The sequence below is a fragment of the Ranitomeya variabilis genome, chromosome 1, assembly GCF_051348905.1.
Source record: "Ranitomeya variabilis isolate aRanVar5 chromosome 1, aRanVar5.hap1, whole genome shotgun sequence".
Lineage (NCBI taxonomy): Eukaryota > Metazoa > Chordata > Amphibia > Anura > Dendrobatidae > Ranitomeya > Ranitomeya variabilis.
Window position 1 is genome coordinate 1,022,176,315 of NC_135232.1, and position 72,089 is coordinate 1,022,248,403.

Consider the following 72,089-nt stretch of genomic DNA (forward strand, 5'->3'; position numbering starts at 1 on the left):
AGTGATTTTACAAAGAAGTGACACTTGTGGCAGAGAAAAATGGTAATGTGCCAACCAAGAACAGAATACAGAAGTCACTGGTGGTTAATCTGGCTCATTCATGTGAGTGAGCTGTGAAATCAATTATTTGCTGTGCATTCCTAAAGTTTATTTTCCACCTAGCAATTCTTATTTCCCTCTGTAAATACTGCATAAATAGCTGCAAAAATATTGGTATCCAGTGTATAATCCTAATAGTACTGCACACATATGTTTCTAACACGTCACATTATTGCAATTATCATATAGTACTAAACCCTTCCTTACTCAAATGAATCATCTCAATACCAAAGATTGTATTTCTCTTCTAGATTATGCAAAATACAACAATTTTTCAATTTCAATAATAATTAACCCAAGAATGATCACATATATTTCCAGCATGTGGTTAAAGTGGATGTATGGAGCAGGCCCACTGCCATAATTTGCCTCTAACAGCAGAGGCCACAGCAAGATCCACCCAGTGCAGTTTAACTATTTAAATGCTGCTATTAATCTCTGGCACTGGCTCCCATCAGCCCTCCACGATGTTGTTGAGGGAATCTGCTGGGAAGTCTTGGCAGGGAAGTGAAGAAATGATCCCAAGTTCAAGTCCCCTTTGGCAGCGATGGGTAAGACTTACATGGGGTTATGACCTGGTGACATTTCAGCGAGGGACAGACTATCTTTACACCTCACTTGGGGATTTACTATGTCTTTGCTGATATGATCTCTGGGGCCCCTTTCTTTACCTTATCTTTGCACTGGCACTTTATGTATATCTAAGAGTATATTTGAACCATGCTGTCACACTATTGGTGCTGCAATTGTGTTGCACTGGTGTCTCTTAGGCTACTTTCACACTTTCGTTTTTTTAATCCGTCACAATCCATCCCTTTTTGAGAATGCAGGATCCTGCAAAAAAATTTGCAGGATCCTGCATTTTCCCATAGACTTGTATTAGCGACGGATTGTGACGGATGGCCATTCGTCGCGTCCGTTGTGCACTGGATGCGTCGGTATTTGGCAGGCCGTCGGCACGAAAAAACGTTCAATGTAACGTTTTTTCATACGTTGCGTCCGCCATTTTCTACCACGCATGCGCGGCAGGGACTCCGCCCCCTCCTCCCCGGACTTTAGAATGGGCGGTGGATGCATCGAAAAACTGCATCCACTGCCCACATCGTGCATAATTTTCACAACGTGCATCGGTACATCGGGCCGATGCAAGTGTGAAAGAAGCCTTACCAGTATTCTGTTTGTTTAAAATCTTTGTGAAATTATTACGAATAAATATATTGATTGAATTTTATTAGTGGATTTGCACTTTGTTATCAGTGCACGCATAGGGGACATGGAAATCTTGAACTCCCATCCACTATGCTGTAACATCTGGACGATGCGGGTTGGATGCTGCAGAGGTACGCAGTGTTTAATCCGCAGCATTTACTGACCATGTTAACATACCCTTAGTGTCATGAGCAAGCTTTTTTTCTGTTTCCCCTTTTTCCATGTTTTTTTACTTTTCTTGTTTCTTTTTTTTTCTCTATTGCCCCTGCATTTTTTTCTACTTGCTTCCTACTCCCTCCCTCTCTCCCCCTTTTTCCCTCCTATTTCTCCCCTTTTGTCCTTGTTCTTTTTTCCTTTTTTTTTCTTTCATTTATGCTATGGGTTCTACATTGCATGGCAAATAGGACGGGGACCAGCAGATAATTCTTTTTCCCCCACTAGAGATTACAATTGTGGAAGTCATTAATCGATATACTGTATATTCATTAATATCAACATTTTATTCCTCCTTCTTGGTCTTAGTTTTCTTATTTAATTATTTTTAAATATTATTTGATCTTATTTATATTTATAAATGTCAACTTCACCCACTCCACAAAGTCCCTTTTCTTCCCTGCCCATGGAGACTGACAACTGCTGATGCAGTGCTTCTCTTTTTTTCTCATTGGTCAGATCAGCAGTGATTTTTTAGGGGCGGATCCTGTGTGATCATGCTCCTTCTCTAGTCAGGTGATCGGGATCCTGGTAATATGGTGTGGGATGCCATTAATGATGCGTGCATCACGTGACCACTGAATTTACATCAGGCACAATATCTCGGCGGCCACGTGATGAATTGGTGTGACATCATGACCATTGTGATTGGCCAGAATGTCTTGGTGTGTCTCCTACTGTGATGCCTGTATGGAGAAGATTGTTCCTGTGTAAGCTGTCTGAAGAAGCATCCCATAAATGCCCTTTTTACACAAAGGTTAACCCCTCCTTTGTGTCACAAAATAACAATCCTAGGTAGGGGGTCAAACTGTCCCTGGAACTGGGACCCTAACTATCCCTGTCCCGGGGGTATTCTTGATGGTAGAGAGATTCGAGTCTCCGACCTCATTATGCTCCTGTTAATCCCTGGTCTGTCCCCTCCCCCACCCCATAGAGCCTGGCACAGAAATGTAATGAGAATAAGACAAAACAGGGATAACAGAAACACTCTATCATACAAAAGCAACAATCAACAATAAGGAGGAAGATAGGGACAGAAAGGAAAAAATTAAACCGGAACAGGGACCAGGAGATAAACACACACGTACAACAGAACACCTCTACAACAACTTCTCTCCAAAACACTCAGATTAACCCCTTAACCCTCAAAGCTTTTTTCGATTTTGTGTTTTCGTTTTTTGCTCCCCTTCTTCTCAGAGCCATAACTTTTTATTTTTCTGTCAATATGACCATGTGAGGGCCTGTTTTTTGCATGACAAGTTGTACTTTTGAACGACACCATTGGTTTTACCATGTCTTGTACTAGAAAACTGGAAAAAAATTCTAAATGCGGTGAAGTTGCAAAAAAAAAGTGCAATCCAACACTTGTTTTTTGTTTGGCTTTTTTACTAGGTTCACTAAATACTAAAACTGACCTGCCATTATGAGTCTCCAGGTCATTATGAGTTCATAGACACCAAACATGTCCAGGTTGTTTTTTATCTGAGTGGTGAAAAAAAATCCAAACATTGTTAAAAAAAAATTTGCTCCATGTTACAATACCTGTCAACACAGAAAAAAAGGAGAGTACTAGGTCCAATTGTATAAGAAAATGTAAATTTCATTAAACACTACAAATAAAGTATTACAGACTAGGATCAGGTAGTGATGGCTACCAATGTCCGGACATTCTGAAAATATGGGAGGTAGTCAATAAAGTGCTCAGTGCATAAATATATTTGAGGGAAACAACTTTAAGGGGGAAAGTATTACCAAAGATCATTGTAAATGCGCACTTGATCTATGGAGCCCATAATCCCCCACATCAAAGTTGCTTACCCATAATATATCAGAGCCCGGGCACGCACCACGCCACACCGACGCGTGTTTCGCCTTTCTTTCTCAAGGTGCGGTAGTGTGTCATGCAAAAGTCCACATATAAATACCCTAATCTCCAGGTGTACCGTGATACCGGCGAATGTATCCGGAAATACGTGCCAGGTGTTACATCACTTCCAGCAAGGCGTGGCGATACTGCATGTCAGCCAGGTCCGTCGCACTGACGTTGCTGACCCGCACTCGCCATCGGCGATGTCCAGGATCACGTAGTCCAGAGACATGCGCACAACAGTTTACTAGGAGAATAGAACAGGGTACGTATACCTACTGTTCGTGAAATAAGAAAGTGCAGATGCAATTAAAGTGACATAAGTGCACGGAATATCAAAAAATCATCACATAATATAAAGAATAATGGACGCATGCTAATTGCAGATAAACATATTAAGAATCCACATATTACCTATTATATCACTATAAGCTATATTACATACATAAATATAGTGATGAACATCAAAACCACCAATAGAGTAACAAATAATTAAAAAATAGTGCAATAGGTATCCAATAGTTCACGCCCATTGTTGAGGTGTTGGAGACATAGGTTTCACATGATTGGCCCAGATTGATCTCTATCACTTCACACATCACGATGTTATACCATCGTGATGTGTGAAGTGATAGAGATCAATCTCTTAAAAAACTTGATCACTTAAAAACTAACAAAAAAAAAACTAACTAAAAAAACTAACAAAGATAAGAATGCAAAGAACAATAAAAAATTAATTGAAGCAAAAAAGACACCATACACAAAAACACCAGAAATCGGGGATTCATATTGATAGATATGGGCTAAAACTCAACTGCTCATTGAGACCTGCCGGCGTAACGGTATTAAGTATCGCGATCCACCTGCATTCTCTCTGAGCAAGCACACGTTTTGTGTAACCCCCTCTGTGCCAGGACGGATCCTGTCAATCCCCCAGGCCTGGAACCCAGTTGGATTACATTTATGTTTAAGACGAAAATGCTTAGGAATTGTTTTCAACATATTCACATCTTCCACATCGCGAGCGGCCTCAATATCCCTAACGTGTTCGCAAATACGTATTCGCAGTTCACGTGACATTAGACCAACATATACCAGCCTGTGACGGGGTGTACGGCAGAGCAAGAAGGGACAACAGGCCAAGGGATGATTCCACAGATTTATTATCAAGAACGCTGGAACAACACATGCAGGTAGATCTACAGAGTCCACAATTAGTCCAACGGAACAGGTTCGGGGGCACTTCCCGATAATCCTTGTGCCAGCTAACAAAGCAATAGTCCACACGAGTCCAAGGGATCCCAAAACATTCTCACGAATGACGAGATATGTCCTCAGCTCAAGTCTCGCCCCGTTCGCCTCCGCAGTCACAGATGGACATGGGGTCTTGCCTCAGCTAAGAATCCCCACTCCTTCTCCTTTTAGGATCAACTCACATCTGATCTCAAAATAAGAATGGATTGTCTGAGCTCCTGGGATCCGCCCATGAAGGGGGGTAGGGGTCACACCTTCTATTCAATGGTTGGGTCCATCAGAAGATTCTACACTGGTTGGCTCCGCTTAGTCTAGGTAGTATGTACATTTGACTAGCCACCTGCTGTGAGGAAGAATGGCTATTCCTTCACTAGTTGACAAAGCTTAATTACATTATAGCTTAGGGCTGCAAGTATTGGGGGAAGGAGACATTGTTACAGGTAAACTCCCAGCACAAGAAAATACATAAACTACAGCTAATAGAAACCAGAGAACAGTTACATACATCAAATGGCATATTATTCAAATACAGGACAGGGCAAAAGTACATATCATGACACAGCCCACATGGACAAACCGCATAGTAAACTACATGTGTAGTATTGCAGGTAATGTGGTCTCTGATTTTAAATTCTTTGAGGCCGTCTGACGATGTGAAAGATGTAGCATGCCTGAGATTTCTACATGCTAGACAATCTCCACACGGAAAAAAGCCAGTTCTTGATGTACCAGCCCCCGAAGGGGCTAGAGGTCTTTGCAACATAATGGCTTTTGACTAGCATATCTCTCAAGTTGTTACTCTTTCTTGCTGTCATAAGGGGTTGTTGTAGAAGACACCAAAATAGGGTCTGTTTTGAGGATTGACCAATGTCGTTTAAGTATTGATCCCATCAGATCCCACTTATGATTATAGGTGGATATATATCTCAACTGTCCCTCTCCTTCATCTCTCTTGGTCACACCTTCTCTCCCTCTGCCCACCAACAGATCATCCCTTGAAGCCCGATTAGCTCTTGCATAGCCCCTCCTAATGGTACGTTTACTGTACCCCCTTTACATGAATCTCTCCCCAAGGTCCACAGCCTGCCTTTCAAAAAGTGTTTCCGAGGCATAAATCCTCCTCACTCGGAGGAACTGCCGCACAGGTATAGACCTAATTGTGGAAGGTGGATGTGAGGAAGAAGCGTGTAAGATGGCATTCACAGATGTCTCCTTGCGATGTAAATCAGTATGTATTAAACCATCATCTTGGACTCTGAGTGTAACATCCAAAAATGAGATTTCCTTATGATGGTAGACATACGTGAGTCGTATGTTGGAGCCATTGCAATTCAGCCACGTCATAAAGTCATGTAGATCATTAATCGGGCCCTGCCAAATGAAAAGCACATCATCAATGTACCTAAACCATCCCATGATTTGGGGAGTGGCATGTGCACCATCCAAAAAGATCTCCCGTTCCCAATATCCCAAAAATAAATTTACATAGGATGGCGCACATGCCGCACCCATGGCAGTCCCTTGTTTTTGAAGAAAAAAATCTGTTTTTAAAAGTAAAAAAATTATGAGTCAGGACGAATTCCAGCAGCTCCAACACCAACTCACGCATGTCAGGATCTAAATTACTGTTTTCCATGCAGAATCTTGATGCCGTCAACCCGTCCTCATGGTGGATGCTCGTGTACAACGATTCAACATCTGCCGTTACAATAAATATATCCGCGTCCACATGTAGGCCATTTAAACGTCTCAAAATATCATTGGTGTCTCTGATATGGGAGGGCAGTGTCTCAACCTGTGGATGTAAATAAAATTCTATGAACTTACAGGTTGGATCGCACAGCCTCCCCCATACCAGATACAATGGGGCGGCCAGGTGGAGAAACAGCATCATTGTGGACCTTGGGGAGAAGATAGAAAGTGGGGATTACCGGAGCTTTAACTAACAGTCCACCCAAGACCTTTTTAGAGATGATATTCTGCTCATATGCCATCTCCAAGATGTTATGTAATTGTGTTTGAAAGGTTGAGAGGGGACTGTGAGGTAATTGGGGATACGTATCCTTTAGTCATTATCATTAATTGTAAATGATACCTAAAGGTCTACGGATCCAGGTCTTTCCATCATTTACAATTAATGCAGAGAGAATGCAGGTGGATCGCTATACTTAATACCGTTATGCCGGCAGGTCGAGCATGGGAGAGATGGCCACTGGAGAGGAGGACGCACGAACAATAAAAGGAAAAGTACCACCTCACCAAAAAGCGACAAAAAAGCTTGTACGAGTACCCTAGAGGTAATTAATCTTTCATCTCATGCTCTCTCTGATCCACAGAAGGAGGTTCTAGAACTTGGACTCTCTTTCTCTCCAGTTAACAATTTTGATTTTTTCACAGTATTAAAGGATCTTCACGTGTTCTCCAGTAAGATCATCCTGAGAAGACTGCACTTGCGTCCTCCTTCGGATGAGGGGTTTTCTAGTACTGAAATTGAGGCTATACGTATCCATGAAGAGTTGGAGGAGGAATCTAATTTTGGCACGGTGAGTGCCGCCTTGCCCCCAGATGCACCACATTCCCCCCATTGTCACTTTGTCCTCAGGTGGAGATCTTTACCCGGTTGGTAACGGATAGTGTTGAGCATTCCGATACCGCAAGTATCGGGTATCGGCCGATACTTGCGGGTATCGGAATTCCGATACCGAGATCCGATACTTTTGTGGTATCGGGTATCGGTATTGAAACAACATTAATGTAATAATGTAAATGTAATGTAAAAGAGAGAATTAAAATAAAAAATATTGCTATACTCACCTCTCCGACGCAGCCTGGACCTCAGCGAGGGAACCGGCAGCGTTGTTTGCTTAAAATTTGCGCGTTTACTTCCTTACTTGAAGTCCCGGCTTGTGATTGGTCGCGTGCCGCCCATGTGACCGCGACGCGACCAATCACAAGCCAGAACGTAATTTTAAAATCCTGAAGGACCTAAAATTACGTCACGGCTTGCTGTGATTGGTCGCGTCGCGGCCACATGGGCGACGCGACCAATCACAAGCCGGGACGTCACGGGAGGCAGGACAAGCGCGCATTTTAAAATGCGCACGTGTCCAGCCTCCCGTGACGTCACGGCTTGTGATTGGTCGCGTCGCCCATGTGACCGCGACGCGACCAATCACAAGCCAGAACGTAATTTTAAAATCCTGAAGGACCTAAAATTACGTCACGGCTTGCTGTGATTGGTCGCGTCGCGGCCACATGGGCGGCACGCGACCAATCACAAGCCGAGACTTCAAGTAAGGAAGTAAACGCGCGAATTTTAAGCAAACAACGCTGCCGGTTCCCTCGCTGAGGTCCAGGCTGCGTCGGAGAGGTGAGTATAGCAATATTTTTTATTTTAATTCTTTCTTTTACACATTAATATGGATCCCAGGGCCTGAAGGAGAGTTTCCTCTCCTTCAGACCCTGGGAACCATCAGGGATACCGTCCGATACTTGAGTCCCATTGACTTGTATTGGTATCGGGTATCGGTATCGGATTGGATCCGATACTTTGCCGGTATCGGCCAATACTTTCCGATACCGATACTTTCAAGTATCGGACGGTATCGCTCAACACTAGTAACGGAGGATTTTAAACAATTAATAATCATAAAAAGGAGGATAATCTGACTCCACTTCAAAGGCAAGCTCTGAATGAGATTAAAACGTGGGAGGACGTTGTTGTAAAACCAGTCGACAAGGGGGGTAATGTGGTGATCTGACCAGTAGAAAAGTATGAGAGGGAGGCCTTGAGACAGCTGCGGAACAAGGATACGTATGCCCAATTACCTCACAGTCCCCTCTCGACATTTCAAAGACAATTACATAACATCTTGGAGATGGCATATGAGCGGAATGTCATCTCAAAAAAGGTCTTGGGTGGACTGTTAGTTAAAGCTCCGGTAATCCCCACTTTCTATCTTCTCCACAAAGACCCTGTTTCTCCACCTGGCCGCCCTATTGTATCTGGTATGGGGGGCTGTGCGATCCAACCTGTAAGTTCATAGAATTTTATTTACATCCACAGGTTGAGACGCTGCCCTCCCATATCAGAGACACCAATGATATTTTGAGACATTTAAATGGCCTACATGTGGACGCGGATATGGTTATTGTAACGGCGGATGTTGAATCATTGTACATGAGCATCCGCCATGAGGATGGGTTGAGGGCATCCAGATTCTGCCTGGAAAACAGTAATTTAGATCTTGACATGCGTGAGTTGGTGTTGGAGCTGCTGGAATTCGTCCTGACTCATAATTTTTTTACTTTTAAAGACAGATTTTTTCTTCAAAAACAAGGGACTGCCATGGGTGCGGCATGTGCACCATCCTATGCAAATTTATTTTTGGGATATTGGGAACGGGAGATCTTTTTGGATGGTGCACATGCCGCTCACCAAATCATGGGATGGTTTAGGTACATTGATGATGTGCTTTTCATTTGGCAGGGCCCGATTAATGATCTACATGACTTTATGACGTGGCTGAATTGCAATGGCTCCAACATACGACTCACGTATGTCTACCATCATAAGGAAATCATATTTTTGGATGTTACACTCAGAGTCCAAGATGATGGTTTAATACATACTGATTTACATTGCAAGGAGACATCTGTGAATGCCCTCTTACACGCTTCTTCCTCACATTCTCCTTCCACAATTAGGTCTATACCTGTGGGGCAGTTCCACTGAGCTAGGAGGATTCGTGCCACGGAAACACTTTTTGAAAGGCAGGCTGTGGACCTTGGTGAGAGATTAATGTAAAGGGGGTACAGTAAACGTACCATTAGGAGGGGCTATGCGAGAGCTAAGTGGAGCAGCCCCCAGATGCAGGGCCGCGGGGTACTCGGTACCGGGTCCTTCTGTCTCGGTTCTGGGGATGTCACGGTGGCTAGACCCGGTCCGTGGCCCTGCTAAGGGGCGTCCAATTAAAGGTGATGGTGGGTGGTGCAAGGTGCGATGAATAACGAAGACACAGGGTTGCAGTCTCTTTACCTTTTACTGTAGACTTCGGCATTCACAATCCAGAGTACTGCTAACAGGGCAAGCTGAGACAGGCCAGTCCGAAGGCACATCCAGAGTTCCCTTTGCAGGTGGAAATCAGTAGCCTTCCTACTTGCGCCTGTGTGTTGTAGTACCTCCCTGCTGAGCACCACGGGATAGTCCTCACAACTCTTGTATCTGTTTCTGATGTTCTCTCTCCGTCCCCCAGTTGGTATGGCTAGGACGCACCCGTATGACGGGGTAGGCCTGGAGTTATTTTGTAGGGACCCTAAAGACGCCCCGCTCCCACAATTGCCTCCGTTGTCTGCTTAGGTGAAAAGGTGAGACAGCCAACCTAGAGTTAACTGCCCTGCCATAGTTCAGAGTAATGCGTAGAGCCTATTACTCCCTCGGTGATCCGGCCACCGGCTACGCGCCTCAGAAGGATGTTGCCACGATCTTAGGGCACGACTCCTCCCAGTATTATCTCCTAGTGCTGTGATCTCGTTTCTCACTTCTCCAACAATATACTCCGCTTCTTGTCCTTTCTTAAGATGCCGCCGCAATGAAGTGCAGGCGCGGCTCCGTATCGATCTGTCTCTTGCTAGGCCACTGTCAGGATCCCACCCCTGACAGGGACCCCCCTGAATCTTCCCAAGCAACGCTCTCCTCTCACTAGATGTTACCTGGGCAAAACCCAGTCAGCTTCTTTCTAACTTCCTATCCAACCCCCAGTTTTACCAGAGTGTGAGGAGTGGCCTAGTAAATAGAACCTTTTGCTCCCCCTGGTGGCCGGAGTGTGAAGTGTAATGTGTGACTGTGATACCTGGTCAGGTGAACTCTTTTAGTACAATCAGACGTACCATCACTCCCCTTAGCGGCAGAGTGACAATACTGCATGACCAGGACTCTGGGGCGCTGCATAAGCGGGCTTCAAGGGATGATCTGCTGGTGGGCAGAGGGAGAGAAGGTGTGACCAAGAGAGATGGAGAGGGACAGTTGAGATATTTATCCACCTATAATCTTAGGTGGGATCTGATGGGATCAATACTTAAAGGACATTGGTCAATCCTCAAAACAGACCCTATTTTCAAAAGGTGTCTTCCACAACAACCCCTTATGACAGCAAGAAAGAGTAACAACTTGAAAGATATGCTAGTCAAAAGCCATTATGTTGCAATGACCTCTAGCCCCTTCGGGCCTGGTATATCAAAAACTGGCTTTTTTCCGTGTGGAGATTGTCTAGCGTGTAGAAATCTCAGGCATGCTACATCTTTGACATCGTCAGACAGCTTCAAATAATTTAAAATCAGAGACCACATTACCTGCAATACTACACATGTAGTTTAGTGTGCGGTTTGTCCATGTGGGCTGGTATATGTTGGTCTAACGTCACGTGAACTGCGAATACGTATTTGTGGAAGATGTGAATATGTTGAAAACAATTCCTAAGCATTTTTGTCTTAAACATAAATGTAATCCAACTGGGTTCCAGGCCTGGGGGATTGACAGGATCCGTTCTGGAATAAGGGGGGGGGGGGGTGACACAAAATGTGTGCTTGCTCAGAGAGAATGCAGGTGGATCGCGATACTTAATACCGTTATGCCGGCAGGTCTCAATGAGCAGTTGAGTTTTATATTTACCTGGTTTATATTGGTTAATTCCTTCATATGCATTGGCATTACAGGGTATATCTCATCTTTTGAGTGACATAGCAATTTATTGGATTGGGCTGTTTAACCATGTACAATGACCTTCTAATAAGCTCTTTCTCTTCATGTCTTTATATTGCTTATTGTTTTCCCACCTATAGCGAAGTAGGATTTAATAGGGCTAGTCGGGGACAGCCGTCGCGGAGTGGGGGAGCCAAATAATAGAGTCTATTAGGGTGCCAACCTCCACTGCCAGGAAGGGATAGCAGTTAAGTATAGGGAAATTGCTAAGTTATTGGAATAGACTTATTGTGTTATTATATCTTGCACTGGGATAAGGTATTTTTAAAATAATATTATATTAAAGCATTTATTTTTAAGCGATTACATGTTAGACAGTTGAGTTTTAGCTCATATCTTTGAATATGAATCCCCGATTTCTTGTGTTGTGTTTTTGTGTATGGTGTCTTTTTTGCTTCAATTAATTTTTTATTATTCTTTATATTTTTATCTTTATTAGTTTTTGAGTGATCAAGTATTTATACCATCGTGATGTGTGAAGTGATAGAGATCGATCTGGGCCAATCATGTGAAACCTATGTCTCCAACACCTCAACAATGGGCGTGAACTATTGGATACCTATTGCACAATTTTTTAATTATTTGTTACTCTATTGGTGGTTTTGATGTTCATCACTATATTTATGTATGTAATATAGCTTATAGTGATATAATAGGCAATATGTGGATTCTTAATATGTTTATCTGCACTTAGCATGTGTCGATTATTCTTTATATCATGTGATGATTTTTGATATTCAGTGCACTTATGTCACTTTAATTGCATCTGCACTTTCTGATTTCACGAACAGTAGGTATACGTACCCTGTTCTATTCTCCTAGTAAACTGCTGTGCGCATGTCTCTGGAATACGTGATCCAGGACATCTCCGATGGCACTGGGTGATGGCGAGTGCGGGTCAGCAACGTCAGTGCGACGGACCCGGCTGACACGCAGTATCACCACGCCTTGCCGGAAGTGATGTAACACCTGGTGCGTATTTCCGGATACATGCACTGGTATCACGGTACACCTGGAGATTGGGGTATTTATATGTGGCCTTTTGCATGACACACTGCCGCACCTTGAGAAAGAAAGGCGAAACGCACGTCGGTGTTGGCGTGGCGCGTGCCCGGGCTCTGATATATTATAGGTAAGCAATTTTGATGTGGGGGGACTATGGGCTCAATTGATCAAGCGCGCTTTTACAATCATCTTTGGTAATACTTTTGCCCTTAAAGTTGTTTCCCTCAAATATAATTATGCACTAAGCACTTTATTGACTACCTACCATATTTTCAGAATGTCCAGACATTGGTAGCCATCACTACCTGATCCTAGTCTGTAATACTTTATTTGTAGTGTTTAATAAAATTTACATTTTCTTATACAATTGGAACTAGTACTCCCCTTTTTTTCTGTGTTGACAAGTAGTTATTGGGAGTGTCCATTAGGTGTATCTTTTAGACAACCACATGGATAGTCTTTGAGGCACCTTTATATAGATTTGACCCTTTGTAGTCTTGTTTTATTTATGTTAAAATACCTGTAGAGTCTCCATTTTTCTTTATCTCAGGATGGGTGAGGGTTTATTTTTTACACGCCGAGCTGATGTTTATAATGATACCATTTTGGTGCAGATACAATCTTTTGATCGCTCATTATTGCATTTTAATGCATTGTCACACCGGCCAAAAAAACTTAATTATGGTGTTTTGACTTGTTTAATTGCCACTCCATTTAGCGATCAGGTTAATACTTTTTTTTTATTGATAGATCGGGCAATTCTGATTACGGCGATACCAAGTATGTGTATATTTAATTTTTTTATTGTTTTAATTTGAATGGGGTGAAAGGGGGTGAATTGAACTTTTATTTATTTATATTTTTATATATTTTTAAAAACATTGTTTTTTTTACTTTTGGCATGCTTCAATAGTCTCCAAGGGAGACTAAAAGCTGCCATAGCCCGATCGGCTCTGCTACATAGAGTCGATGATCAGATCGCCTCTATATGGCAGAATTACTCACTTGCTATGAGCGCCGACCACTGGGTGGTGCTCACAGCAAGCTCGCACTGACAACCATAGAGGTCTCCAGGAGACCTCAAGTTGTCATGCCAACACATTGGTAACCTGCGATCACGTGACGGGGTCACCGGTGTGCGTATTTCGTGCGCGATTGCCAGAAGCACTTGATAAATGCCACTGTTGGAGATTGACAGTGGCATTTAACTGGTTAATAGCCGCGGGTAGATCGCGATTCCACCTGTGGCTATTGCAGGCACGTTAGCTGTTCAAAACAGCTGACGTCCCAGGAAAAATGTGGGCTCACCGCTGGAGCCCACATAAAAGGGAGGGAGTTCGACATCAGCGTACTATTACGCCCGATGTCGAAAAGGGGTTAAGCACACAGCCCAGGAAGACGAGTCTCCAATATCAACATCGAACTTCCATATAACACAGCATCTCCTAAGAGCTAAGAAACAGAGCTTTCACTGGCAAAACAGAGATGGTCTGGCCAGGTTTTATAGGAAAAGTTAACAACCAGATCTGAAGCAGTGGACATGAAGATGCATGTTTCTGACCAGCAGAGAAAGGGTCGTTAACCTCTTCAGTACCAAAGGAAATGAAACTAAGTTAATAAGGGATACAAACACACAGGCTAAATGGAAGATCTGCGATTCACAATACGCAGTGATCTTCTTCTCCCAGATCCCCCAGGTTGGCATGACACACTCGTGACACTTTGGCGTCCTGACATCACTGGGAATTTACCAATAACTTTACCTGACACTACTGAGTAAGTTGTTTGATCGTATCTACTACTTATCACTGGCTGTGCTCTATTATTGTGGGTGTATTCTTATTAGAATGACTATACAGTGTGTCTATGAAGTCATGGTGCACTTTTGATAGTTACTAGAAAGTAACAAAAAAACTAAAGAAATGTGAAATCTGCTCCAAATAAAAGAAAAACTCTCCCAGTTTCATACCTATTCAGTGCAGTGCAGGTGTTAAATAAACATCTCTGTTTTACACAGGGTGTGATGGTGTGATATGTTATGTGGGTATCTTTTTGTGTATATTTATACTTTACTGATTTTCATAGTGTTCTCTTGTTCCCCTGTATCATTCCGTGTATTCCCCACAGTAGCAGAGGGGGCCATCGCCCTGGGCCCGGTGCTCTGAGGGGGCCCATCCGGAGCTACGCTACCATAACTGTATCGGCGCGCTGCCAGCAGTGGGCCCCCCGCCTGTCATCGCAGGGTCAGCTGTACCGGCATTTAGCCGATACAGCTGACCACAATGATGAGGGAAGGAGTGCTGCACTCCTTCCCCCATCATCCCCCTGTCAGCGTCTGACATCGGCGACGCTGACAGGGGACGTGATGAGTCACTGCCCGGCGCCGAGACGAGTGGGAGCTCAGAGCAGCGCAGGAACCAGGAAGAAGAGATGTGAGTATTTTTTTTTTTTAAGGGGTGCTGCCTTATAGTACATAATCTGCCTATGGGGGGTCTGCCTAATACTACAGGGTCTGCCTATGGGGGTCTGCCTAATACTACAGGGTCTGCCTATAGGGGGTCTGCCTAATACTACAGGGTCTGCCTATGGGGGGTCTGCCTAATATTACAGGATCTGTCTATGGGGGTCTGCCTTATAGTACAGGGTCTGTCTATGGGGGTGCTGTCTTATACTACAGGGTCTGCCTATGGAGGTGCTGCCTTATACTACAGGGTCTGCCTATAGCGGTGCTGCCTCATAGCACAGGGTCTACCTATAGGGGTGCTGTCTTGTACTACAGGGTCTGCCTATAGGGGTGCTGCTTTATACTACAGGGTCTGCCTGCGGGTGCTACCTTATACTACAGGGTCTGCCTATGGGGGGGTCTGCCTTATACTACAGGGTCTGCCTTTGGGGGGGTCTGCATTATACTACAGGGTCTGCCTATGGGGGGTCTACCTTATACTACAGGGTCTGCCTACGGGGGTGCTGCCTTCTACTGCAGGGTCTGCCTATGGAGGTGCTGCCTTATACTACAGGGTCTGCCTATAGGGGTGCTGATTTACAGTACAGGGTCTGCCTATGGGGTGCTGCCTTATACTACAGGGTCTGCCTATGGAGGTGCTGCCTTATACTACAGGGTCTGCCTATAGGGGTGCTGTCTTGTACTACAGGGTCTGCCTATAGGTGTGCTGCTTTATACTACAGGGTCTGCCTACGGGTGCTACCTTATACTACAGGGTCTGCCTATGGGGGTGCTGCTTTACAGTACATGGTCTGCCTATGGGGTGCTGCCTTATAGTACAGGGTCTGCCTATAGGGGTGCTACCTTATACTACAGGGTCTGCCTATAGGGGTCCTGCTTTATACAACAGGGTCTGCCTGCGGGGTGCTACCTTATACTACAGAGTCTGCCTATGGGTGCTGCCCTGTGCTATAGAGTCTGCCTATGGGGGTGCATTATACAATATAAAGTAGGCCTATGGGGTGTGCATTATACTATATTGAGGACTATCTGGTGCATTATACTATATTGAGGACGATCTGGTGCATTATAATATATGAAGGCTATCTAGAGGGGCACATTACAGTGTGGGGATTACAGTGTTGGAGCCATCAGTTTGGAGGCTACTAAGGGGTCAGTATACTGTGTATAAGAGAGCATCATACTGTGTATAGTGGAGCTGTACAGGAGGCAGACTCAGGACATTATTAAATATAAAGTGGGTACTTATTGTTATAGGGGAACTCAGGTTACTGTGGCTATCAACGGGGCACACAGGAAAATATTACTTTCTAAGGGGCAAAATATGGGCACTGTTTTCTAGGGCACTTGCACCTGGCATTGCTATATTATAGAGGGGTGCCTTAGAATTTAGAGGGCACACAGTACCACACAGCAGGTGCAGTAATAGGGACACATACGGCAGCAGCGGCTCAGTATTGGGGTATCAGGTGCAGTAATAGGGACACATACCGCAGCAGCGGCTCAGTATTGGGGTATCAGGTGCAGTAATAGGGACACATACGGCATCAGCAGCTCAGTATTGGGATATCAGGTGCAGTAAAAGGCACACATATGGCAGCAGAGGCTCCGTATTTGGGTATCAGGTACAGTAATAGGGTCACATAGGGCAGCAGTGGCTCAGTATTGCGGTATCAGAGGCAGTAATAGGGACACATATGGCAGCAGCGGCTCAGTATTGCGGTATCAGAGGCAGTAATAGGGACACATACAGCAGCAGCGGCTCCGTATCGGGGTTTCAGGTGCAGTAATAGGGTCACATACGGCAGCAGCAGCTCAGTATTGGGATATCATGGGCAGTAATAAGGACACATACAGCAGCAGCGGCTCAGTATTGGGGTTTCAGGTGCAGTAATAGGGTCACATACGGCAGCAGCGGCTCAGTATTGGGGTATCATGGGCAGTAATAAGGACACATACAGCAGCAGCGGCTCAGTATTGGGGTATCAGGTGCAGTTATAGGGTCACATACGGCAGCAGTGGCTCAGTATTGGGGTATCAGGGGCAGTAATAGGGACACATACGGCAGTAGCGGCTCAGCTTTGGGGTATCAGAGGCAGTAATAGAGACACATAGGGTAGCAGTGGCTCAGCATTGGGATATCAGGTGCAGTAATAGGGACACATAGTGCAGCAGCGGCTCAGCATTGGGATATCAGGTGCAGTAATAGGGACACCTAGTGCAGCAGCGGCTCAGCATTGGGGTATCAGGGGCAGTAATAGGGACACATACTGCAGCAGCGGCTCAGCTTTGGGGTATCAGAGGCAGTAATAGGGACACATAGGGCAGCAGTGGCTCAGCATTGGGATATCAGGTGCAGTAATAGGGACACATAGTGCAGCAGCGGCTCAGCATTGTAGTATCAGGGGCAGTAATAGGGACACATACGGTAGCAGCGGCTCAGTATTGGGGTATCAGGGGCAGTAATAGGGACACATATGGCAGCAGCGGCTCAGCATTGGGATATCAGGTGCAGTAATAGGGGCACATAGTGCAGCAGCGGCTCAGCATTGGGGTATCAGGGGCAGTAATAGGGACACATACTGCAGCAGCAGCTCAGTATTGGGATATCAGGTGCAGTAATAGGGACACCTAGTGCAGCAGCGGCTCAGTATTGGGGTATCAGGTGCAGTAATAGGGACACATATGGCAGCAGCAGCTCAGTACTGGGTTATCAGGTGCAGTAATAGGGACACATACGGCAGCAGCGGCTCAGTATTGGGGTATCAGGTGCAGTAATAGGGACACATACAGCAGCAGCGGCTCAGTATTGGGGTTTCAGGGGCAGTAATAGGGACCAATACGGCAGCAGCGGCTCAGTATTGGGATGTCAGCAGGATGAGGAGTTTGTGCAGGTTGGGAATAGATGGTGATGGGGCTGGAATATGAGAAGTGAAATGTGTCTTTGTTGTATTCTCTGCAGCCACGTCCTGGCTGGAAGAAGGTGTCATGTCGGTCTAGGCCAGATGGAAAAGATGGGAAAAGTAATGACTCCATCATAAAGAACGTCAGCGGAAAGACATTATCTGTAACTGTGCTGTGATTTATGTTCTGTAGGGCTGTTATCTACCACTGACCATATGGCAGTAATATCCATGTTGGTTGTTATATAGAGATTATCTTGAGTAACAGCGCGGTCATCTGCTGAGGATCTCCTCCACTATTAGGGTATGTGCACACGTCAGGATTTCTTGCAGAAATTTCCTGAAGAAAACCGGAAATTTTCTGCAAGAAATCCGCATTTTTTTTTGCGTTTTTTTCCCGTTTTTTTTAGCATTTTGCAAGCGTAATTAGCTTGCAGAATGCTAAAGTTTTCCAAGCGATCTGTAGCATCGCTTGGAAAACTGATTGACAGGTTGGTCACACTTGTCAAACATAGTGTTTGACAAGTGTGACCAACTTTTTACTGTAGATGCTGCCTATGCAGCATCAATAGTAAAAGATAGAATGTTTAAAAATAATAAAAAAATTAAAAAAAAGGTTATACTCACCTGCAGACAGCAGATCTCCTCAGCGGCGTCCGTTCCTATAGATGCTGTGTGTGTGCATGACCTTCGATGACATCGCGGCTTGTGATTGGTCGCGGGAGCGGTCACATGAGCGGTCACGCGACCAATCACAAGCCGCGACGTCATCGCAGGTCCTTCACACAGACCATCTAAAGGAACGGAAGCGGTAGCATGCCTCCGGGGCCATCGAAGGTGAGTATATCACAATTTTATATTTTAATTCTTTTTTTTTTAACAATTATATGGTGCCCAGTCCGTGGAGGAGTCTCCTCTCCTCCACCCTGGGTACCAACCGCACATAATCTGCTTACTTCCCGCATGGTGTGCACAGCCCTGTGCGGGAAATAAGCAGATCAATGCACTCCTAGGTGTGCAGAATCCCCGCAATTCCGCAAATTTAATGAACATGTTGCTTTTTTTTACGTGATGCGATTTTTTCGCAGAAAAAAATTCAACATTTGCACAAAAATGCGGAATACCCTGTAAATAATAGGAGGCATTTGTTAGCGTTTTTTTCACGTTTTTATCACGTTTTTATAGCGAAAAAATGAGAAAAAAAATGCGAAAAATCCTGAACGTGTGCACATGGCCTTAGGGTGCATCACCGAGTTGTAATCAAGGTTACCTGGTTAGGGGCCCACTCAGAAGCTTCGCCCACCCCATATTGTCTAGAGTCTCAATTACCTTCCAAAAAGCTGATAATTGGATTAGCTCACTTACCATCTGCAGCCTGACTGTATCTATGCCTCTTGATGACCCCCTGTAGTGCCTTAATCCCCGAGGCACCTTTGTCAGGTCTGGGAGGCCTGAAAACCACCCCAACCTGTCTGACTACCCCTGGACATAAGGAGGGGGCTGGGGAGGACAGGACCTGGGAAGTCAGTTCTTGTGTGGTGAGGATGGTGTGATTACAGCACGTCAGAGAGAAAAGGAAGCATATGGATTTTTTATCCTCTGTCCACTGGATTATTGGACTCTCATCTCCTTGGACATTTTATCCTGTTACTGAACTGCATTTGTGTTCTGGACAATTGTATCCTCAGTGTGGTGGATTGTTTATGGACCTTTTAGTTTTGCTCATAATAAAGGTCTTGGGATTGTTCACACTTCCCTCGCTCTGCTGATTGTGTGGTATTGGTGAAGGACCCCTTGACAACTGGTGGCAGCAGTGGGATCAACAGAGTGTAACCCAATGGAGAACCACCCACAGAGTACAGAAATTGGACTGTATCCAGTTTACAGGAGAGAGCCAGAGACCTGGGCCTGAACTACCAGGGACTGACTAAAGAAGCCTTAATTGACCTACTGGTGGGTGCTAGCCTGGCCACCTCCTCCCAGATGTCTGAAGAACAAGCACTGAAGACAGGGATTCCCACCCCAAAAAGCCAGTGGTTGCTGTGCTACGAAAAAGAGATGTCGGTTCTGGGCCCAGGCATCTCTCAGGAGTATAAGGAGGAGGCTACCCGCCGGGCACAGAAGAGACAAGAAGCAATGGAGCTTGAAAGAGGGAGTAATGCAATGTGGAGTGTAAACCCAACGATCCGGGAGCCTGTACGGATCACCCGGACAGAGTTTAAGCCATTTGATGAGGCTTCCGGAGAGGTGGAGGGGTTCTTCAAGGACTTTGAGCAGCAGTGTGCTGTGATGGAGGTACCCACTCTGGCTGGATGTTACATAGTTAGTTACATAGTTATTAAGGTTGAAGGAAGACTTTAAGTCCATCTAATTCAACCCATAGCCTAACCTAACATGCCCTAACATGTTGATCCAGAGGAAGGCAAAAAAAACCCATGTGGCAAAGAGTAAGCTCCACCTTGGGTAAAAAAAATTCCTTCCCGACTCCACATACGGCAATCAGACTAGTTCCCTGGATCAACGCCCTATCAAGGAATCTAGTGTATATACCCTGTAACATTATACTTTTCCAGAAAGGTATACAGTCCCCTCTTAAATTTAAGTAATGAATCACTCATTACAACATCATACGGCATAGAGTTCCATAGTCTCACTGCTCTTACAGTAAAGAATCCGCGTCTGTTATTATGCTTAAACCTTTTTTCCTCCAGACGTAGAGGATGCCCCCTTGTCCCTGTCTCAGGTCTACGATTAAAAAGATCATCAGAAAGGTCTTTGTACTGTCCTCTCATATATTTATACATTAAAATGAGATCACCCCTTAGTCTTCGTTTTTCCAAACTAAATAGCCCTAAGTGTAATAACCTATCTTGGTATTGCAGACCCACCAGTCCTCTAATAACCTTGGTCGCTCTTCTCTGCACCCGCTCTAGTTCAGCTATGTCTTTCTTATACACCGGAGACCAGAACTGTGCACAGTATTCTAAGTGTGGTCGAACTAGTGACTTGTATAGAGGTAAAATTATGTTCTCCTCATGAGCATCTATGCCTCTTTTAATGCATCCCATTATTTTATTTGCCTTTGTAGCAGCTGCCTGACACTGGCCACTGAATATGAGTTTGTCATCCACCCATACACCCAGGTCTTTTTCATTTTTCATTAACGGTTTTACCCAGAGTTTTAGAATTAAGCACATAGTTATACATCTATAACTTTTGTTTGTTAGTGGGACTCCTGAATGGAAGCATGGCGAAGGCTTACCAAACCACTGACTCACAGCGGAATCGGGATTATAACATTGTAAAGCGGACTATCCTGGATTACCATGCTATCACCCCAGACTCATATAGGGCCAAGTTCCGAGACCTCCCCTGCACCATGGGGGGATCGTTTAGGATGTATGCACATAAGATGTCCCAGGCATGTCAGAGATGGCTGGAAGCAGAAAATGCCTTTACTGTGGAAAATGTTATACAGGCGTTCCTTATAGAACAATTTCTTGCCAAGTGTCCCGCAGAGGTACGGGAATGGGTTTGGGAGCGCACATTGTGTACCATGGATAGAGCTGCAGCCCGGGGCGATGAAGCCCTTACTATCCGACCGCAATGGAGGAGGCTTCTGGACAATAAACTACGGCCTCCTCCCGCACCCCATCCCCCTCCGATTATATCTGCCCTTCCACCTAGTCGCAAGCCAATGACAATCACGCCTCACCATCCTGTGCCCGACAGTTCTAACCACGACCTGGGGGTATCACAGAGAGGAGATGTTATGGGTGTGGGCAACCTGGACATTTGCAGTCTGGCTGTCCCTCAAGGATTCGGAGGGAGCCCCACGCAGCCTCACCTCATCCAGTGCATCCTGTGCACTCCATCCTGCATGAGGAAGAGCTACCTCCACCCCCACCAGAGTGGACCACCGACCACAGGACCATAGATACCCCTCCTGGAGTGTAATGACTCCGGCCTTTGTCCTTTAGCTAACCAGAGCAACGGCAAAGCCACCTGCAGGATGTCTTAATTGATGGATACAAAGAGTCAGGATTTAGAGACATGGGGGCATTCCTGACTATTGCTGACCCCCGTGTGGTGCGACCTGAGGCTATTCACCAGGGCCTGGGAATTCCCATTGTCCTGGCAGGGGGTGCCTGCAAATATATACAGCGAACGTTGGTGCGTTTGGAATATGGTTTTGGAGAAAAATTGTGTTGGATTGGAGTTACGGGAGGACTTCCTGCAGATATCCTCCATGGAAATGACATTGGGGAGTTGCAGTGTCATTTTGTGGGAGCAGTCACCCTACTACAGACCCTTCAAGCACCACGACATCTGGACCTCACCGGGGAGCAATCTGTTTGGCCAGAAGGTCTGTGGGCCTCTCACTCTTCTGAAAGAACAATTGGAGCGAGATATTGCAGACATCGGAACGCCCATCATTCCCTACATTCTAGAGTTCCGAGACCGTCTAGCCCAGCTAGCTACCTTGGGTAATGAACATCAGCGAATAACCCAGTCCAGTCAAAAAACCTGGTATGACTATAAAGCCAGGACCCGGGAATTTATGGAAGGACAACAAGTGCTAATAATTATTGCAACCCCTGCCACTGTACAAGGAAGTATAAACAGTGGAGCAATGTGGACTAAAGTGAGCAGGCCAGAGATCTGTGTAGACCTCATGGCGTGCTCACTTATTATGAGGGGGGAGAGGTTGTGATGGTGTGATATGTTATGTGGGTATCATTTTGTGTATATTTATACTTTACTGATTTTCATAGTGTTCTCTTGTTGCCCTGTATCATTCTGTGTATTCTCCATATTGTCTAGAGTCTCAATTACATTCCAAAAGGCTGATAATTGGATTAGCTCACTTACTGTCTGCAGCCTGACTGTATCTAAAGGTACCTTCACACGAAGCGACGCTGCAGCGATATCGACAACGATGCCGATCGTTGCAGCGTCGCTGTTTGATCGCTGGAGAGCTGTCACACAGACCGCTCTCCAGCGACCAACGATGCCGAGGTCCCCGGGTAACCAGGGTAAACATCGGGTTGCTAAGCGCAGGGCTGCGCTTAGTAACCCGATGTTTATCCTGGTTACCAGCGTAAAAGTAAAAAAAACAAACAGCACATACTTACATGCGTCCCCCAGCATCTGCTTCCTGACACTGACTGAGCTCCGGCCCTAACAGCACAGCGGTGACGTCACCGCTGTGCTTTCACTTTCACTTTTAGGGCCGGCGCTCAGTAAGTGTCAGGAAGCAGACGCTGGGGGACGCATGTAAGTATGTGCTGTTTGTTTTTTTTACTTTTACGCTGGTAACCAGGGTAAACATCGGGTTACTAAGCGCGGCCCTGCGCTTGGTAACCCGATGTTTACCCTGGTTACCAGTGTAAAACATCGCTGGTATCGTTGCTTTTGCTTTCAAACACAACGATACACAGCGATCGGACGACCAAATAAAGTTCTGGACTTTATTCAGCGACCAGCGACATCACAGCAGGATCCTGATCGCTGCTGCGTGTCAAACGAAACGATATCGCTAGCCAGGACGCTGCAACGTCACGGATCGCTAGCGATGTCGTTTCGTGTGAAGGTACCTTATGCCTCTTGATGACCCCCTGTAGTGCCTTAATCCCCGGGGCACCTTTGTCAGGTCTGGGAGGCCTGAAAACCACCTCAACCAGTCTGACTACCCCTGGACATATGGAAGGGGCTGGGGAGGACAGGAGCCGCGAAGTCAGTTCCTGTGTGGTGAAGATGGTGTGAACACAGCATATCAGAGAGAAAGGGAAGCATATGGATTTTTTATCCTCTGTCTGCTGGATTATTGGACTCTCAACTCCTTGGACATTTTATCCTGTTACTGAACTGCATTCGTGTTCTGGACTATTGTATCCTCAGTGTGGTGGATTGTTTATGGACCTTTTAGTTTTGCCTATAATAAAGGTCTTGGGATTGTTCACACTTCCCTCGCTCTGTTGATTGTGTGGTATCGGAGAAGGACCCCATGACACGGGGTACAAATTGTGGCTGTTGCACATTATCAAACCGGCGGATAGACCCAAACGATACGCGTTTGCTACAGATATGCTTCATGAGCAATGATGCAAGATTTTTGCAGAAGATTGTGTTTAGCGATGAGGCGACCTTCCATATCTGTGGACATGTTCATTGCAGTAACATCTTCATGCTTACGTTGAGTACGAACGTAACACCCCTAATGTGAAGGTGTGGTGTGGCCTGATGCATGATAAGGTGATAGGCCCATTTTTTTTTTGCGGAGCGGTCTGTGATGGCAAACACATATCTTGACATGTTGGAATTGTATGCAGTGCCACAATTTCCAGAAGGTGTCATCTTTCAACAGGACAGCACTCCTCCACACTACGCCACCATTTTTCGTGAGTTTCTGCATAGAACATTCGACTGGAGGTGGATAGGCAGGTGTTCTGTCAAGCAATGGCAACCAGGATCCCCAGATCTGACGCCCTTAGACTTTTACTTTTGGGGTTATGTGACGCAACATGTGGTGTACATAGAACGCGTCAACGACATTAATCACTTTGTTACACCAGACGTCCTTACCTTATGTGTGGCAAGAACTTCACTATCATTTGGATGTGTATAGTTTTTCTTTTATTTGGAGCATCGTTTTTTGTTGCTTTGCAGTGACTGGTCAAAGGTGCACCACGACTTTACGGACACACTGTATTACAAGTACATCCTGATAAATGATCATGCTCAACTGCATATAGAAACATGATAATAATTGACTTGCAATTGTAATGCATTCTATTATTGAATATTTCATTCATATACTCTGATGGCTCTTTTTATTAATGTTTTTAATCTGTATTTTGTCTATGTAGTGTCACTATGGTTACAAAGGTTGGACCAGTAGGAGGAACTAGAAAGAGTGGTCCACAACTGATTCACTATAACTAGCAATTGTTTTGTGTCAGGCCTATATGTACACCATGTTTTGGGCTTGAAAAAAACCTGTGTGGCCGAAATGTTGCATGTCCATTTTTTACGTGTACACCGGTGCCAATAAAACTGTTTTGAATGATACTACCCTGTGCCTTGGATTCTTGGAATGCAGAGATGTTCATAATCTACATTGACTCACCTGGTTTACTTACAGTACCAGGTTTGTCTCCATGTGACCACTTAGTTTCTATTTTCATTAATAAGTGTTGTACAGTGGGTACGGAAAGTATTCAGACCCCTTTAAATTTTTCACTCTTTGTTTCATTGCAGTCATTTGGTAAATTAAAAAAAGTTCATTTTTTCTCTCATTAATGTAGACTCTGCACCCCATCTTGATGGAAAAAAACAGAAATGTAGAAATTTTTGCATATTTATTAAAAAAGAAAAACTGAGGGGGCGTGGCCTGAACTCCAGACAGGACAGACGTGCTCTGGAACGGTTCCTGCAATCAGGCCACCTGATTCCTAGTTTGAACAATTATAAAAAGTGCCCAGGGGCCGGAAGAATCACCGGATCATTGGGGGAGGATACTGCAAACCCCCAAAAGGACTTTGGACCCTATGGTGATCAGACAACCGGCGAAGAACCGCTCTGCCTGTGGGCCTGGGCGCCATCTTTATACATGCGCGTCTCGTCCAGTCATCCCAGAGCGAGAAGCACGTAGAGACATTAGCTCCACAACACTCACCGGAGAAGACCGGCACAAGCGCTCCCGCCGAGACACCAGAGTTCTCCCTGATGCGGTACACCAGAGAGGGCCGCCACCGCATCATGAGTTTGTTGCAGGCGGTGGCGCCATCTTATGGCGTGCGCGTAACGCCCCGCCGCCTTGGTGCAGGAAAAGAGCAGCAGTGCCAGCTCTGTGCTTGATATTGGAGTGCACACACACTACCCATCAGCTCATTGGAGGCCCCCCCGGCAGAGTCTGTCAGTAAATACTACACACACTCCGGGAGTGCATATGAAGTAGGGACAAGACACCTGGGAGCTGGCTAAGGCCTAGGTGGAAGAAAGGAGGAGAGACCTGCTTGTCCCTGACGAGTGTGGAGGAAGAGGTGCGTGTCCAAGAGGGGGCTACAGAGGTCCTTTGGTGGGGGCTTTACTGCCGTACATAGAAGGGGGGAGTTTTTGCCTCCTTGTTCCATCTCCCCCCACCATCATTTTTTTTTGCAATAAACAACTAATCCCTCCCTCTTGATTTCTCAATTGCACCCTCCCTTGCAGGCAGAGTATACCCTGATCACTCCACACTACTCTATTCCATAGACTTTGGCCCACATGTGAGAAGTTAGCAAAAGGATACCTGAACCCCCCCTAATATTTTTCGTTTTTACCCTACAACACATCTGATTTGCCATATTGAACAACTTCGTGGCAATCCTCTTTTTTGCTTAAACTATGAAACTGTGATGCTCTATTCAACTACAATTACAAACATGAAGACCTAAACGCTACAGTGGCGCACATGTGGTGATCTTAAAAGCGAGCGCTACATCTAGATAGAATGGTTAAACCTCATAAAGAGCACCGCAAATCCTCTATCTCTGCTCTTACACAAGACAAACAAAGTGATATGGAGAAATTCTTGAAACACAAACCTTCGACGACCCGAACTGTCCTTAAGAACTCTCACTCTAATACTATGGCAGATGACCATATCGATGACTCTATTTCGAGCTATGAAGCCTCAGGAAGCAACACTACCCATATGGACTCTGGAGAAATGTCAAAATCTTTCCTTAAAAAGGCACTAGTTCAAGCGATGAAGCCATTGATTACTTAAGTCTCAGGCCTGCGGGCAGACATTCAGCAAATTGGCAACAGGGTGGAGTCCCTAGAAGCCACTCAATCTTCTATTATAGATCACTCAAACAAAATAAAAGATCATTTGGACTTTCATAAATCTCAACTAAATATGGTGTCTTTATCCATAGAAGACCAAGAAAACCGGAGCCGCAGGAAAAACATCAGAATTAAAGGCATACCTGAAAGTGTCTCTAATGAAATCCTTGAAAAATCAGCTAAAGAAATATTTGCACTTCTACTGCACCAAGAAAGATGTGACCAATGGTGATCGAAAGGATTCATCGCTCGCTCAGACCTAAACCTAAATCGCAGACCCTCCGAGAGATGTGATATGTGGTCTCTTGAACTACTTGCACACCTCGGCAATCTTAAACGCTGCCAGAGATAATAAAAATATATCTTATGAAGGTTCGTCCATTCAGCTATATCAAGACCTAGCTCCATCGACTCTCGCTAAACGAAGGGTTCTGAAGCCTCTCCTTGACATACTACGTGCGAACAAGATACTATATAAATGGTTATTCCCTTTCGGCCTGACTATACATGGCGGAGGGAAACAAGCTACTGTTCGCCATCCAGACGACCTTGCCAAAGTTTGGGAAACGTTCAACATCGAGGCAGTAGATGTCCCTTCCTGGTTTCCCTTGGATATGACACTAAATGCCCCTACCGGTCTTCGTTCCTTGGTGGGCAAAGGCAAGTGGTCCCCAGCCAAGAGACTTGCATCTCCGAAACAAGGCAAGGTTGGAGCTAAAAAGAAACTACCTCCTTGAAATGGTAAGGAGTCACTCCATTCCCGGATCTTTATTCGGTTGACAGACCTAACCTTATTGTTGCAGTTAGATTGGGTTCAGATCAGAGTTCGACAAGAAAACGGAACTTGTTTTCTCCTTAGTCTCTGTTAGAGAATCTAAAGGCAGTAAATGAAGATGTGAGAGGGGGTTTGTGTTTTTTATTTATTTATTTTTCTTCTCTCCCATCTACCCATCTTGGATCATCACTTGTGCGCCTATAGTGGATTGTTCTGTCTGTTTTGGGAGGATGTTTTGTGCCCCTACCTCCACCACAGACGGGATTTCTGATGTTAATATGTTACATTCTTCTTTCCCCAATGTTATTATTATTGTTATGGTTGATTTGTTAGTTTGGTACACATGTGCAGACATCTTCTCAACTTCTTTTCTAGGTCATGAACGGTAGTGATTTCAAGTCAACCACCTTAGTGATGGCCTCATACAACGTTAAGGGTATGCGCTCGCCAAGGAAACGGGGGCAGTTGCTGAGATTTCTACATTCTAAAAATTCTAGTATTGCATTTTTTCAGGAAACCCATTTTAGAAAAGATAGGACTCCTGATATGTCAAGAACACACTTCCCTATATGGCATCACAATACAGGTACCACAGCTTCAAGGGGAGTTAGCATAGCACTCAAAAAAAAATGTTCCCTTTACTTTGAAAGATACTTTATCAGATCCTGAGAGGAGATACATTACGGTAAAAGGTCTGCTAGCTAACACAAAAGTTACTCTCTGTAACATCTATGCCCCAAACCATAACCAAATTAGTTGGTTATATCAAGTACTGAATACCCTTAGTTTATTCAAGGAAGGGATCATGATACTAGGAGGAGACTTTAACGTCTCCCTTAACCCAACAATAGATTCCTCTTCAGGTAAATCTTTCCTCTCACAAAAAGTGTTAAGAAAATTACACCTTGGCCTACAATCTTTAAACTTAATTTACACTTTTTTTTCTTCTCCCCATAATAGCTACCATAGAATAGATTATCTCGTAACTCAAACCTGTCACTTTCAACTAGTGAAATATGTGAAAATAGATGTTATTTCTCTCTCAGATCATGCCCCGATTTTCTTAGAGATGAATATAAAATCGTTACCTCTCCCTTCATTTACTTGGACGCTAAACGAAACACTTTTAAACTCTAGCCCCCATGTGACTAAATTCTCAACCTCCATTAATCTTTTCTTTAAAGAAAATTGCCTTCCAGGTACTCCCATGCCCCTGGTTTGGGAGACCCATAAAGCTGTCTTGAGAGGAGAGTTTATAGCACTGGGCTCCTACTTGAAAAAAGAAAGGTCGAAAGAGGTAATGTCTGTCCTTCATCAGATTAACGCTTTGGAAAAAATACACAAAGCTCTCAGGCTGATAAAATCCAGACAGAGCTTATAACACTTAGAAGAACTCTGAAAGATTTTTTGAATATACACTCAGCCAAGATATATATGAGAAGCCAACAGAAGTTCTACCTCAATGGGAATAGAGGCAGCAAACTTATGACCTCTCTTCTGAAAAAGCGTAGTGGGCGAACCTTTATCACACAACTAAAAGCTATAAATGGTTTAAATATCTTTGAGACCGCGGACATTGCCAGGGAATTTAAACAGTTCTACGAAAGCCTCTATAATCTAGATATACCAGAAGACATGAGGGATCCTGTGGTAGCTTCGGAAGCAATAGATACCTTCCTTTCCTCTTAGAAACTCCCCTCATTATCTTTGGACGACATTGCATCTTTAACGGCCCCAATTACCCCTGTAAAAGTGTTAGAAACTTTATCCACCATTGCTAATGGGAAAGCCCCGGGCCCTGATGGCCTCCCAATTATCTATTACAAAAAACTAATTAAACCCCTGTTGCCCCATTTAGTATCCCTATTCAACTTGTATCTTACAGGACAATCTCTCCTGAAACAAGCTCTAGAAGTCTTTATTACGGTATTGCCAAAAGAGGGCAAGGACCCCAATCTTTGCTCAAGTTATAGACCGATATCCCTTCTCAATACAGACACGAAATTATGGGCAAAACTCTTAGCGAACAGATTGGGAAACATCCTTCCTAAAATAATTCATTCAGACCAGGCAGGGTTTGTACGAGGAAGAGAGGGCAAAGATAATTCAACTAAAGTCCTCCAATCCATAATGTATGCTAGAAAATGGAATATGCCTCTAGCTCTCTTGTCTACAGATGCTGAGAAAGCTTTTGATAGAGTGAGTTGGAGGTATATGGAGAAGGTCTTGATCAAGTTTGGTTCCCCCCCACAGTTTGTTACAGCGATTTTTTCTTTGTATTCCTCTCCCACTGCCAGGGTCCGGGTTAATGGTATCTTATCGGATACTTTTAATATCAACAATGGTACCAGGCAGGGGTGCCCCTTATCTCCATCCTTATTTATACTGGTTATCGAAACGCTGATCCAAAGAGTCAGACAAGAAGAACAGATTGAGGGGTTACAGATAGGAAAAATGGAACTAAAAACACTAGCCTTCGCAGACGACTTGCTTTTCCTTATATCTAATCCTTTTAAAGCATTCCCCATTATTCTTGATATACTTAATTCTTTTGGTAAATTATCAAACTTCAAAATTAACAATTCTAAATCGGAAGCCCTTAATATTACCCTATTAAACTTTCAACTATCTAATTTGCATAAATTAACCCCCTTCTCTTGGTCTACATCCTCCATAAAATATTTGGGAATTTGGATTATCAAAGACCCCACTAATTTATTCAGTTTTAATTTTTCACCCCTAATAAAGAAAGTAGACGCATTGATGAAATCCTATGACTTACCCACTCTATCGTGGATGGGTCGTATCAATGTATTCAAAGCATATCTGATGCCTATACTTTTATACTGCATGAATATGGTTCCCATTCGTCTTCCCCATACTTTTTTTAAAAATCTAAAATCCCTAATATCTAAATTCATATGGAGGAATAAAACAGCTAGGCTACTCTTCAAACTATTAACATATCCCACCTCCTGCGGAGGTTTGGGAGCTTCTGACCCTCACGTCTATTATAAAGCTATCCATTTAAGTAGATGGTTAAGAAATGCACTCAGCTTTGAGAGGGGAACACTGGACACTATAGACATAGCTTTACTGGGCACTAAAGGAATTCCATTCTTATGGTCTCGATCAAAACCATTGGAATCGTCGGGACTGGATGATATAACCCTGGCTACACTACATATCAGACGCTCTATATTAAATGATTTAGCACCAGAGTAATTTCCTTCATCATTTACTCCTATTGCAGCCATTCCATACCTCGTTAATCCCAATTTTAAGGATTCATACAACTTATGGTCAAGGCTACCTATGGATTCTCTAAACAATTTTTATGATGAAAAATTTTTAAAAAACGATATTTGGCCAAGTAACACTCTGACTTTCCCAAACAACTTTCTTCAAGAACATCATATTAAACGTATTCTTCTACAGTTCAGACAACAATTCCCGCATAGGTCCAGTTGGTCATGGTTAGACCTTATGTTTAAAACAGGACTAGCTAAATTTAGAGTCATATCATGAATATACTCCAGACTCATTACCCCTCCTCAGAACTCTAAACCCCCTTTCATTTATTCTTGGGAATCCGAACTTAATATTAAATTTTCAGAAGATCAGATCTCCAAAATATTGATGTATGCCCGAGGTTTTTCTCGTTGTATCCTATTACAAGAAAACTCATACAACATATTAACCAGATGGCATATGACCCCGGTTAAACTCCATCATTTAGGCTTATCGGATTCTGACTTATGCTGGAGGTGCCACGACCACCAAGGTAACCATGCACACATATTTTGGGAATGTTCACTGATTAGAAATTTCTGGGAGGAAATAAACCTTATTCTTAAAAGGTTAAAACTAATTAAAACTAACTTGATGGCCTTTGAGGCCATCCTTTCATGCCCGATGAACAACTTTAGACCATCTAAACATGGTCTTCTCACTTTATTGCTAAGTGCTGCAAAATACTAAATAGCCATTCACTGGAAAAGCGAGACTCCCCCAATGTTAGGAGAGTAGTTCACCAAAATAGAACAGATTTATAGATTGGAGGAACTTTCAAGTTGGGAAATGCATGCCCACGATCGTTTTCTGACTACCTGGCTCCCTTGGAAAACATTAAGACCTGACACGCCTTAGCAATGCTCCTTATACATCCTCGCCCTCTCGCGAATTACCTGCTACCGTATTGTCTACTGTAGAGAGATGCTCACATGTGTACTTGGAATGTTCTATATACAGTATTTATGTTACTTCCCCCATTTCCCTTCTTCCCCGAACTTTACCCTTCTTACTTCCCGCCCTGACCTACCATTTCCCCCTTTCATCCTTTTATCCTTCCCTAATGTTACTAGTCTATGTTTGCTTATTGCTTTCACTGAAACAGCCATTATTTAGTTATGCAGCTATAAATTGTTTGTAATGTTTTCAGTGCATGTTATAAATAAAGAATTTACAAAAAAAAAGAAAAACTGAAATGTCACATGCTCTGGCATTTTTTTCATCACATTTTCTCTATATCAATACCTTAGAACAGCATACTTTGTTGTTTGTTTGCTTCATAGGTTTTAAAAAAAACAAGTGCATCTCACTAAATTGGAATATCATCAAAAAGTTAATTTATTTCAGTTCTTCAATACAAAGAGTGAAACTCATATATTATATTGAGTCATTGCAAACAAAGTGATCTATTTCAAGTGTTTATTTTTGTTAATGTTCATAATAACTTTTGGGTTTTCACTGGCTGATTATGGCTTACAGCCAATGAAAGCCAAAAGTTATTATCTCAGTAAATTGGAATACTTTATAACACCATCTTGATAAATGATTTTGAAACCCAAAATGTTGGCCTACTGAAATGTATGTTCAGTAAATGCTCTCAGTACATGGTCGGGGCTCCTTTTGCATCAATTATTGCATCAATGTGGTGTGGCATGGAGGTGTTATGGAAGCCAAGGTTGCTTTGACAGCAGCCTACAGCTCGTCTGCATTATTGGGTCTGGTGTCTCTCATCTTCCTCTTGACAATACCCCATAGATTCTCTATGGGGTTAAGGTCAAGCGAGTTTTCTAACCAATCAAGCACAGTGATACTGTTGTTTTTAAACCAGATACTTTTTCCAGTGTGGAAAGGTGCCAAATCCTGCTGGAAAATTAAATTTCCATCTCCAAAAAGTTTGTCGGCAGAGGGAAGCATGACGTGCTCTAAAATTTCCTTGTAGACGGCTGCGCTGACTTTGGTCTTGATAAATCACAGTGGTCCTACACCAGCAGATGACATGGTTCCTCAAACCATCACTTATTGTGGAAACTTCACACTAGACCTCTAGCAGCTTGGATTGTGTGCCTCTCCACTCTTCCTTCAGACTATGGGACCTTGATTTCTGTCAGGAGCCCTACTGCAGACTTACAGCAGGAGTCTGTGCACTGTTACAAAAGGACAGAGAGAGTAAAAGCGCTGTGGTAAGCTTACCTGCTGGAGCACAGGACCTGAAGCACGTGACCTCCAGGGGAGTGGATGGAGGTGGTGCCAGGCACCAAGTAGCGGCGGTGACCAGCAAATCCAGAGAGTAGTCTGAACGTGCTGAGATCAATGAAGTGCCAAAAGGGTGAGACGTAAGCGTGGTCAAGACGTGGCAAAAAGGTTAGGGAGCTGAAGATAGCGGATCAGTACAAACGTGGCAGACAGGAGGGAAGTTGGAGTACCAAGCCGAAGGTCAGAGCCAGAAACAGACAATAAGCACAGAGTCACAAGGCAAAACACAGAACGAGAAAACAGGCCAAGTCATACACAAGAAAGCAATCGGACTAAACAGTATGCAAGCACACCAGGGGGTCAGAAACACAGCCAAGAGAGATGTATCACTGACAAGGATCCCAAGATGAAGGCAGGTAAATATAGCCCTCCCCAAACCAAAAGAAAGCTATACAAATTAACCCCGAGAGGACAGGGAAGGAACCTTGTCCACAACCATGACAATTTCCAAATGAAATGCAAAATCTACTTTCATCTGAAAACAACACCTTGGAACACTGAGCAACAGTCGAGTTATTTTTCTCCTTGGCTGATGTAAGATGCTACTGGCATTGTCTTTTGGTCATGAGTGGCTCAACACAAGGAATGCGACACTTGTAGCCCATGTCCTAGATTCCTCTGTGTGTGGTGGCTCTTGAAGCAATGACTCCAGTAACAGTCCACTCCTTGTGAATCTCCCCAAAAAATTTTGAATGGCTTTTTCTTAAGAATCCTTTCAAGGCTGCTCTTATCCTGGTTTGCTGTGCACCTTTTTCTACCACAAATTTTCCTTCCAGTCAACATTCCATTAATATGCTTGGATACAGAACTCTGTGAACAGCCAGCTTCCTTTCCTCTGACCTTTTGTGGCTTACCCTCCTTGTGGAGTGGATATCTGTCAAGTCAGCAGTCTTCCCCATGATTGTGGAGCCTACTGAAACAGGCTAAGGGACCTTTTTAAATGCTTAGGAAGGCTTTGTAGGGGTTTTTTGTTAATTATTCTAATTTACTGAGATAATGGCTTTTGGGTTTTCATTGGCTGTAAGCCACAATCATCAACATTAACAGAAATAAACACTTGAAATAGATTACTCTGTAATGACTCTATATAATATATGGGTTTCACTTTTTGTATTGAAGAACTGAAATAAATTAACTTTTTGATAATATTTTAATTTAGTGAGGTGTACTTCCTAAAGAGTTCCTTCAAAATCTGTGTGCATGTGTAGCTGGAAGAAATGATGTTGTGATGTTATTTTGAAGGAAAGGATAGTCACACAAAATATTCACTTGATTCATATTCATTGATTGATCTTTCACCTTGCACATCTACTTTTGAAAGCAAGAATAAAAATAAGTAATAAAAAGAGTAAGTGTTTGTAACCAACAGAAATACAAAATGACTGTCAATCGACATTGATCTGGGGCACCATGCAAAATCTCACCTCGTAGGGTATCCTTGATCATGAGGAAGGTGAGAGATCAGCCTAAAGCTACATGTGGGTAACTTGTTAATGATCTCAAGGCAGCCGGGACCACGGTCACCATGAAAACCATTGGTAACACATTATGTCGTAAAGGTTTAAAATCCTGCAGTACCCATAAGGTCCCCCTACTCAAGAAGGCATATGTGCAGACCCATCTGAAGTTTGCCAGTGAACACCTGGATGATTCTGTGAGTGATTGGGAGAAGGTGCTGTGGTCAGATGAGACAAAAATTGAGGTCTTTGGCATTAACTCAATTCGCCGTGTTTGGAGGAAGATAAATGCTGCCTATGACCCAAAGGACACCGTCCCCACAGTCAAGAATGGAGGTGGAAACATTATGTTTTGGGAGTGTTTCTCTGCTAAGGGCACAGGACTACTGCACCGCATCAATGAGAGAATGGATGGAGACATGTACTGTAAAATCCTGAGTGACAACCTCCTCCCTCCGCCAGGACATAAAAAATGGGTGGGTCGTGGCTGGGCCTTCCAGCAAGACAATTACCCAAAACATATAGCCAAGGCATCAAGGAGTGGCTCAAAAGGAAGCACATTAAAGTCATGGAGTGGCCTAGCCAGTCTCCAGACCTTAATCCCCTAGCAAATGTATAGAGGTATTTGAAGCTCCAAGTGGCCAAGCGACAGCCTCAAAATCTTAATGATTTAGAGATAATCTGCAAAGAGAAGTGGGCCAAAATTCTTCCTGACATGTGCGCAAACCTCATCATCAACTACAAAAAATGTCTTACTGCTGTGCTTGTCAACAAGGGTTTTGCCACAAAGTATTAAGTCTTTTTTGCCAGAGGTAAGAAATACTTTTTCTCAATGCAAAATTCAAATACATTTATATAATTTATACAATGTGATTTTCTGGATTTTGTTTTTGATATTCTCAATGTTAAAATTAACCTACCCTTAAAATTATAGACTGTTCATGTCTTTGTCAGTGGGCAAACTTACAAAATCAGCAAGGGATCAAATACTTATTTCTCCAATATATTTTGCACCATCTTGGGTGTTGTGCTGGAACTGTTCTACATGTTATTTGCCTGTTTTGTGGTTCAATAAAGTATTTCCCCACAGTCTTTTACCCTTACCCTGTGTTGCTAGCGTTTTTTTATGATCACAGTAAAAGGACAGTGGGTGTTTGCTGGGATGATCCCTGGTCCATGCGGTTTTGGCTAGCAGACTAGAGCACCCCATGCCTCCACAATGATGGACTTTAACATCTCCCCATCTCCTGCTCATTGTTTATCTCTAACCTTCTCTCATGGCCTTTCACAGTTTAGTAACTCTCCTACACATGAAGACAGGAATACGCTGGACCTGATCTACTCTAAGCTCTGTTCAGTGCATGATTTTACGAACTCCCTTCTACTCTCTGACCACAACCTTCTTTTATTCTCTTTCAAGAAATGAAGAACTGTTACCCCACTCAGGACACCATCCTTGCCACTCTTATAAGAATACATGTGCCATTAATACCCAGAAAATTAAGAAGAATTTGCAGTTATCATTGGTGCTAATCTCCCCCCTATTATGTCTTGACTCTGCTCTGAAAAGTTATAATGAAACACTGCAAAGTACCCTGGATGAAGCTGCACCTTCTACGCATAGAACAACTTGGCATAGATGGTGCAACCTTGGCACACGCTACAAACACATTTTGTCCAGTGATGCTCCAGGTGCACTGAACGTCTGCTGAGACAATCCAATCTGACCGAAGATTTCATCCATTATAAGTTTATGCTTAAAACATTCTACTCTGCCCTTAACCTTTCCTTACAACCCTACTTTAATACCGTCGTCACTTCAATATCCAACAATCCTAAATTCTTTGACACTTTGCATTCCCTCCCCAGGCCAAGGGTACAAGCTCCAACAACCCACCTCACTGCTGGCGATCTGGCCAATTATATCAAAGAAAAAATTGACTGTACCCAACAGGAAATTTTCACCCAATCCCTTATTATCATGCATTCTCTTCCCTCCTGCACTTCACCTAGCTCACTTCCTGTCTTTTAACCGATCACAGAAGGAGAGGTTACCAGGATCTTTGCATCTTCTCACCTTGCCCTACTACCTGTACCAGTTACCCAATTCCCTCACATTACCTTCATCCCCTTTCTCCAGCTGTCAACACTCAACTTACTAAAATATTTAACCTCTCTATCTTATGTGGTATCTTTAACAGCGCTTTCTAAAAAGGCAGCATTCACCCATTACTTAAAGACACAGCCCTCAACCAGAACTGTCCTGCTAACTACAGGCCTGTCTCTAATCCCCCTTCCTTCTAATCCCCTGACGTCACCGCTGTGCTCTGCTTTCACTTTACGGCCGGGAGTCAGTCAGTGCGGGAAGCAGACGGCAAGGGACCTGACGGACACCGGAATGTGAGTATGTACTGGTTTTTTTTTTTTACATTTACGACGGTAACCAGGGTAAACATCGGGTTACTAAGCGCGGCCCTGTGCTTAGTAACCCGATGTTTACCCTGGTTACAAGCGAACGCATCGTTGGATCGGTGTCACACACACAACGATCCAACAATGACAGCGGGAGATCCAGCGACGAAAGAAAGTTCCAAACGATCTGCTACGACGTACGATTCTCAGCAGGGTCCCTGATCGCTGCTGCGTGTCAGACACACCGATATCGTATGGATATCGCTGGAACGTCACGGATCGTACCGTCGTAGCGACAAAAGTGCCACTGTGAGACGGCACCCTTACAAAATTCTCTAATGATCTACTAACAACTAAATTTAATGGTCACTACTCCTGATGATTCTTCTCAATCTCTCTGCAGCAATCGACACTGTGGATCACTAGCTTCTCAGTATGCTGCACTCTATTGGGATAAAGGATACTGCTTTCTCTTGGTTCTCCTCTTACCTCTCTGACGGCTCCTTCACTGTATCTTTTGCTGGCTCCTTTTCCTCTCTTTTTCCACTTACTGTAGATGTTACCCAGAATTCGGTTCTGGGTCCCTTCCTCTTCTCCCTATATACTGCCCCTATTGGACAAACCATCAGTAGATTCAGTTTTCAGTACAATAGATATGCTGATGACACCCTATTATACACATCATCCCTTGACATCACCCATTCATTAGTACAAAATACCAGTAATTGTCTTTCCACTGTCTCTAACATCTTGTCATCTATCTAAAATGAAATATCTCAAAAACTGAACTCCTTGTGTTTTCTGCTCCCAACTAACCTTTCTAAACCAAACAGTGCATTTCTGTGTGTTGTTCTACCATTACTCCCCTGCAGCACACCTGCTGCCTTGGGATTATATTTGACTCAGATCTTTTTTTCACTTCCCACATCCAATCACTTGCTCACTCATGTCACTTACACCTTAAACACATCTCTAGAATTCAACCTTCTTACATTTGACTTTGCAAAAACTCTTACTGTTGCTTTTCTTCATTCTTATCTGGACTACTGCAACGCTCTACTAATCGGTCTCCCTCTTACTAAACTCTCCCCTCTCCAAACCATCCTGAATGCAGCAGCCAGGATCATATTACTCTCTATTCGTTAAACTGTTGCCTCTACCCTGTGCCAGTCTTTGCACTGGTTACCCATCGACTACAGAGTCCAATATAAACTTATCACTTTCACCTCCAAAGCTTTCAATAGTTCAGCACCACCCCACATTTCCTCCCTTGCCTCAGTTTACCACTCCACCCTTACTCTAACGACCTAAGACTAACATCTTCAATAATTCGAACCTCTCACTCCCGTCTCCAAGACTTCTCGAGAGATGCGCCAATTCTCTGTAATGCATGTCCCTGGACAATTCGATGAAATTGCGATCCAGACAGTTTTAACCCCTTAATCCCATATGACGTACTATCCCGTCGAGGTGGGGTGGGCCTTAATTCCCACCGACGGGATAGTACGTCATAGCGATCAGCCGCGCTCACGGGGGGAGCGCGGACGATCGTGGCCGGGTGTCAGCTGACATCCGGCACTATGAGCGGTCACGGACCACCCCCGGCACATTAACCCCCGGCACACTGCGATCAAACATGATCGCAGTGTGCCGGCGGTATAGGGAAGCATCGCGCAGGAAGGGGGCTCCTACGTCTCTTACCTCTTATCCCTGCAGGCCCTGGATCCAAAATGGCCGCGGGGCTGCATCCGGGTCCTGCAGGGACTACTTCCTGGTCCAGAGCAGGCGCTGGTAAGCCTGCTGCGCTGTAAGTCAGATTGCTAGTCTGACAGAGTGCCGTGCAAACTGTCAGATCAGCGATCTGTGATGTCCCCCCCTGGGACAAAGTAAAAAAGTAGAAAAAAAAAATTCCACATGTGTAAAAAAAAAAAAAAGAAAAAAAAAATTCCTAAATACAGAAAAAAAAATATTATTCCCATAAAAACATTTCTTTATCTAAATAAAAAAAACAATAAAAGTACACATATTTAGTATCGCCGCGTCCGTAACGACCCAACCTATAAAACTGTCCCACTAGTTAACCCCTTCAGTGAACACCGTAAGAAAAAAAAAAACGAGGCAAAAAACAACGCTTTATTATCATACCGCCGAACAAAAAGTGGAATAACATGCAATCAAAAAGACGGATATAAATAACCATGGTACCGCTGAAAATGTCACCTTGTCCCACAAAAAACGAGCTGCAATACAGCATCATAAGCAAAAAAAATAAAAAAGTTATAGTCCTCAGAATAAAGCGATGCCAAAATAATTATTTTTTCTATAAAATAGCTTTTATCGTATAAAAGCGCCAAAACATAAAAAAAATGATATAAGTGAGATATCGCTGTAATCGTACTGACCCGAAGAATAAAACTGCTTTATCCATTTTACCAAACGTGGAAAGGTATAAACGCCCCCCCAAAAAAAGAAATTCATGAATAGCTGGTTTTTGGTCATTCTGCCTCACAAAAATCGGAATAAAAAGCGATCAAAAACTGTCACGTGTCCGAAAATGTTACCAATAAAAACGTCAACTCGTCCCGCAAAAAACAAGACCTCACATGACTCTTTGGACCAAAACATGGAAAAATTATAGGACTCAAAATGTGGAGACGCAAAAACTTTTTTTTTTTGCTATAAAAAGCGTCTTTTAGTGTGTGACAGCTGCCAATTATAAAAATCCGCTATAAAAAAGGAGTAAATCAAACCCCCCTTCATCACCCCCTTAGTTAGGGAAAAATAATAAAATTAAAAAATGTATTTATTTCCATTTTCCCATTAGGGCTATGGATAGGGCTAGGGTTAGGGCTAGGGTTAGGGTTAGGGCTAGGGTTAGGGTTGGGGCTAGGGTGGGAGCTAAAGTTAGGGTTAGGGTTGGGGCTAAAGTTATGGTTAGGGTTGGGGCTAAAGAAAGGGTTAGGGTTGGGGCTAAAGTTAGGGTTAGAGTTGGGGCTAAATTTAGGGTTAGGGTTTGGATAACATTTACGGTTGGGAATAAAGTTGGGATTAGAGTTAGGGGTGTGTAAGGGTTAGGGGTGTGGTTAGGGTTACCGATGGGATTAGGGTTAGGGGTGTGTTTGGATTAGGGTTTCAGGTAGAATTGGGGAGTTTCCACTGTTCAGGCACATCAGGGGCTTTCCAAACGCGACATGGTGTCCGATCTCAATTCCAGCCAATTCTGCGTTGAAAAAGTAAAACAGTGCTCCTTCCCTTCCGAGCTCTCCCGTGTGCCCAAACAGGGGTTTACCCCAACATATGGGGTATCAACGTACTCAGGACAAATTGGACAACAACTTTTGGGGTCCAAGTTCTCTTGTTATCCTTGGGAAAATAAAAATTTGGGGGGCTAAAAATCATTTTTGTGGGAAAAAAAAGATTTTTTATTTTCACGGCTCTGCGTTGTAAACTCTAGTGAAACACTTGGGGGTTCAAAGTTCTCACAACACATCTAGATAAGTTCCTTGGGAGGTCTAGTTTCCAATATGGGGTCACTTGTGGGGGGTTTGTACTGTTTGGGTACATCAGGGGCTCTGCAAATGCAACGTGACGCCTGCAGACCAATCCATCTAAGTCTGCATTCCAAATGGCGCTCCTTCCCTTCCGAGCTCTGCCATGCGCCCAAACAGTGATTCCCTCCCACATATGGGGTATCAGCGTACTCAGGACAAATTGAACAACAACTTTTGGGGTCCAATTTATCCTGTTACCCTTGTGAAAATACAAAACTGGGGGCTAAAAAATCATTTTTGTGAAAAAAAAATATATATATTTTCACGGCTCTGCGTTATAAACTGTAGTGAAACACTTGGGGGTTCAAAGCTCTCAAAACACATCTAGATAAGTTCCTTAGGGGGTCTACTTTCCAAAATGGTGTCACTTGTGGGGGGTTTTAATGTTTAGGCACATCAGGGGCTCTCCAAACGCGACATGGTGTCCCATCTCAATTCCAGTCAATTTTACATTGAAAAGTCAAACGGCGCTCCGTCCCTTCCGAGCTCTGCCATGCGCCCAAACAGTCGTTTACCCCCACATATGGGGTATCAGAGTACTCAGAACAAATTGCACAACAACTTTTGGGGTCCAATTTCTTCTCTTACCCTTGGGAAAATAAAAAATTGGGGGTGAAAAGATCATTTTTGTGAAAAAATATGATTTTTTGTATTTTTACGGCTCTGCATTATAAACTTCTGTGAAGCACTTGTTGGGTCAAAGTGCTCACCACACATCTAGATAAGTTCCTTAAGGGGTCTACTTTCCAAAATGGTGTCACTTGTGGGGGGTTTCAATGTTTAGGCACATCAGGGGCTCTCCTAATGCAACATGGCGTCCCATCTTAATTCCAGTCAATTTTGCATTGAAAAGTAAAATGGCGCTCCTTCCCTTCCGAGCTCTGCTATGCGCCCAAACAGTGGTTTACCCCCACATATTGGGTATCGTCGTACTCAGGACAAATTGCACAACAATTTTTGGGGTCCAATTTCTTCTGTTACCCTTGATAAAAAAAAAACAAATTGGAGCTGAAATAAATTTTGTGTCAAAAAAAGTTAAATGTTCATTTTTATTTAAACATTCCAAAAATTCCTGTGAAACACCTGAAGGGTTAATAAACTTCTTGAATGTGGTTTTGAACACCTTGAGGGGTGCAATTTTTAGAATGGTGTCACACTTGGGTATTTTCTATCATATAGACCCCTCAAAATGACTTCAAATGAGATGTGGTCCCTAAAAAAAAAATGGTGTTGTAAAAATGAGAAATTTCTGGTCAAATTTTAACCCTTATAACTCCCTAACAAAAAAAAATGTTGATTCCAAAATTGTGCTGATGTAAAGTAGACATGTGGGAAATGTTACTTATTAAGTATTTTGTGTGACATATTTCTGAGATTTAAGGGCATAAAAATTCAAAGTTGGAAAATTGCGAAATTTTCAAAATTTTCGCCAAATTTCAGTTTTTTTCACAAATAAACACAAGTCATATCGAAGAAATTTTACCACTATCATGAAGTACAATATGTCACGAGAAAACAATGTCAAAATCGCTAAAATCTGTTGAAGCGTTCCAGAGTTATAACCTCATAAAGGGACAGTGGTCAGAATTGTAAAAATTGGCCCGGTCATTAACGTGCAAACCACCCTCGGGGCTTAAGGGGTTAAGCATGCCCTAAAAACACACCGCATTTTAATTTATGTATCTATTCCAGTTTTGCTAATCCAAATTTTTTTTTTTTTACAAATCTGGTCTCTCATAGCATCTGTTCATACACCCTGCACGCATTTAATAACATTTAATAGCACTTTGTATCTGTACTTATACAGATACTGGTTGGTGACCGGTTCATGCAGTGTTATGTTAATCATCATCCTAATTTATTTTATTGATGGCTGGACCATACAATAGAAGGACTATTTACCATTTAGCTTTCATGCCTCCTTTATTTCCTCATAGATTGTAAGCTTGCGAGCAGGGCCCTCACTCCTCTTGGTTATCTGTTGAATTACTCTGTAATGTCTTTGTCTATACAAGTCCCTCCTGAATTATAAAGTGCTGCTAAATATGTTGGCGCTATCGAAAATAAAATAATTATTATTAGTGTGCATATATACAGTATATGTATACAGTGTATATACAGTACAGACCAAAGGTTTGGACACACCTCATTTTTCTGTATTTTCATGACTATGAAAATTGTACATTCACACTGAAGGCATCAAAACTATGAATTAACACATGTGGAATTATATACTTAACAAAACAGTGTGAAACAACTGAAAATATGACATATTCTATTTTCCTCAAAATAGCCACCTTGTGCTTTGATGACTGCTTTTGCACACTCTGGGCATTCTTTTGATGAGCTTCAAGAGGTAGTCACCGGGAATGGTCTTCCAACAATCTTGAAGGAGTTCCCAGAGATGCATAGCATTTGTTGGCCCTTTTGCCTTCACTCTGCGGTCAAGCTCACCCAAAACCATCTCGATTGGGTTCAGGTCTGGTGACTGTGGAGGCCAGGTCATCTGGCGTAGCACCCCATCACTCTCCTTCTTGGTCAAATGGCCCTTACACAGCCTGGAGGTGTGTTTGGGGTCATTGTCCTGTTAAAAATAAATGATAGTCCAACTAAACGCAAACTGGATGGAATAGCATGCCGCTGCAAGATGCTGTGGTAGCCATGCTGGTTCAGTATGCCTTCAATTTTGAATAAATCCCCAACAGTGTCACCAGCAAAGCACCCCCACACCATCACACCTCCTCCTCCATGCTTCACGGTGGGAACCAGGCATGTAGAGTCCATTCGTTCACCTTTTCTGCGTCGCACAAAGACACGGTGGTTGAAACCAAAGATCTCAAATTTGGACTCATCAGACCAAAGCACAGATTTCCACTTGTCTAATGTCCATTCCTTGTGTTCTTTAGCCCAAACAAGTCTCGTCTGCTTGTTGCCTGTCCTTAGCAGTGGTTTCCTAGCAGATATTTTACCATGAATGCCTGCTGCACAAAGTCTCCTCTTAACAGTTGTTGTAAAGATGTGTCTGCTGCTAGAACTCTGTGTGGCATTGACCTGGTCTCTAATCTGAGCTGCTGTTAACCTGCGATTTCTGAGACTGGTGACTCAAATAAACTTATCCTCAGAAGTAGAGGTGACTCTTGGTCTTCCTTTCCTGGGGCGGTCCTCATGTGAGCCAGTTTCTTTGTAGCGCTTGATGGTTTTTGCCACTGCACTTGGGGACACTTTCAAAGTTTTCCCAATTTTTCAGACTGACTGACCTTCATTTCTTAAAGATTCTTAATGATGGCCACTCGTTTTTCTTTATTTAGCTGCTTTTTTCTTGCCATAATAAAAATTCTAACAGTCTATTCAGTAGGACTATCAGCCGTGTATCCACCAGACTTCTGCACAACACAACTGATGGTCCCAACCCCATTTATAAGGCAAGAAATCCCACTTATTAAACCTGACAGGGCACACCTGTGAAGTGAAAACCATTCCGGGTGACTACCTCTTGAAGCTCATGAAGAGAATGCCAAGAGTGTGCAAAGCAGTCATCAAAGCAAAAGGTGGCTACTTTGAAGAACCTAGAATATAAGACATAATTTCAGTTGTTTCACACTTTTTTGTTAAGTATATAATTCCACATGTGTTAATTCATAGTTTTGATGCCTTTAGTGGGAATGTACAATTTTCATAGTCATGAAAATACAGAAAAATGAGAAGGTGTGTCCGAACTTTTGGTCTGTACTATATATATATATATATATATATATATATACATATATATGTATATATATATATATATATATATATATATATATATATATATATATATATATACATATATGTATATTAGACACATATTGTATACTTTGTGATTTTAATGTTATGTAATTGCTGAAATAAGGAAATATATGTGTAAGAATGCTGACAGCAAAAAGTCTGGATGCTTATGCTGGTGGTAACATGTCTGATGATTTAGCCTTTGTGAATGCACTTAAACACCAAATTGGCCTATGATTTATTGTCACTTGAATTAAAAGATTTAAGATTATAGTCTCGTCATGAGTCTTTTCATTGGTTTTAAATTACACACCCAGCACTGCTTAAGAAGCATCAGAGTATAAAATAGGTGTATTTACAAAGTAAATGTGATATGTATGGGAAATCCGATAGTCACAGAGTGCTCACATTGCTGAAGCAAGTTTAGCTAAATATTAACACATTTGCAGCAAGTAAGTTTTCACTATTTTTAATGTTTAAGAACATTTTAAGTGTTTAGCACAAATTTCCTCTGTGTGTGTGTGGCCAATAACCACCTTTGATGGGCCCCTCGGTCAATAAGAGCATGCAGGATTGGAAAATCGCTGGCCCAAAATTAAGGCAGTTACTTTAAAACAACAGTGCAAAATAGTAATGTGCCCCCATACTCATCAGACTGTCAGCAGAACAGGGGGCTCGGCCATCAGTCTTATATGAATGGGACCTTCCGTTCCCTCGATGGATGATTTTGGATGTCGATTTTGGATTGTTGATCTTTTTGTTCTCAACAAGAAAAGCTGCCACCAGAGGAGCCATCAGCAGCTCATGTATGGAACACAGGAGTGTGTGAAAGAGTCAGTAGAAATAGGGAGAGATAGCTGTCAGCCAAACGATTGGCCAAAATATAATTTGTCCAAAAGCTATTTAAGGTTTAGTGGGTCCCTAATGATTTGCGGACAAATTAATCAAAGTGTTTAAGCCAGTTTTAACATAAAACATTTTGAATACTTGTAACATTTTTGAGTTTTGGTGTTTTCATGCCAGTCGCAGCCAGCTCTGCCAAAGTGGGAAGAGCATAGATGGGAAAAAGCATGGCAGTGCCACCAATAGAATTCAACTAAACTAGAATAACTTATGTCAGAAATGTTACTCCAGTCTCTGACTGGAAGTAGCATTTCTGGTGAGATGAATGCCACAGATAAGCTGCGCCAAATTAATTAAGTGGCAAGCCCCTTTTAATGAATTCAGCACATTTTTTTAGCATAAAACACCCCTTCATTAAAACTGGCATATGCAACAACAATTTAAATGAATTGGTCCCTTGCTGTTTACTTAAAATAATAAACTTTACTGTTGTGACTAAAAAACAGTTAGCAATTTACCAATCATTAGGATGCAAACCAAGAAAAATTGGGCATATCGATTTGCCAGAATTGAAGTACTCTTTTGGAAAATTTAAGATACCGTATATACTCATATATAAGCCGACCCGAGTTTAAGCCGAGGCACCTAATTTTGCTGCAAAAAACTGGGAAAACTTATTGACTCGAGTATAAGCCGGGTATGCATTGTCCCCTCATCCCTATCCTGGTATGCATGGTTCTTCATCTGCATTTTTGTCTGCATCGCTCCTCACCCCTGTCCTGGTATACATGACTCCTCATCCTTATATGCATGGTTCCTCATCCCTATCCTTGTATGCATGCCTCCCCATGAGAAAAGCGTTAAAAAAACAAAAACATCCTACCTTACCTTCCCTGCACACCCTCGCAGCATCTTGTTCCGCTGCCCGCAGCTCCAGCGGCCTAGAGATCTTGTGTCCCCGTCATTAAGGGAATGTATATTCACCTCTCTCCATGCCTATGGGAGTAGAGAGAGGTGAATATTCATCACCTTAATGAGTGGGTACCCGTGATATCCCAGCAGCTGCTGGAAGCCGGCGGCTGTGACTGACACTATGCGCCCTATAAGAGAAATGAATATTTACTGCCAGTGCAGTGATAATTCATTTCTCTGCAGCAGCAGGCACAGGCATTAGCTGCAGCCGTCGGCTCCTGCCTTCTGTGACCCGCTGCTCCACCGCTCCCCCTCCCCTGCTGTCTTCTGGGACAATGACTCGTGTATAAGTCAATGGAAGCATTTTCAGCACAAAAAAGTGCTGAAAAACTTGGCTTATACACAAGTATATATGGTAATAATATTCAAATAATTTATCGAAAATAATAATCATTATTATTTACAGCTAAATCTTCAAAATAAAACAAAAAACCCCCCACAAAACTAAAAAAATAAATATTCAGTACTTAAACAGCATTATATTTATGAGAGAGTTAGACATATGGGTTCAACGAGGTCCCATTATAAAGCACTGAGAAAAAAGTTTTAGAGCACTATACTTGGTGTTAGGTTTGGCGGATTGCGCTAAATAAAATAAGTAATAAAGCGCAATCGCAACCCGGGGTCCGCCATGCAGACATGGAAAACTGCTGCTAGTGAATAATGATGGAATACATGGCGAGCGATTACCCAGTCACACTGGGTTGAATACTACTCAGTGTGAACAGCACATGAACTGAACTCGCACACAGAAATGAAACAGTTGCAGTGCAACTGAGCTGTGTCACTTGCACACAGAAATGAAAGAGATGCTCTGCAACTGAGCTATGTCACTCGCACACAGAAATGAAAGAGATGTTCTGCAACTGAGCTGTGTCACTCGCACACAAATGGAACAGGTGCTCTGCAACTGAGCTGTGTCACTTGCACACAGAAATGAAAGAGATGCTCTGCAACTGAGCTGTGTCACTCACACACAGAAATGAAAGAGATGCTCTGCAACTGAGCTGTGTCACTTGCACACAGAAACAGAACAGATGCTCTGCAACTGAGCTGTGTCACACACACAGAAACGGAACAGATGCTCTGTATAATACCCTGACTAGGGCTGTGCTTGCTCTGGAACTCTACTGTGCGAACCGCACACATGTAGGAACCAGATGCTAAGCCAATGGCTAATTGCCCTCACTGATGCTAGCTGCCTGCCTTTGAGTACAGTCCCAAGGCTAGACAGACACACAACACATGCAGAGTGGTATAGTATACACTGGCAACAGTAACACATAAATGACACTAGCGCACCGGCGTGTGCCTCTGAGAGCCTTTTATATACTAGACTCATGTCCAGATGGATAGGACTTTACCTGCGGACCAATCCGGAGCTGCAACATCACCAAAGCGGCTGACGTCCATCCACATATGAGAAGACGCCACCTCACGGACATGCTCAATAAGGTGATTTCTGAACTTAGACTCCAGAGCTTCAGGCTTCAGTTGCCTATCGCTGGTTGCTATACACTTGGCTGGAGAGCCAGCAGCAACCAAATGAACACTGTGAGCCTGATCAAGATGCTGGAACCAATGTCAATGCTTTGCAGCACCTGCAACAGCCGAGTCCGAATGGGAGACTGCAGAGGCAGATAAGGCTTGGGATCTATCCCATGCAGAGGGAAGATCCCGACGCCTAACACTTGGTGTCTCATTTCTAGCTGAAGCAGATGTTTAGGAGGATTTTAAGCAGCCACTTGCTCAATATCAAAAAGCATTTCCAGTAATGTTCTTGGCAGAGGTGGTTGAATCAGATCAGCCTCTCCCAATTGTCTGACTGCTCTCCTCAAATGTATATATCAGGTTGATGGCATGGGTAATAAACAGTTCTCAAATAGGGTTTCTGATAGCTAAGTAATCAGTCTCTTTGCACCTACCAAATTATAATGGTATGAGCATTTTCCTTCCTAGAATACCCATGCCTCATAACAATAATACTGGAAGTACACAGTACAAACTACATATCAATATCATTTTGGAACATAAAGGCCCTATTCATCAAGACTGGCATATCATACAGAGATGTGTGTAGGAATACGCTATGAAAAAATTCATTAAGAGGCTTACACCACTTAATGAGTTCAGTATATCTTATCAATGGATTGCCCTTCACCAGAAATACTACTTAAGTTGGGGCCTGGAATAACATTTCTGGTGTAAGAAGCACAGTCATTTTTCAGGAATTTGATGAACAGGCATATTCAAGTCCCATCCAGGTTCTTTCCCAGCTCTATCCATTTTGGCAGCACTGCTCAAAACTGGTGTGAAAATGCCCGGAGTCACAAAATTTCAGAGCAACTTCGCGTTTTCAGGCAAGTTGGAAGTTACACACCTGCCATTTAGTGAACTTTAATTGAAATAGGCAGGAAAGGTCGGGGCTTATTGAAGTCTTTAAAATGATGGTTTTATATGTCTGAAACATCTATGATTAAGGAATGTATTTCCAAAATGCATCAGATGTTATTTATTCTTTTTTATGATGTCTAAGTACATGGATTAAGCAATAACTATGTCAAGGAAGATGGAAAGCCGGCTTTTCTGCAATTTTTATCAGTGTGTTGAATCAGATACATTACAGTATCTGTTTTTACCATCCATGATTTTTCTGTATGTCGGGAAATAAAATATGCAAAGTTTCTCCTATCCATTACTATGTTAAAATCAGACAGTACATCGATTGCACATGGATGATTTTGACAGGTTTATGTGGGTGATTCTGATCACCCATATAAAAGTAATAGTTTGTCATTCCATGAATTAGACCATAAGGCACAGAAGGTTTGGTGCCTACGGTGGTGAACAAACAACAATGCAGACAAGACACAAAGTGCTAGTGCTCATGATCACCAGTGCGCATGTAAAAAATTGTTTGATATTTTTTCCATGCTGGATGTGCTGGATGCACACTACAGGAGCATGAGGGAAACAATGATGGCAGAGGGGAGATACATTACCAATTCCATTCCTTATAACTCCATGTTGTGCCCCTGCAATGTTCCCGCCCTTACAAAGGCAGTACCCAGGTATAACCTGTATATGTTTACCCAAAAAAGTTTGTGTGTCCTCCCAACGCGTTTCTTCCTCCATTCGAGGGGTTCATCAGGGGGGGATTTTGTTAATAGGAATTCAGCTTGATCTTTTGTAGTGGCAAGTAGTACCAGAAAATGGGCCTAACCGGTGTGTTAGTGTCCCTACATGAAGTTTAGTCCGCCAACTGTCCCGTCCATCATTGAAAGGTTACGTGGCACAAGTTCTTTGTACAAAAGGACAAGAGGACTTGTGCTGACCTAAACATCCCACATGATCTTCTTTCAGGTGTCCGGTTGTTAGCGGACCTTAATGAACCAGCACCAACATCTCATGGACAGGGTCCGTTTACCACCTTAGAAAACCCTAGTTCTAAGGTGCCATCACCAGGGGGATATCTGTCAGCCATTGATGTCTTCTTGAATATGGTCACGGAGGACATCAAAGAAATAAATAAGCCACAAGGACAATATAACCTGTCAAAACAGCCTATATTAGGGACACGATGGATCTCCTCCAAAAACTAGAGGGGATCCCGGTTGATGCAGTGATAATGCTGGTTAGCATTATGTAGTGCCCTATAGTCATCTATACCACATGAGTCTGGTTCCAGGGGAGTTAAATACTTCTTGGGAGCCAGAGGTTGCCAATTGGTACAACACAATTTGTGATGACCCTCCTCGACTTTGTACTGAAGAACAACTATTTTACCTTTGACGGTATAACCTTCCACCAGCTAAGGGACACCGTCATGTGCAATCCATATGCGCCCAGCTACGCCAACTTGTTCCTGGGGTGGTGGAAGAATACCATTGTGTTCTCAGAGACCCTGAAGGATTATACACAACTCATAGAATTATGGGTAAGATTTATCGACGACGCCTTTGTTCTGTGAAGAGGAACCAAGGACACTTTTAGATTATTCATCAATTTGCTGAATAAAAATGAAATATGCCTGCGTTTTACCTATGAGATCGAGGAGACGGCCTTACCCTTCTTTGATGGCTTCATTGCAAAGTTGGGGGTTGACACCCTCAATTCGTCGATATGCCGGACACCTCTATGAATTCCCTATTGAGATGGGATAGCCACCATCCTTATTCTCAGAGAAAGGGCATCCCTAAGGGCCAATATCTGATATTACGATCAAACCGCTCAGATATAAAAGATTTCAGAGCTAAATCAGAAGATCTAAGAGCCAGATTCATGGCGAGGGGGAACCCTGTCGGGTGCTCAGGGTGGCAATTCATAATACACAATAAGAAAAAAGGGAGGACCTATTGACACTACAGGGTCGGACGGATAATGCAACTAATTGCATTCGTCTCATAGCAGTTTTTGACAATAGGGCACAAACAATTAGAAACATTGTCAAAAAACATTGAAATGTCCTGGATGGATGGAGACATTGTGGATGTTATTGGGGCCTCGCCACAAATCACTTACAGAAGAAGCAAATCTCTGGGTGATAGATTGGTGCACAGTCACTTTTCATCTTCCAGGGGCACAAACACGTGGCTACCGGATAAACTTAAGGGCTACTTCAGATGTGGCACATGTGTAGCATGTGAGTTCATTGAAACTGGCAAAGAATTTTACAATGACGTCACTAATGAGACCTTCAATGTGAAAGATTTCATAAATTGTAAAACTAAGGGGATTATATATAAGGCAAAATGTGGCTGGGGTAAATCATATGTGGGAAAAACAACTAGAGAATTCAGGAGAAGGGTGGGGGAGCATGTGGGGGATATTTGAAATGAGAGGGATACACCATTGGCGAAACATATCAATGGACACCATGGGAGGAACATTAAAATGATTAAATTTATGGGTATTGATAAGATTAAACCACCGGTGAGAGGAGGGGACTTTGACAAAAGGGTATTGCAGAGGAAGTATCAATGGATCTTTCATTTGGACACACAGTAACGTTGGGGTCTGAACAAACAACTTAAATATAGTTGTTTTCTTTAGGAGATTCCATTGTAGTGGAATGGACTCTTGAAGAGTTCTCCCTTAACTGTAACAATACCATGGGCTCTCACCCCATAAATAAATAGCCCCCCAGTATAGGGCAGATGTTGTGTCCCAATAAATTAACTTTAGGGTTATACACCCTACCTCCCCCCTCCTTCCCCCTCTTTCCTTTACTAATATTGAGTATATTCTTATCTCATATTCACCTTTTGGTACTGGGGAACCTGTATACTTTAAACTGGTTAGGGTTTATTATATATTATTATTATATATATATCTTATAAGCATACTGAGCTGTATTCACAGTATTTATCTCAGGTTAGCCTCCTCTTCTCATCTCTCATTCTAACCATGGACTGATTGTGGATACGATATATAGGGAATGGATGAGTGGAGTGCTTATCTCGAGCTGTAGTTGCTATGGACATCCCACGGTTGACATCAAATACCTGTGGTATGGTTAATTCACCAAAACAGGAGTTCCTGTGGGATAGATCTATCCCAATCTTGTATTCCACTGCTAAACTGGAAGTTATGCTATGCAAATAGCATGTGTCTCAGGCATGCGTTCCAAAGACGGGAGGTTTCAGTGCTTCCAGTCACACGATCGGTTGCGGTTCGGAAAACCTGACTACCATAGCAGCGTGCGTTACAGGAGGGCAGATCTGCACTCTGGGGACCAGAAATAGCATCAGACGCCGCTGTAGTGAGAAGTGGATTGGATAACAATAAAATCAATGCCGGACGGTATGGTTGGCAGACTAAATTTCATGTAGGGACACTAACACATCGGCACATTTTCTAGTACTAATTGCCACTGCAAGAGACCAAGCTGTATTCCCATTAACAAAATCCCCCCTGATGAACCCTCGAACAGAGGGAGAAACGCGTTGGAAGGCCACACAAACATTTTTCGGTAAACTTGTACAGGCTATACCTGGGTACTGCCCTTGTAAGGGCATGAGCATTGCAGGGGCACGACATGAAGTTATAGGGAAGGAATTTGTAACGTATCTCCCCTCTGCCATAATTTTTCCCTCCTGCTCCTGTAGTGTGCATCCAGCACGGAATAATATACTGGTGAGATCAAACCATTTTTTACATGAGCACTAGCACTTTATGTCTTGTTTGCATTGTTGTATGTTGGCCTTAATTTTATGGTTATGATTAAAAGTTATGTTTTATCAAATTCCTTACTTTGCAGAAAAATAATTTAATAATTGGAAGGAATACAGGCCAGTGATAACCCACTGTACTCTTGCTGAGATGTCTACGGTGGTGCACACAGAAAAAAATAAATTATCCCATTGCACACTGACACTAACACATGCTGCTCAGTGTCTCTGCTGGATGGCAGGCTGTATAGTCACGTCATGCAACAATGCAGCCTGCCATTTAGATGTAGCAGAGCTAGACCCATCGCACGACAAATGGATTATTATCTACTCAGTGGATAGGTAAAGAATATTGGTGGTTATTATTTTAATTCTGTTACAGGAGACCATGGCTTCTGTAAACTTGGTGATGACATGAGTATGGTTTAATTTAGATTCATTAAAGGAGTCTGTGTCATTCTTTCATTTGAAGTACTTTATTCTGGGTGTGTGTTTTTTATACAATATGACTATCTGGTTAGTAATGGGAGCGTCTTATAGATGCCTCTCCATTACTAACCTCTGGGCTTGATGTCACTTGACAATATAAAGGTGACATAACCCCCCCAACTATCACCCCACTTGCCACCACACTAAGGCAAGAGGAAAGAGCGAGGCCACGTGCTAGATTTGGAACATTTTATGGATGCGCCAATTCTGGGGTGACTGAGAGCTGATTTTTTTTTAGTCTGGGAGGGGGCCAATATGCATGACCCCTTCCTAGGCTAGTAATAATAGCCCCAGCTGTCTGCCTAGCCTTTACAGGTTATTAAACAAAGGAGAACCCTACATCTTTTTTGGGGGTCTCCCATTTTAATAACTAGGAAAAGCTAAGTATACAGCTGGGAGCTTCCCACTCTGGCATTCAACAGTCCAGAACTGGAGATAGCGTGAGACCCGGTGGCTTGAGCCATGGCGTTCGGCTGAGGTCAGTGAGTAGAACTGAGTTAATTGGCTGTGAACTCCCAGGGCCTTTTTGGTGGCACCACAGGTGTAAGAACAGTCAGGTCATACGTGTTCACTGTGAGACACTGAGCAGCGGTACCACACGCTGCTCAGTGTCTCTGCTGGATGGCAGGCTATATATTCACATCATGCAACAATGCAGCCTGCCATCTAGATGTAGACATCTTATAGATGCCTCTTCATTTCTAAGCTGTGGGCTTTATGTCACCAGACAATACAAAGATGGCAACACTACAAATATGAACCCCACTTGCCACCGCCACAGGTCAAGTGGGAAGAGCCGGGCAAAGCACCAGAATAAGCACATCCGATAGATGGGCCTTTTCTGGGGTGGTTGTGGGCTGCTATTTTTAGGTTGGGGTGCCAATAGCCATGGCCTCTTACCAGCCTGAGAATACCAGCCCCAAGCTGTCAGCTTTAGCTTGGTTGGTTGTCAAAAATGAGGGGGACCCCTCAGTTTTGCCTGACTAGTTATCAAAAATACAGGGGAACCCACATCAATTTTTTTAAATTACTTATTTATAGTGCAATTGGGTCAATTGCTGCCGATTTTCCTAGTGTCTGCCGATAATTTGAGCTGTTTTGGCAGCTTTTGGGCACCCCTGGTTTTGCCTCACATTGAATTGAATGGTGTTTAGCTATGCTCAGCAAACTGTTCTACGAATATGTTCGGTGAACATAGACGAACCGAACCTTAAAAGGATCACTCATCTCTAGTGCTGTATTCATGTGCTAATGGTGAATCTGGTACTGTATTCATATACTGATGATGGATCTGGTTTTGTATTCATGCACTGATTATGGCACTGTTTTTTTATTTATGTACTGATAATGATTTTTTTATACAATATGACTATCTCGTTAGTAATGGGAGCGTCTTATAGGTGCCTCTCCATTACTAACCTCTGGGCTTGATGTCACTTGACAATATAAAGGTGACATAACCCCCCAACTATCACCATAATGATGGTATTGGTTGGCGTCTTCATGTACTAATGATGATTTTGATGTAGTATTCCTGTACTGTTGAAGATGGTTCTACTGAGGAATTAATGTACTGATGATGGCTCTGGTGCTGTATTTATGTATTGATTATCGTTTTGGTGATGTATTTAGGTACCGATGAGGGTTCTGGAGTTGTATTCATCTACTTATGATGGTTCTGGAGCTATAGTCATGTACTAATAGTGGTTCTGGTCAATAATTTGGCTAGCAGCTATCTCACCCAGCTGTCCCATACACAAGAGCAGTTGCATTGCCGAATGTTCCTCTATGGGAAAGCCACCAACAACATTTTTGGAGGTGACTTTTATTTTATTTTTTTTAGAACAAAAAGATCTGCAGTTTGAAATCAAACATGCAGAATCCTTCACCAAAGATACAATAATGGATGTGCCAAAATCACCATAGGATATGAGCGATATAGTTGCTAATTACAATACATAATTGAGCAACCAAGGAGACAAAGGAGATACAGGGATTATTAATTAAACCCATGGTGATTCACGGTTTGTTATGTGTTCCTTATTTTTGCCATACTAGGTTCGGGTTTCCACTGAACTGTGAATTCAAGTGAGTAGTTAATGACTCCATTAAATCTCAATATCTCTAAACTAAGAGACTGAAAATATTTCAATAATACCTGGATTACAAGTGTGAAGTTAGGACTACCAAACTCATTATTTAGCCACTGCCAGGTTGCCTTATTGAAACAATGTTTGATGACAACTAAGCTTCCCAATATCATGCTCACAGCCACAAATCACGTACAGAGAGTATTCTGAAGCTTAACCACCCAGTGTCAATATATATATAACTGTGAATGTTTCAACTACCTCACCTGACATGCTGAATAGGTTTTACTCAATCTGGGATATCTATCATTATGTTGCATGCTGGCGCCAGCATTTCTGCTTGGTTCTTTTTATCAGTTATTCAGATAACAGTTTTTATCAGGTATAAAGAGTTTTTAAGATTTACATTTTGTTTGAAGATGGATATCCACCATAAAATTTCTCACTAACATATATGGAAAATAAGACATCTCTTTGCACTCAGATTATGCCAGGGGTTACTTGGACATGGGTGAAATGCTACCACCCTATGAAAACAAGATACAACAATGAGTCATAGTATTTTACATTTTGAACCATTGACCCTGCTGTACTATTAATTGAAACAGTGATTGCTCCATGTATCCTTTATGGGACTCCTGAAGATAGCCATGTGCTGTACTCCATTTTCAGAATTAGTTGGAGTCTGACGCCTGGGATGCTGTGACATCAAAATTAACCCTAGAATGCATAACTTCTGAAATATACACTTTCACATAACCCGGGCTTTTTAGGCCCTTGTGCAAATCATATGGAGGAACTCAAATACCGTATAAACTCGTGTATAAGCCGAGATTTTCAGCACAATTTTTTGTGCTGAAAACGGATCCCTTGAGTTATACACAAGTCACGGTCCAAAAAGCCAGCAGGGCAGGGGGCGGCGGAGCAGCAGGTGACAGGAGCCGGTGGCTGTGGCACAGTCACAGCTACAGCTGCAGCTGCCGGCTAACAGAAGAGATCATACTCACCCTCCGTCGCTGCAACTCTGTCCCTGCATCTCCGTTGTCCCGGCATCGGTGGCTCTCCTCTCCTGTTCTGAGCGGTCACATGGTACCGCTCATTAAGGTAATGAATATGGACGCGACTCCACTCCCATAGGCGTGGAGGTAATATTCATTTTAAAATAAAATAGTTTTTATTGTGTAAAAGTGCCAAAACATAAAAATAGATATAAATGAGGTATCTAGTACTGACCCAAAGAATAAAACTGCCTTATCAATTTTACCACATGCGTAATGACATAAACCCCACCCAAAAAAATTTCCTGAATTGCTGTTTTTTGTACATTCTGCCTCCCAAAAATCAGAATAGAAAGTGATCAAAAATGTCATGTGTCTGAAAATGATGCCAATAAAAACATCAACTCTGCCCGCAAAAGACAAGCCATTACGTGACTCTGTCGGCCAAAATATGAAAAATTATTGCTCTCAAAATATGGTGATAAATGTGCCTTTTAGTGTGTGACAGCAGCTAAACATAAAACCCAATATAAATCTAGTATTGCTGTAATCGCACCAACCCAAAGAACAAAGTCGCCCAATCACTTATACGTACGAGGAACGGCATACAAAATAGATTAAAACAATTCTTTACATGCTATTGATTTTTTAATTCCGCTTCCAATGATTGCAGATTGCGCACATTTATCCTGTGCTTTGCGCTGAGCGCTTACACTGGGGTTTCCGTGTAAATCTCTGAAATATGTGATTCAGATGGACCCTGTGATCCGGCGGTGTTAGTTTATTTAGGATTGCATAAAAGTGCCGCAGGCCACAGTTTTGTGCACTTCTGAAAAGAAGGACACAGCTGAACAGAGGCCAGATGGAGTCCGGAGTAAATCTGCTGCCTCATTATAGTGAATGGATCCCTCGGAGTTTCATCTGAATCGCGTCTCTCAGAGATTTATATAGAAACCGGATAAATGTGAACCCAAACATTATGTAAAATGTTCCCCAAAAAAGCTTCAACTCAATCCACAAAAAAAGCAAGTCCCCACTCAGGTTATCATCTGTTAATGGAAATATAGGGGGGTTCCACATTGCTGGTAGTAGAAAGGCTCTGGAAGAGCGAAATGGCTCCTCACGCTACAAAAGAAATTCAGCAAAATCTCCACTCCTACACCCAAATGCCCCTTCCTTCTAAGCCCCACAGTGTACCTAAACCACATATAGCGTCTACATGTTTGGCATCTCTGAAGCTACACACGTGTTCAAAATTGTTGGTATCCCTCAGTTAATGACAAAAAACCACAATGGTCATAAAAAATACCTTGAATCAGACAAAAGTAATAATAAATAAAAAATCTATGAAAATGAACAAATGAAAGTCAAACATTGCTTTTCAATCATGCTTTCACAGAATGAAAAAAAAAATTAAACTCATGAAATAGGCCTGGACAGAAATGATGGTACCCCATGAAAATAATGTGACAAAATGGACATGTTAAATTAAGGTGTGTCCACTAACTAGCATCACAGGTGTCTACAATCTTGGAATCAGTGAGTGGGCCTGTATATAGGGATACAGATACTCACTGTGCTGTTTGATGTCAAGGTGTGTATCACACTAAACATGGACCACAGAAAACGAAGGAAAGAGTAGTCTCAGGAGATTAGAAAGAAAATTATAGACAAACATGTTAAAGCTAAAAGTTATAAGACCATCTTCAAGCAGCTTGATATTCCTGTGACTACAGTTGCACATATTATTCAGAAATTGAAGAGCCATGGGACTGTAGCCATCCTCCCTGGACGTGTTCACAGGAGGAAATTGATGACAAATCAAAGAGACAGATAATACGAATGGTGACAAAAGAGCCCAGAAAAACTCCTAAACAGATTAAAGGTGAACTTCAAGCTCAAGGAACATCAGTGTCAGATCGCACCGTCCGTCATTGTATGAGTCAAAGTGGACTTCATGGGAGACGACCAAGGAGGACACCATTGTTGAAAAAAATAAAATTAAAAAACAGACTGGAATTTGCCAAACTACATGTTGTGAAATGCACACTTAGCAGGATGCAGCAGGCCTCCACTGATAAAGGCCAGGAGCGGCACATGTGCAAACTACTTGATAAAAACAACCACCCCGACCCTCCAAACATTGCAGGGGTTGGCTGCCTAGTAGAAAAAATGCACATTGATATAACTCACATAGGACGCCAGTCACACTGATAAGTTTTCTGGGGTGTCTGTCACTGTGTGCTGCATATTATAGTGCTGGGCAGCCCACCTGTTAATACAAGGGGCGTCATTAATAGGTTGCATACCAGACACTGTGCACCACACTTATCAGTGTGACTGGCGTCCTATGTGAGTTATATCAATGTGCATTTTTTCTACTAGGCAGCCAACCCCTGCAATGTTTGGAGGGTTGGGGTGGTTGTTTTTATCAAGTAGTTTGCACATGTGCCGTTCCTGGTCTTTATCAGTGGAGGCCTGCTGCATCCTGCTAAGTGTGCATTTGTCATCAGACAGGGTTTTGGGAAGGCCGTATGTTATTGTATGTACTTTTTCTGAGTTTTTTCTATGTTAGCTGTTTTTTCAAACTACATGTTGACAAGCCACAAAGCATCTGTGAGAATGTCCTATGGACAGATGAGACAAAAATGGAACTTTTTGGCAAGGCACATCAGCTCTATGTTCACAGATGGAAAAATGAAGCATATCAAGAAAAGAACACTGTCCCTACTGTGAAACATGGAGGAGGCTCTGTTATGTTCTGTGGCTGCTTTGCAGCATCTGGCACAGGGTGTCTAGAATTTGTGCAGGGTATAATGAAATCTCAAAACTATCAAGGGATTCTAAAGAGAAATGTGCTGCACAGTGTCAGAAAGCTTGGTCTCAGTCGCAGGTCATAGGTCTTGTAAAACCAGAACACATGAGCTGCGCGCACAGTGAACAAGCCAGTAGAGACATGTTCACATCACCAAGAGACTTGAAAACACAAAAAGCACAGTAAAACCAAAAACACTCTGTGATTTTTTTGCAACAGAGTGTTTTTGGTTTTACTGTGCTTTTTGTGTTTTCAGGTCATAGGTCTTGCAACAGGATAATTACCCAAAACACACAGCTAAAAACACCCAAGAATGGCTAAGAGGAAAACATTGGACTATTCTGAAGTGCCCTTCTATGAGCCCTGAACTGAATCCTATTGAGCATCTTTGGACAAAGCTAAAACATGCCGTCTGGAAAAGGCAACCTTCAAACATGAGACAACTGGAGCAGTCTGCTCTTGAGGAGTGGGCCAAAATACATGTCGAGAGGTGCAGAAGTCTAATTGACAGTTCCAGGAATCGTTTGATTGCAGTGATTGCCTCAAAAGGTTGTGCAACAAAATATTAAGTTAAGGGTACCATCATTTCTGTCCAGGCTTATTTCAATTTTTAAAGTTTAATTTTTTTTTTTATTCCGTGGAAGCATGGTTGAAAAGCAATGTCTGACTTTCATTTGTTCATATTCATAGATTTTTCATTTATTACTTTTGTCATATTCAAGTTATATCTGTGACCATTGTGGGTTTTCCTGTCATTAAACAAGGGGTACCAACAATTTTGACCACGTGTGTATGAGAGCCCGCCTAACGTACAGATGTATGTCTCCAGAAGCATGGGCTGGGCATAACATACTGATGACTGCAACATACTGGTCACTAAAGCGTACTAGTCACTGCAGCGTCAGTTTGCATTATTCACTCTGCAACATTCATTGCTGCTTGTTTCTGGAAATTACTCATGGCGTCAAAATTCGGCACTACACCTGTAGATAAATTTCCAAAGGGGTATAATTTCCAAAATGGGGTCACTTGACGAGGATTCAGCTCTTCTAGCAATTAGGGGCTATGTATATGGAGTACGCAAACTGTTCTAGGAAAATCTGCACTCCATGAGGCAAATAGTGCTCCGTTCCTCCCGAGTCTCTCTGTATGGCTAAGTAGTACTGTACAGCCACATATGGAGTATTGCCACGTTCAGTAGAAATTGTTGGACAAATTATGGTGCCATTTTTACCCACTTTTTGGGTGAATCTGTAAAATCTGGGGCTAAAACAAAATTTTGATGATAAAAATTTATTTTTTCTTCACTGCTCAATGGTATAAAATTCTGTGACACACCTGTGGAGTCAATATAATCACTGCACCCATAGATGAATTCAGTGAGAGGTAGAATTTGTAAAATGGGGTCACTTATGGGGGTTCTGCTGTTCTGGCACCTCAAGGGCTCTCCCAGTTGGTCATGGCACCTGCAAACCATAACAGTAAAATCTGGCGCTCCTTGCCTTCTGAGCTTTGCACTGTGCCTGAAAAATATTTTTCAATTACATGTAGGGTATTGGCGCACTCAGGAAAAAATTAACCTCAGTTTGTTTAAACAAAATTTCCTACTAGCCCTTAGAAAAAATAAAAACTTGGGGCTAAAACAATATTTTAGTGGTGAAAATGTAATCTATTCTTTATTCACTGCTAAATGGTATAAAATTCTATTAGGCACATGTGGTGTCTATATCATCATTGCACCCCTAGGTGAATTCATTCAGGAGTGTAGTTTGTAAAATGAGTTCACATATAGGAGGTTTCTGTTGTTCTGGGCACTTTAAGGGCTCTTCCAATGTGACATTGAACCCTCAAACCATTTCAGCAAAATCTAAACTCCAATATGGCACCCCTTCACTTCTGAGCTTTGCACTGTGCCTCAAAAGTAGTATTCCCCCACATATGGGGTATCGGCATACTCTAAAGAAATTGCACAACAAATTGTATGGTGCAATTTCTCCTGTTACCCTTATAAAAATGCAAAATTTGGGGCTAAAATAACATTTTTGTGGAGAAAATAGTATTCTATTATTTTCACGGCTTAACGTTATAAACTTCTGTGAAGCACCTGTTTCTTCAAGGTGCTCACCATACATCTAAATACATTCCTTGAGGGGTCTAGTTTCCAAAATGGGGTCAATTGTGGGGGGTTTGCACTGCTTAGGCACATCAGGTGTTAGGGTTGGCAGAACGCACCGAGTATATATACAGTATATGTATAAATAGGTGCGTTCGCAACCCAGGGTCCACCGTGCAGGAGAGGAGCCTGCTGCTGGCAAATGGCGGTGCTATATAGCGGTATAAGCAAACTCTGTTAACTCCACAGAGTCACTAGAAATAAAATGATGTGCCCTGTTAGCGTCACAGGGGAACCCAGCTAACTGCTGAGCTGATGGCAGTCAGTGGTCACGCACCCAGAAAAGCACACAAACACTCCTCACCGGAGGTGCCGGTATTCTAGGGGCTTATTTCAGCCTGGTCCCTGAACACATACATTCAAACTCCTCACCAGAGGTGCCGGTATTCTAGGGGCTTATTTCAGCCAGGTCCCTGAATACACACATACAGGTGCGACCACAAATAACAAGCTCATGCCATGAGGTGATACTAGCGCATGGCTGTGCGGCCATGCAAACCTTTTATAGCTGCAGCAGCTTCATGACCTTCCTAGAGAACCAATGGAAGATGCTACAGTACCTGAGCAACTTCAGGACCTTCCTAGAGGACCAATGATAGCTGCTGCAGTACCTGAGCATGTGAACAATGACCTTCAATGAGAGGTCTTACCTTGGGCATGCTCAGTGTGTGCAAGGAAGGACTTAGTCCCAGAAAAGCCTTCTCGCCACTGACCAGTGCAGGCTACAACAGCAGAGCCTGGAAAGGTAGCAGTAACCCTTTGCACAGTATCAGACTGAGTGAGATGCTGGGACCGACATCTCCGCTGAGCAGGCTCCACTGTGGTCAATGTAGAATGGGAGACTGCAGCAGACATGGCTCGAGATTCCCCCTGTGCAGCGGCGGGAACTCGACTCCTAACATTACCCCCCTCCTAGGGCCTCGCTACGCTCAAAGGCTGCAATGAGGAGCGGAGCCCGAATGTGCTCCACAGGTTCTCAGGTTCTGTCCTCTGGGCCATGACCTGTTGTGAATTCCGTTCTCGGACTCCCTCCTGTGGTCATGAATGGTACTTTGGTTAGTTCTGCTCTTGGACTCCCTCTGGTGGCTTTGAGCGGAACTGCTGGTCACTAGGTTGGCTTTGTCAGCTGCTCTCGTTATTGCTATGCTGGCTTTCCTATTTAAGTCCACTCAGATCATTACTTCATGCCAGCTGTCGGTGTTTCAGTATTGGTTCAGATCTCTCTTGGACTTCTCTGTGGACCTGTCTACTCCAGCAGAAGCTAAGTCTTTGCTAGTTCATTTTTGTTACTGCTTCCTGAATATATTTCTTAGTACTGCTATTTCTAGTCCAGCTTGCTATCATGATATTCCCTTGCTAGCTGGAAGCTCTAGGGTGCAGAGTGGCACCTCCACACCGTGAGTCGGTGTGGGGAGTCTTTTTGCTTACTCTGCGTGGTTTTTTGTAGTCTTTTGTGCTGACCGCATAGATCCCTTTTCTATCCTCTGACTAAATTAGTGAAGTCTGGCCTCCTTTGCTAAAACCTGTTTCATTCCTGTGTTTGTGACTTTCCTCTTAACTCACAGTCAATATATGTGGGGGGCTGCCTTTGCCTTTGGGGAATTTCTCTGAGGCAAGGTTAGGCTTCTATTTCTATCTTTAGGGGTAGTTAGCTCTTAGGCTGTGAAGAGGCGTCTAGGGAGAGTTACGTACGCTCCACGGCTATTTCTAGTGTGTGCGATAGGAGTAGTGTTTGCGGTCAGCAGAGTTCCCACTTTCCCAGAGCTTGTTCCGATTTCTAGTTTACTCATCAGGTCATTCCGGGTGCTCCTAACCACCAGGTCCATAACAGTACAGCTGGCCATCAAAGTGTTAATGCATCTCAAAAGAGGGATAAGAGAAGTTCTGAACCCATTTTTTTTTCTTTGCAGTGTGTTTTCTCTCTCTTTTCCCCTTAATCTCTGGGTGGTTCAGGACTCAGGTGTAGATATGGATATTCAAGGTCTGTCCTCTTGTGTGGATCATCTCACTGCAAGAGTACAAAGCATTCAAGATTATGTAGTTCAGAATCCGATGTTAGAGCCTAGAATTCCAATTCCTGATTTGTTTTCTGGGGATAGATCTAAGTTTCTGAATTTCAAAAATAATTGTAAACTGTTTCTTGCTTTGAAACCCCGCTCCTCTGGTGACCCCATTCAGCAAGTAAAATTTATTATTTCCTTGTTGCGTGGCGACCCTCAAGACTGGGCATTCTCCCTTGCGCCAGGAGATGCTGCATTGCTTAATGTAGATGCGTTTTTTCTGGCGCTTGGATTGCTTTATGACGAACCTAATTCAGTGGATCAGGCAGAGAAAATCTTGCTAGCTTTGTGTCAGGGTCAGGATGAAGCGGAGATATATTGTCAGAAGTTTAGAAAATGGTCTGTGCTTACTCAATGGAATGAGTGTGCCCTGGCAGCAATTTTTAGAAAGGCTCTTTCTAAAGCCCTTAAGGATGTTATGGTGGGATTCCCCACGCCTGCTGGTCTGAATGAATCAATGTCCTTGGCCATCCAAATTGATCGGCGTTTGCGTGAGCGCAAAATTGTGCACCATCTGGCGGTGTCCTCTGAGCAGAGGCCTGAGCTTATGCAATGTGATAGAACTTTGACCAGAACTGAACGGCAAGAACACAGACATCAGAATAGGCTGTGTTTTTACTGTGGTGACCCCACTCATGCTATCTCTGATTGTCCTAAGCGCACTAAGCGGTTCGCTAGGTCTGTCACCATTGGTACTGTACAGCCTAAATTTCTTTTGTCTGTTACTTTGATTTGCTCTTTGTCATCCTACTCGGTTATGGCATTTGTGGATTCAGGCGCTGCCCTGAATTTGATGGACTTGGAGTTTGCCAGGCGCTGTGGTTTTTTCTTGGAGCCTTTGCAGTATCCTATTCCATTAAGGGGAATTGATGCCACGCCGTTGGCCAAGAATAAACCTCAGTACTGGACTCAGTTGACCATGTGCATGGCTCCTGCACATCAGGAAGATATTCGCTTTTTGATGTTGCATAATTTGCATGATGTGGTCGTGTTGGGTTTGCCTTGGCTACAGGTTCATAATCCAATATTGGATTGGAAATCAATGTCTGTGTCTAGTTGGGGTTGTCAGGGGGTACATGGCGATGTTCCGTTGGTGTCAATTTCTGCTTCCACTCCTTCTGAAGTCCCTGAGTTTCTGTCGGATTACCAGGATGTATTTGATGAGCCCAAATCCAGTGTCCTACCCCCTCATAGGGATTGTGATTGCGCTATAAATTTGATTCCTGGTAGTAAGTTTCCTAAGGGCCGACTTTTCAATTTATCTGTGCCAGAGCATGCCGCTATGTGGAGTTATATAAAGGAGTCCTTGGAGAAAGGGCATATTCGCCCGTCTTCATCACCGTTGGGAGCAGGGTTCTTTTTTGTGGCTAAGAAGGATGGTTCTCTGAGACCCTGTATAGATTACCGCCTTCTCAATAAGATCACGGTCAAATTTCAGTACCCTTTGCCTCTGCTGTCTGATTTGTTTGCTCGGATTAAGGGGGCTAGTTGGTTCACCAAGATAGATCTTCGAGGGGCGTATAACCTTGTGCGTATTAAACAGGGCGATGAATGGAAAACAGCATTTAATACGCCCGAGGGCCATTTTGAGTACCTGGTAATGCCATTCGGGCTTTCAAATGCTCCATCGGTGTTTCAGTCCTTTATGCATGACATCTTCCGAAAGTATCTGGATAGATTCATGATTGTATATTTGGATGATATTTTGGTCTTTTCGGATGATTGGGAGTCTCATGTGAAGCAGGTCAGAATGGTATTACAGGTCCTTCGTGCTAATTCCTTGTTTGTGAAGGGGTCTAAATGTCTCTTTGGAGTTCAGAAGGTTTCCTTTTTGGGCTTCATTTTTTCCCCTTCTACTATCAAGATGGACCCTGTTAAAGTTCAGGCCATTTATGATTGCACTCAACCTACATCTGTAAAGAGCCTCCAGAAATTCCTGGGCTTTGCAAATTTTTACCGTCGCTTCATCGCTAATTTTTCTAGTGTGGTTAAACCTTTGACTGATTTGAAAAAGAAAGATGCTGATGTGGTGAATTGGTCCTCTGCGGCCGTTGAGGCTTTTCAGGAGCTGAAACGTCGTTTTTCTTTGGCCCCTGTGTTGCGTCAGCCAGATGTTTCGCTCCCTTTTCAGGTTGAGGTTGATGCTTCTGAGATTGGAGCAGGGGCTGTTTTGTCTCAAAGAAGTTCTGATGGCTCTGTGATGAAGCCATGTGCCTTCTTTTCTAGAAAGTTTTCGCCTGCTGAGCATAATTATGATGTTGGCAATCGGGAGCTGCTAGCTATGAAGTGGGCATTCGAGGAGTGGCGACATTGGCTTGAGGGAGCCAAGCACCGCGTGGTTGTCTTGACGGATCACAAAAATCTGACTTATCTCGAGTCTGCCAAGCGGTTGAATCCTAGACAGGCTCGATGGTCGCTGTTTTTCTCCCGTTTCGATTTTGTGGTCTCATACCTTCCAGGTTCTAAGAATGTGAAGGCGGATGCCCTTTCTAGGAGTTTTGTGCCTGATTCTCCGGGAGTCCCTGAGCCGACTGGTATTCTCAAAGAGGGGGTAATTCTGTCTGCCATCTCCCCTGATTTGCGGCGGGTGCTGCAGGAGTTTCAGGCTGATAGACCTGACCGGTGTCCAGCGGAGAAACTATTTGTCCCTGATAGATGGACTAGCAGAGTTATTTCTGAGGTTCATTGCTCAGTGTTGGCTGGTCATCCTGGGATTTTTGGGACCAGAGATTTGGTGGCTAGGTCCTTTTGGTGGCCTTCCTTGTCTCGGGATGTGCGTTCTTTTGTGCAGTCCTGTGGGACTTGTGCTCGGGCTAAGCCCTGCTGTTCTCGTGCCAGTGGGTTGCTTTTGCCCTTGCCAGTCCCGAAAAGGCCTTGGACGCATGTTTCCATGGATTTTATTTCAGATCTTCCTGTCTCTCAAAGGATGTCTGTCATCTGGGTGGTTTGTGATCGCTTTTTTAAGATGGTCCATTTGGTACCCTTGCCTAAATTACCTTCCTCCTCTGATTTGGTGCCATTATTTTTTCAACATGTGGTTCATTTGCATGGCATTCCGGAGAACATTGTGTCGGACAGAGGTTCCCAGTTTGTCTCTAGGTTTTGGCGGTCCTTTTGTGCTAAGATGGGCATTGATTTGTCTTTTTCTTCGTCTTTCCATCCTCAAACAAATGGCCAAACCGAACGAACCAACCAGACTTTGGAAACCTATCTGAGATGCTTTGTTTCTGCTGATCAGGATGATTGGGTGACCTTCTTGCCATTGGCTGAGTTCGCCCTTAATAATCGGGCTAGTTCGGCTACTTTGGTTTCGCCTTTTTTTTGCAATTGTGGTTTTCATCCTCGTTTTTCTTCGGGGCAGGTTGAGCCTTCTGACTGTCCTGGTGTGGATTCTGTGGTGGACAGGTTGCAGCAAATTTGGACTCACGTAGTGGACAATCTGACGTTGTCCCAGGAGAAGGCTCAACGTTTCGCTAACCGCCGTCGTTGTGTTGGTCCCCGACTTCGTGTTGGGGATTTGGTTGTCTTCTCGTTATGTTCCTATGAAGGTTTCTTCTCCTAAGTTTAAGCCTCGTTTCATTGGTCCTTATAAGATTTCTGAAATTCTCAACCCTGTGTCATTTCGTTTGGTCCTTCCAGCTTCTTTTGCCATCCATAATGTGTTCCATAGGTCGTTGTTGCGGAGGTACGTGGCGCCTATGGTTCCCTCCGTTGATCCTCCTGCCCCGGTGTTGGTTGAGGGGGAGTTGGAGTATGTGGTGGAAAAAATTTTGGATTCTCGTATTTCGAGACGGAAGCTTCAGTACCTGGTTAAGTGGAAGGGCTATGGTCAGGAGGATAATTCCTGGGTTGTTGCCTCCGATGTCCACGCTGCCGATTTGGTTCGTGCCTTTCATTTGGCTTGTCCTGATCGCCCTGGGGGCCCTGGTGAGGGTTCGGTGACCCCTCCTCAAGGGGGGGGTACTGTTGTGAATTCCGTTCTCGGACTCCCTCCTGTGGTCATGAATGGTACTTTGGTTAGTTCTGCTCTTGGACTCCCTCTGGTGGCTTTGAGCGGAACTGCTGGTCACTAGGTTGGCTTTGTCAGCTGCTCTCGTTATTGCTATGCTGGCTTTCCTATTTAAGTCCACTCAGATCGTTACTTCATGCCAGCTGTCGGTGTTTCAGTATTGGTTCAGATCTCTCTTGGACTTCTCTGTGGACCTGTCTACTCCAGCAGAAGCTAAGTCTTTGCTAGTTCATTTTTGTTACTGCTTCCTGAATATATTTCTTAGTACTGCTATTTCTAGTCCAGCTTGCTATCATGATATTCCCTTGCTAGCTGGAAGCTCTAGGGTGCAGAGTGGCACCTCCACACCGTGAGTCGGTGTGGGGAGTCTTTTTGCTTACTCTGCGTGGTTTTTTGTAGTCTAATGTGCTGACCGCATAGATCCCTTTTCTATCCTCTGACTAAATTAGTGAAGTCTGGCCTCCTTTGCTAAAACCTGTTTCATTCCTGTGTTTGTGACTTTCCTCTTAACTCACAGTCAATATATGTGGGGGGCTGCCTTTGCCTTTGGGGAATTTCTCTGAGGCAAGGTTAGGCTTCTATTTCTATCTTTAGGGGTAGTTAGCTCTTAGGCTGTGAAGAGGCGTCTAGGGAGAGTTACGTACCCTCCACGGCTATTTCTAGTGTGTGCGATAGGAGTAGTGTTTGCGGTCAGCAGAGTTCCCACTTTCCCAGAGCTTGTTCCGATTTCTAGTTTACTCATCAGGTCATTCCGGGTGCTCCTAACCACCAGGTCCATAACAATGACCCTTCCAGTCCACCAGATAATATTTCTTGCCACGTACCACCTTGCACCCCACGATAGCATTCACCTCAATCTCACCCATGAATGAACCCAATGTCCCGGCAGATGACTCGGAAAACCGGGACAAATAGACAGGCTTTTAGAGAGAAACGTGAAAGGTGTCGGTGATACCAAGGCGCGGAGGAATAGCCAAACGGTAGACCACAGGGTTGACCTGTTCCAGAACCTTGAAAGGGCCTATGTAGCGAGGCGCAAGCTTAGTGGACTCAACTCGCAGCCTGATGTTATGGGTGGAGAGCCACACTAAGTTGCCAGGAGCAAAGGTCGGAGCGGGGCACCGGTGTGCATCAGCAGAAACCCTCATTCTCTCCTTGGAGGCCCGGATGGCATCCTGTGTGCGGTCCCAAATGTCACGTGCCTCCACCGCCCAGTCTGCCACCCTAGAATCGGTGGATGACACGGGCATGGGCACAGGAACACGCGGATGCTGGCCGTAATTAAGGAGAAAAGGAGTCTGCCCAGTAGAGTTGGCTACGGCGTTGTTCAAAGCAAATTCCGCCCAAGGTAGCAAAGATGCCCAGTCATCCTGCCTGGTGGAGACAAAATGTCGTAAGTATGTGTCCAGAGTCTGGTTGGCCCTCTCTACCAACCCATTCGTCTCGGGATGGTATGCAGAAGAGAGAATCAGCTCAATGATGAGTAAACAACAGAGTTCTCTCCAGAACCGAGATGCAAACTGAGGACCACGGTCACTGACAATTTTGTCTGGCATGCCATGTAGACAGAAAACATGTTTGACGAACAACACCACTAAAGCCCTGCAGAAGGTAACCGTGGAAGCAGAACCAAGTGCACCATCTTAGAAAAATGGTCGGTGACTACCCAGATAACTGTACAGCTACGAGACTTGGGTAAGCCTACCATGAAGTCCATCCCAACCATCTCCCAGGGCCTGTCTGCCACTGGCAGGGGGTAAAGTTGCCCAGCAGGCCATTGCCGAGGAGACCGATTCTTGGCGCAGGAGACACACGCCCAAATATAGTCCCCGACATCACGGGCCATATGCAGCCACCAGTAGGTCCTCGCCAAGAGCTCAGATGTCCTCTTGATCCCAAAATGTCCACCCACCCTGGACCAGTGAGCCCAAGAGAGAACCTCTGGTCGCAAATTAGATGGAACGAAAGTCTTGCCTGGGGGCACAGACTCTAGCAAAACTGGAGCCACAGTTCTCAGGCTCTCTGAAGGGACAATAAGCCAAGGCTCCTCCTCCTCTGATGACACTACACAGTGAGAGAGAGTATCGGCATGAACGTTCTTCTCCCCGGAAAGAAAATGGAGGGTAAAATGGAACCGGGAGAAGAACAGGGACCATCTAGCCTGATGGGAATTTAGCCACTGGGCTGTCTGTAAATACACCAAGTTCTTGTGGTCTGTGAACACCTGGAAGGGAAAGCGAGCTCCCTCCAGAAGATGTCTCCACTCTGAGAAAGCTAACTTTATAGCTAGCAACTCCCTGTCCCCAATAGAATAACTCCTCTCCGCTGGTGAAAAGGTCTTAGAGAAGAAGAAGCAAGGATGCTTCCAACCTTGAGCATCCTTTTGGAAGAGGACTGCTCCAGCACCAACGGATGAAGCATCCACCTCCATAATAAATGGCTTATCTACATCGGGGCGATGTAGGATGGGAGCACTAGCGAAGTGTGACTTAATCAAGAGAAAGGCCTTGGAGACCTCCTCTGACCACAACTTGAGATTTGCTCCCTTCTTGGTGAGGGCAACCAAGGGAGCTACCAAAGTTGAGAAGTGGGAAATGAACTGGCGATAGTAATTAATGAACCCCATAAAGCGCTGAACAGTTTTGAGAGAATGGGGTTCCTGCCAGTCCATCACAGCCTGTAGCTTGGCAGGATCCATAGCCAATCCCTGGGCAGAGATGATATAGCCAAGGAAAGGCAAGGACTCCTGCTCAAACACACAGTTCTCCAACTTGGCATAGAGGGAGTTAGCCCATAGGAGGTTGAAGACCTTGCAAACATCTCTCTGGTGGGAGTCTATATCTGGAGAGTAGATGAGAATATCATCCAGATAAACTACGACCGAGGTGGAAAGCATATCCCGGAAGATGTCATTTACAAAGTCTTGGAAAACGGCTGGGGCATTACAGAGCCCGAAGGGCAACACCAGATATTCATAGTGCCCATCCCTGGTGTTAAAAGCCGTCTTCCATTCGTCCCCCTCATGGATCCGAATCAGGTTGTAAGCACCGCCAGATCTAATTTAGTAAATACCCTTGCTCGCCATAGCCATCAAAAAGCACAGATATCAGGGGTAGTGGGTACTTATTCTTAACGGTGATGGCGTTAAGACCCCTGTAGTCTATGCATGGATGCAGTTCTCCACTCTTCTTCTGTATGAAGAACCCAGTCCCTGCAGGTGACACTAACTTCCTAATGAATCCTCTTGCCAGATTCTCTCGGATATACTGTGACATTGCCTCCATCTCCAGAAGAGACAATGGATAGACTCGACTTCGGGGAGGCTCAGCACCCAGCAACAGGTCAATAGGACAGCCATAGGGGCGGTGAGGCAGAAGGGTCTCCGCAGCCCTTTTGGAGAACACGTCCGCATAGGGCCAATATTGCTTGGGGAGAGAGGATAAATCTGCGGGTACCTCAGTTGTAACAACCTGAATGCTTTCCCTCTGACATCTACCCCCACAAGATTCACCCCATCCTAAAATTCTGCCTGTGGATGCCTCGATATGAGGAGAGTGATACCGTAGCCAAGGCATCCCTAACAGGATCTCATCAATTCCCTCAGGAATGACGAGCAGAGATATAATCTCCTGATGAGATGGCAGGAACAGAGTGAAAGGGATGGTCTGGTGTGTTATCTGTGAGGGCAGTATCGACCCATTCACCACTCATACAGTTACTGGTTGAGCTAGCATTACCAGGGGTATTGCATGACGTTGGGCGAAGGCAGAAGACATAAAATTGCCTTCCGCCCCAGAATCCACGCAGAGCTCTACCAAGTGAGTGAATGAGCCTATTGTAATTGTCCCCTGAAAGGACAATTTGGAGGCAAACGTTGCCTAGTGTACCTCCACCTACTACCACTAGATGCTGACGTTTCCTCGACCGCTGTGAACATCTGGTGGCAAGATGTCCTGACTGCTGGCAAACATGGAAGACCTTGAGTGCACGAGCGGTCCGGGACTTAGATCCCGCTCGCGACACTTCCATGGCCTCATGTGACTCAGGAACCTGGACCGGAGATTCCAAAGGTTTGGCGAAGGTGGGAGCCAGCCGAAATCTCTGCCTACACTGGGCCCACTCTAACCTCCGCTTGTGAAAACGGAGGGCAATACGGGTAGACACAGCTATTAACTCCTCCAGTGTGGCAGGAATCTCCCTTGAGGCCAGAGCATCCTTCACGTGGTCAGCCAGGCCCCTCCAAAATATAGGGATAAGGGCTTTATCCGACAACTCCAGCTCAGATGCTAGGGTGCAGAAGTGGATGGCAAAATGGCTGACCAAAGACGAGCCCTGAGTCAATGCCAACAGTTGGAGCGCTGTATCATGGGTGACTCGAGGCCCTAAAAAGACCTGTCTCAGAGTGCTCAGAAACAGCGTAGCCCACTCCAACGCCCTGTCCGACAGGAGAGACACAATAAATCCCACCTTTGCCCGCTCTGTGGGGAAACGTGCGGCCAGGGGCTCAAGGTGTATGGAGCACTGGCTCACAAAACCCCTACAAGATTTACTATCACCAGAAAATTTTTCTGGCAGCGGGAGGAGAGATAGAGTCGGAATAGGGGTGGCCGTGGACAAGGTTGCTGCAGCCATGCTAGCAGCCTGAACAGCATCTGCGGTAACATCCACAGCTGAGGTTGTGCGCTCAAGAGCTGCCAACCTACCCTCCAGCTGCTGGATGTACCGCAAGGATTGCTGTTTGTCCACCATTTACTAGCCAGATCCTGGCACTAGTATTATGTTAGGGTTGACGGAACGCACCGAGTATATATATATATATATATATATATATATATATATATATATATAAATAGGTGCGTTCGCAACCCGGGGTCCACCGTGCAGGAGAAGAACCTGCTGCTGGCAAATAAAAAAAATTAGAAATAAGATGCTGTGCCCTGTTAGCGTCACAGGGGAACACAGCTAACTGCTGAGCTGATGGCAGTCAGTGGTCACGCACCCAGAAAAGCACACAAACACTCCTCAGTCCCAGAAAAGCCTGCTCGCTGCTGACCAGTGCAGGCTACAACAGCAGAGCCTGGAAAGGCAGCAGTAACCCTTTGCACAGTATCAGACTGAGCAAGACGCTGGGACCAATGTCTCCGCTGAGCAGGCTCCACTGTGGTCGATGTAGAATGGGAGACCGCAGCAGACATGGCTCGAGATTCCCCCTGTGCAGCAGCGGGAACTTGACTCCTAACATCAAGGGCTCTCCGAATGAGACATGATGTCTGCTAACGATTCCAGGAAATTTTACATTCAAAACGTAAAATGGTGCTCCTTTCCCTTTCGAGCCCTGCCGTGCGCCCAAACAGTAGTTT